The sequence below is a fragment of the Mustela lutreola genome, chromosome 1 (assembly GCF_030435805.1).
Source record: "Mustela lutreola isolate mMusLut2 chromosome 1, mMusLut2.pri, whole genome shotgun sequence".
In the NCBI taxonomy this organism is placed as follows: Eukaryota; Metazoa; Chordata; class Mammalia; order Carnivora; family Mustelidae; genus Mustela; species Mustela lutreola.
Genome location: NC_081290.1, coordinates 186154854 through 186226942, shown reverse-complemented (window position 1 = coordinate 186226942; position 72089 = coordinate 186154854). Strand labels below are relative to the sequence as shown.

The 72089-nt window shown below is 39.0% G+C and overlaps 2 protein-coding genes across 3 annotated transcripts in view; both read right to left on the bottom strand.

Annotated features, from left to right (window-relative positions):
- Window positions 1-34820: 34820 nt before the first annotated feature.
- REXO2 (RNA exonuclease 2) lies at window positions 34821-44845 on the bottom strand. Of its 2 annotated transcripts, XM_059181369.1 has the most exons (7): window positions 44629-44844; window positions 43585-43668; window positions 40478-40555; window positions 39772-39883; window positions 38321-38429; window positions 36952-37005; window positions 34821-35273 (listed from the first exon to the last, which is right to left on the bottom strand). In XM_059181369.1, exons 1-7 carry the CDS (start codon window positions 44773-44775, stop codon window positions 35144-35146), a joined length of 714 nt encoding a protein of 237 aa, XP_059037352.1. In that variant the 5' UTR covers window positions 44776-44844; the 3' UTR covers window positions 34821-35143. The 2 variants fall into 2 exon arrangements, with proteins under 2 accessions (XP_059037352.1, XP_059037361.1); XM_059181378.1 differs by lacking the exon at window positions 36952-37005 and having other exon boundaries at window positions 44629-44845.
- Window positions 44846-69430: 24585 nt separating this feature from the next.
- RBM7 (RNA binding motif protein 7) overlaps window positions 69431-72089 on the bottom strand; it is a 10608-nt gene continuing 7949 nt past the window's right edge. The window contains exon 5 of the mRNA XM_059181338.1: window positions 69431-70954. Coding sequence (XP_059037321.1) covers window positions 70601-70954 — 354 coding nt within the window. The 3' untranslated portion in view covers window positions 69431-70600. The remainder of the gene's footprint in view (window positions 70955-72089) is intronic.

Here is a 72089-nt window from a genome sequence, read left to right as displayed (position 1 = left end):
GAGGTTCTATGTGCCTGGCTATATGCAAAGGTGAGATTCCTCTATCTTTTCTCTTTACCTGATTGTCTGGGATGCACATGGTTGTATGCTTATACAATAATACAACTGTTCCTCCATCTTTGTGGAGAGGTTTTCTGGGTTGGCAGGAGGTTTTGTTTTCCATTTTATTTCCCTAACAGTACCAACCACAAGCCAGACTGACTGAATGAAGGTGGTGAATTCATAACTAAAAACTTATTTACCAGCAGTACAGGCAAGCTGAAGCTGCTGAGCGTTTCACTAAAGCTAGTATAATTAGAGGGCCCTGCACAGCTGGGTTGGGAGTAGGGCACAACCTGCCCTGAAAATACAGTCTTTCCTCTAGTGGGTTACTTCTGCCCATTGTACTCCGGTCTCCACTGACTTCTTCATGTAAAACAAAAACAAAGAATCAAAAGCAAAAACAAAAACAAAAAAAACTGGCGTATTTGGCATATTAGCAAGGGAAAGCTCAGGCAGGACAAGCTCATACCCAGACCCACAGAGGGGCGTGTGTGGAGCCCAGGGAAATTTGCGAAGGTGAATTTATAAACATAAGTGAGGAAGTGGTTGGGATAAAAAGGATGAGATGTCCCTCCCATAGGGAGTGAAACTGGCAACAACTTCCCATTAGATGAACTCTCCACTAGATTGCACATTGAAAGAGGAAAGGATAAAATGTGGGCAACTGATCTAACCACGGAAAGGAGGACTACAAGCAGAAAAGATGCTTCGCCCAAGTTCATGATGAGAAGGTGGGCACTGTTGAAACTAATCTTTGCAAGTTTTTTTACAGTGAAATAAAACTTTACTTTCCAGTGTTTCTAGTATTTTAAGTTACAGTGCACTTTAAGTAAACATTAGTTTTACCATTTTTCACTTCCTAATACATTAATCACCAACAGTAAGAGCTGCTTAAAATGTTCAAAGTTTTCACAAACAATTTTTTTTTAAAGATTTTTTTTTTAATTTATTTGACAGAGAGAAATCACAAGTAGATGGAGAGGCAGGCAGAGAGAGAGGGGAAGCAGGCTCCCTGCTGAGCAGAGAGTCCGATGCGGGACTCGATCCCAGGACCCTGAGATCATGACCTGAGCCGAAGGCAGCGGCTTAACCCACTGAGCCACCCAGGCGCCCCTTTCACAAACAATTTTAAAGTTCACAGAACATCTGTCATCTTTCCTGCTAATGTTGATGATGGCTTGGCCTGGTTTTAGCTTGTGTGGTCTTGCACTACTGTGAAAAGCAAGGACTGCCTATATCACCATTCCTCATAAACAAGTTGTTAAGACAAATGCCTAAAACAATGTCTGTCACCCAGCAAATGCTCAATAAATGTCACCAATTATTTCAAAGACATTACGGTTTTTCAGCTTTAATGCAAAAGTTGTTGTTTTTAATGTCTCTCCTTGCTGCTCCTGTTTCTCTCCTCCTACTCTCTAGAAACCATTCCCATCAGCCTTTGTCCACACACACTGCCCCCCACCACAACTGCTCTTCTCAAAGTCACCGATCACTTTGGAATAGCTAAATCCAATGGTAGCTGTAAATCTTACTTAATGGACTTGACAGCAACATTTAATTCAATTAATCACCTTGTTTTCTAAACACTTCTAAAGACCTTGGTTTCTAAACACCACACTCTCCTTGCTGGTTTCCTCCTGCCCTATAAATGGATCCTTTTCAATCTCCTTTACAGTAACCAATCCAAATGTTAGCGATCCAAAGGTTCTCAACTGCCTCTCTCCCCCAGCCTCTCTCCCTCTCTCCTCTCCCACAGCATTGTATTCACACACACATATACCCCTTATCAAAGCCATCAGCATATTCTGTCAACCTAGTACCTTCTAGTCTTTAGAAGTCCCCATTTTAGAGATGAGAAAACTGAGCCACAGAAAAAGTTACGTACTTTACCAAGGTCACACAAGTGATCTGGGACAGAACTGGGATCTGTGCCTGGGCAGGCGAACTTTAGAGGTTTAAAGTGGCAAAACCCCTCAATTCCGGCCAAGATTAAAAAAAAAAAAAAAAAAAAAAAAAGGTGTAATTTCAAGAATATTTTTGATAAAGACAAAAAATACACAATTTCTAAGTTTCTTCCAAACAGAAAACAAGGTACACCTAATATAAAACATAACATTATAAACCAAAACAGTTTTTTAGGTTGTTTGTTTGCTTTGGGAGAGAGCGCACATATCTACACGCTGGTGGGGGAGAGGCAGACTCCCTGCTGAGTGTAGAGCCCCAGGAGGGAGGGCTTGATCTCAAGACCCTAGGATCACCACCCCAGCCAAAATCAAGTCACACACTTAACTGAGCCACCCAGGGGTCCCCCATAACAGAACTTGTTGATAAAGTGTACAGACCAAGAAAAGAAAGGGCTCAGATAAGAATGATTGGACTAATTAATTAGTGTTAATAAGTTAATACGAAAATTTTCCATTCAAGTTTTTATAATCTTTGTGTTTCTATGTATATATTTTTAAAATTGGAATGCTTTTTTCTGTCTTTTTTTTTTTAACCTAGCATATATCCTAACATGTATCCATTATAACAGAGTACCCTTACTAAAATTACACTTCAATTTTTTTGGAAAACTTGAGGACTAGAAGAAAATTTACCATTTTAAAGCTGTAAGCAATTTTCCTAATCTTCTAGAAACAGAGGCTTGAATTCACTGTGGGGAAAGATAATTTTCTGAGCGCCTGGGTTGAAAAGAAAAGAAAATAATTTTCTGGGCTCAGTTGGTTAAGCATCCACATTAGGTTTAGGTTATGACCCTGGGGTCCTGGGATCGAGTCCTACATTGGGCTCCCTGCTCAGCGGAGAGTCTGCTTCTCCCTCTGTTTCCTCCTCTCCCCGCCGCAACCACCTCACTGGTGCTAGCTCTCTCATAAAATAAATAAATAAAATCTTAAAAGAAAGAAAAGAGAAGAAAAAGAATTTCCCTCTATCCTTCTCGGTTTCTGGCTGAGATCCCCACTCCCCACACAATAAAAAGACAAAACAAGAGAAAAAAAAAAAAACTATTTTAATTATGTATGAGAGCCCCACAAAGGTAAGAGGCACAAAAGGCAACCAAGCAATTGTGGCTTACATACCATCCTGAGCTAAGAAAAGGAATAAGCATCTGAGACTGCAAAGGTAAGAGACGGTAGCCCATAAGAAGGAGAAAGGAGGAAATGCTGAGTAAACAAAATTAGCCTTGCCAGGCAGGGAAATCTCTCAGGTTAAAGAGTGATCTCTGGGCAGAGTCCCCCTTCCTTTATAGGCCCCCTTTCCAATTTCCCTTCCCTAAACTTCTTGGGTGTCTGCAGTTTCTCAAAATAATCAGCTCAAAATAGTCCTTATGCCAAAGACACATGTATTGGGGTGTCACATTCTGCTACTCTTCATCACCACCTTTAACTCACCGATTGGGCAAAAATGCTCTTTGGTTCTGCAAAGAAGCAAAGATCCTATTCTGAAAAAAGAAATACTCAGGAAGGAGGTGGGAAAACTGAATATACCATCTAATCTAACTCAACCACCATCCCGAGACTGACGTGAGGAAAGCAGTATTTTGAAAGACCTTGAGAAAAATCATGATGCCCTTCATCATTTAATATTATTTCTTTTGTAAGACAAAAAGGTCAGATTAACAGATCATGATTATTGCCCACTGTTCTTCCATTATACCAATAACTGTACACTTCTTTCCCAAATGATATTCTACACTTAAATATGAGGGAAAGTAGCACCTCAAAATCACTTACTCAAAAATTTCTTTGAGGACGGTACTGGAGATTTGTTTTGTTTTGTTCTTAGCAAAGTCGTTTTGCTTTAAGTTTCTCCTCGTTTCCCAAAAAAGGAAAACCAATTATGAGAAGATGACACCTGGACCCATTATGTCTGTCTTAGGAGTACAAAATAGTTTTTATTTGCTTCACTTGAGTGGGCTGCCCTTAGAAAATTGCCTTTAGCCAATCCCTCTGTATCAAGTACCACCACTATTTAGAAGACCCAGAACAATTAAAAAGCTCCGAAGAGCTCCAAAAGTGAAGGGATAGAGAAAGGTATTCCATGCAAATGGAAAGGGGGGGGGGAGCCAGGGTGACAATATTTTTATCAGACAAAATAAACATTAAAACAAAGACTAACAAAAGACAAAAAAGGCATTGCATAACGATAAAATCAATCCAACAAGAGAATATAATGATTGTAAATAACTATGCACATAAAATTGTATCACTTAAATACATAAAGCAAATATTAACAGAGAGGGAGAAACTGACTGACAGTAATACAGTATCACTAGAGAACTTTAACACACCACTTAAATCAATGATTAAATCATCCAGGCAGATAATCAATAAAGAAACTGTCTTTGAAGGACAAATTAGACCAGACAGACTTAACCAGATATATACATAGCATTCCATCCAAAATAGCAGAATCCCTGTTCTTTTCATGTGCACATGGAACATTCTCCAGGATAGATCATGTTCGACCACAAAACAAGTTTCAATAAATTTAAGAAGACTGAAATCGTAATCAAGCATCTTCCAACTAAAATTATATGAAACTAAAGGAATCAATTATAAGAATAAAGCTGGAAGAACACAAATACATGGAGGCTAGGAACATGTTACTAAAAAAATCAACGGGTCAATGAAGAAATCAATGAGAAAATCAAAAAACACCAGGAGACAAATAAAGACACAATCCCTAAAATATGTGGGAAGTAGCAAAAGCAGTTCTAAGAGGTTTTAGAGCAATATCTGCCTACCTCAACAAACATGAAAAGTCTCAAATAAATAATCTAACTTTATACCTAAGGAACAAGAAAAAGAACAAACAAGGCTCAAAGTTGGTAGGAGGAAGGAAATAACAAAGATCAGAGTTAAAGAAAGAAATGAAATAGAGACAAAAGCAATAGAAAAGATCAATAAAATGAAGAGCTGGTTCTTTTCAAAAAAGAAACCTTTAGCCAAATGCATCAAGAAAAAAACAAGAGAAGCGGCTCCTGGGTAGGTTAAGCGTCCAAGTCCTGGTTTCAGCTCAGGTTGTGATCTCATGGGTCGTGGGATCGAGGCCCAAGTGGGGAAATCCATGCTCCGCAGGGAGTCTGCTTGAGATTTTCTCCCTCTCCCTCTCCCTCTGCCCCTTCCCCCAGTCATGTACATGTGCACCGTCTCACTAAAATAAATAAATAAGTCTTTAAAAAAGAAGAAAAAAATGAGAGAAGACCTAAATAAACAAAATCAGAGAGGGAAGAGGAGAATAACCAACACCACAGAAATATATAGGATTACAAGAAACCACCTCAAACAATTACATGCCAAAAAATTAGACAACATAGAGGAAGTGGACTAGTTTCTATAAATGTCAAATCTTCCAAAACTGAATCAGGAAGAAATAGAAAATTTGAACAGACCAATTACTAGTAAAGAAACTGAGTGAGTAAACACAAACCCCCAACAAACAAAAGTCCAGGACAAGCTTAATTCCCAGGTAAATACTACCAAACATTTAAGGAAGAGCTGATAACGACTTTCCACAAATTATTCCAGAAAACCGAACAGGAAGGACAGCTTCCATATACGCTGTACAAGGCCAACATTACCCTAACACTAAAACCAAAAACACCACACACACGCGCGCGCACGCACACACACACACACACAGAGTTACAAGCCAATGTCCCCCAAGGAGCACAGATGCAAAAATCCTCACCAAACTATCAGCAAACCATATTCAACAATACATGAAAAGGATCATTCATCACGATAAAGTGGGATGCAAGAGGACTCAGATCCTACAAAACAATCAATGTGAGGGGCACCTGGGTGGCTCAGTAGGTTAAGCCTCTGCCTTCGGCTCGGGTCGTGATCCCAGGGTCCTGGGATCGAGCCCCACATCAGGCTCTCTGCTCTGCAGGGAGCCTGCTTCCTCCTCTCTCTCTCTGCCTGCCTCTCTGCCTACTTGTGATCTCTGTCAGATAAATAAAAAATCTTAAAAAAAAAAAAACAATCAATGTGATACACCACATTAACCAAATGAAAGATAGGGGTGCCAGGGTGGCTCAGTTAATTGAGTGTTTCTTAATTTCCGTTCAGGTCGTGATCTCAGGTTCCTGAGATTGAGCCCCACATCGGGCTCTGTGCTCAGCAGGGAACCTGCTTGAAAGTCTCTCTCTTTTCCTTCTGCCCCCCAACTTGCATACTCTTTCTCTTTCCTTTTGCTCTCTACAAAAATAATACAAAATGAGCAGAGAACCTCAATAAACATTTTTTCCAAAGACAACATCCAGATGACCAAAAGACACATGAAAACATGTTCCACATCACTAATCATCAGGGAAATGTGAATCAAAACCACAATGGGTTATCACCTTACACCTGTTAGAATGGCTAGTATCAAGAAACAAGGGCTGATTAGGATGTGGAGGAAAGAGTTTCTTCATGCAGTGTTGGCAGGGATGTAAGGTGCAGCCACTCGGGAAAACAATATGGGGGTCTCTCAAAAATTAAAAATAGAAATACCATACAACCCAGTAATTCCACTACTGGTTATTTACCCAAAGGAAATGAAAATGCGAATTTGAAAAGATATATGCACCTCTGTGTTTACTGAAGTATTATTTCTAATAGTGAAGATATGTATGTAACCCAAGTGTCTTTTTAAGATATTTTTTATTTATTTGACAGAGAGAGAGGTCACAAGTAGAGAGGCAGGCAGAGAGAGGAGGAAGCAGGCTCCCTGCTGAGCGGAGAGCCCAATGCGGGGCTCGATCCCAGGACCCTGGGATCATGACCTGAGCCAAAGTCAGAGGCTTTAACCCACTGAGCCACCCAGGTGCCCCAAACCAAGTCTCTTTTGATAGATGAATGTATAAATACATATATATGTATGTATCACGTCTTTATTCATTCATCTATAATATATAATACATATGTATATTATGTAGCCATATGCATGAATATATATTTATATCCAGGGCCCATTTAAGATAAATATTTCTCCTATCAGGGGTGCCTGGGTGGCTCAGTGGGTTAAATTTCTGCCTTCAGCTCAGGTCATGATCTCAGGGTCCTGGGATCAGGCCCAATGTCGGACTCTCTGCTCAGGCTCTAAGGACAGCCTGCTTCCCCTTCTCTCTCTCTCTCTCTCTAACTGCCTCTCTGCCTACGTGTGATCTCTGTCAAATAAACAAATAAAATCTTTAAAAAAAAAAAAAGGGGGGGGGGGATGCCCAGGTGGCTCACTTGCTTAAGTGTCTGTCTTCAGCTCAGGTCCTGATCCCAGGGTCCTGGGATCAAGGCCTGCATCAGAGCCTGCTTATCCCTGTGCCTCTGGTCCCCTTCTTTTCTCTCCCTCCGTCTCTCTCTCATTCTGACAAATAAAATCCTTAAAAAAAAAAAAAAATGAAAGAAAGAGATTTGTCCTATCATGGAGTCATTTTAAGTCAGGTCAGGGCAGGTGGGAAAGCCCGTACTGAGGCTTACATATTTCCTAGACTTTTCTTCTACATGAATAATCCTTAAAAAGAGACTACTTCTTTTTTTCCAAAAAGAAAACATATACCTTTTTTGAGTCAAAAATAGGGAGCAGATTAGATTTTAGTACAAAAACAATGTGCTTACAAACTCTTAGTAGAACTAAAACATGTTTTTTTAAAAAAGAGAAAAGTTATTTTCTTTTTACTACTACAATATAAAAATACTAGCAGGTCCCAGATTTATTCATGTTAAATTTCTGAAGCCCTGACCTTTGACAAATGTCAACGTTATTCTCTCACTAGAGACAGAAGAGATGTTTTACCTTGGATTGCTTGATAAAGTGTGCACAGTGTATTTATGAAGTCACTTAAAAGATAAAATTCTGCCCAGGAGTCAGAAGGTTATATTATCTTGACATGCTTAGATGTGGGGTCACTATACTGCAAAGTTATCTATTATCTGGAAGCTGTCTGAATAGATATGATATTCACTGACTTATGGAACTGGCAAAACTCGGATCTCACATACTTCAACCTCCAACTCGATCCTGCAGTCCACGGTATAGTCAATGTCTGCCAAATGATCATCATCTCTCTGCTATAAAAGACGACTAAACTACTCTAGATGAAAGAAGGGGAGGGGGGATATTTGTTCCTTAAACAGAAAAGTAAGTTGGAATTAAAATCTCAAATTGAGGGGGAAATTTTCAACAAGGGATGCTATAATCCTGAATACATGAACAGGTCTTAAAACTTAATTTCGAAAAGACATTGTTTCCACAGTACAAAATTAGTAGACAACATGAAGAACTCACATAGAATGACAACTGGATAAAAGACAAAAAAGTTAAATTTTACTTATATAACTAGACACACACACACACACACACAGACACTCTCTCTCTCTCTCTCTCTCTGGGACAAAGAAATGGGCTGGGGGTTTCCTAAATTAACACTAAACGATGCATATAAACAGAGAAAATCATAGGCTATCCTGCAGTATCACTGTGGCTACAGGACTAAGAAATCTCAGATTATCAAAACTGGAAATATCAAAAGTCAAGGCCATTATGGGGAAAGAGGGAATGGTGTAGAGAGTTTCAGGACTGCGATACCAAGATTATTTGCACTGCAGGAATTTCAATAAAGGTATTTTTATTCACCTAAGTACACTTTGTTATTTCAAGGTACATATAACAAACGTATCTAACGTCTTAAAAATAAATAGATTAAAAAACACGACCTCCACAGAGACTATGTTTTTCTGAGTATAATGCAACACTATTATAAAACAGAGGAAAGGAGATTCAGCAATCTTACGTGCCTGAAAACTATAATAGAGTCTACTAAAGAATATTTGTTTTAAGGAGAAAATTATGAGGGAGTTTTAAAAAGACTTCAACCTAAATAAAAGCACTACATGAAAAATTTGTGACATACAGCTACAACTATATTTAGAAGGAAAGATTTTAATAATAATGAAGCATTGTTAAAGTTTTCATACATTATTACGCTTAAACTTTATCGTATTTTATTACAAAATATTGCGAGACAACAGAAAGTTAACTGAGTAAAATCTGAAGGTCTAATTGCCATTATTAAGGGAGACATGAACCTGGCAGCATCCCATCTAGCAAGTAGAGGGGCTCGGAGTTGTGTGAAATGGATGGTCTTCATAGGAAGGAGGGTGGGACAAGAAAGTTCTAGCACAAAGGGTTTTTAGGCAAGGCCACTTTCCCTTTGAGGGAAGAGCAGAGGGTCTTATTAGGTGGATTAGCTCATTCTCCTTTTGGGGACAGAGAGGACCCCTGTGACAGATTACCTCACTAGTGCGGACCAGAAAATGCCTGAGCGCACAGGTTAAGGTTACATTTCTGGGGAAGACGGAAACTGCAATCGGGTTAAGTATTAAGCCCTTGCTGGGTGACTTGGTCTAAGTGACACCATCCTGGGCCTGTGTGTGTGTGTGTGGGGGGGGGGTGTTTAAGATTTTATTTATTTATTTGTCAGAGACAGAGAGAGCACAACAAACAGGGGGAGTGGCAGGCAGAGGGAGAAACAGGTGTCCTGCTGAGCAAGGAGCCTAATGCAGGGCTCCATCACAGGACCCTGGATCATGACTTGAGCAAAAAGCAGATGCTTAACCAACTGAGGCACCTAGGCGTCCCCTGTGGTTTTCTTTCTATAATATATACACCTTAAGGTAAAATACACATTTTCCAAAGAACCATCATTTTTCAAAAAGTAAACACCTAGGTAAACACCAACACTTTTTAATAAAGAAAATATTGCCAAAACCCTAGAAGCTTCCTGGCTGCTCCTTTCCCAAGGGTCACATCCTCTCTCTCCCCTACAAGGTTAACCCACTGCCTGATTCCCTGACTTTGTAACTGTTCCAACTATGTATACATTTTTTAAGAATACACTGCCTAATTTGGGCCTCCCCTTTACTTAAATGGAATCATACTACATGTATCCTTTTGCACCTGATTATTTTAACATTTTTAGTTCATTGGTGCTGTGTGGAACTGTAGACCTTGCTTCTGTTGTAGTATCATCTAGACAAAGCAAAATGATACAGTCTACCAATGATAAATAATTGGGTCATTTGTATTTTAGGGCTACTATGAAGGTACTTACACTTGTCTTGGTGCATATGTCTAAGATTTTCTCTGAGAGGTAGAATCACTGTATCTCAGGATTTCCAACTGCACCAAGTTCTTAATACCAAGAATTACCAGACTTTATAATATCACCTATCAGTCTGGTAGGAATGCTTTTTAATATAGTTTAAATTTCCCTAATAAAGAAGTTGACCAAACTTTTCATATTTATTGACATTTTCAAGTTTCCTCTTCTGTGAAATGCCTTTTCTCATGTTTTCCCCATTTTTTATAAAATTCTTTTTTTTTTTTTTTTAAGATTTTATTTGAGAGAGAGAGTGCCTGAGAGGGGTTAGGATCAGAGGGAGAAGCAGACGCCCTGCTAAGTCCTTTGACTTGATCCTGGAACTCCAGGATCATGACCAGAGCCGAAGGTAGACAGTCGCTTAACCAACTGAGCCACCCAGCAGCCCTAAAATTCAGTTATCTGGTAGGAATTTTCTCAGTTCACTTATTGGGTAGGAATTTTCTCTCTTTACTGGATATCCGTTTTTGTCAATTATAGGATTTGCGATTATCTTCATTCAGTTTGTGACTTGTGTCTTTATTGTCTTTATGGTAGCTTTTGAGAAAAGAAATTCATCTTTAATGTAATTGAATTTAACAATCTTTCCTGTTACACTATGCTTATGCGTGTCTTTATGCACGCATGCACTTTGTTCTGCTTTTGGCAAGCGTATGTGAGTGTAGTCTTGTTTAAAACTCTTCCCTATGTGAAAAATATGGAGATATTTTCCTAGAATTTATTTGTGTATGTTGTGAAGTAGGGGTCTTGTTTCATTTTTTAAAGGATTTTGTGTACCTACTAAAATAAGATGATTTTTCTCCCTTAGTATGTCATTATGCCAAATTGCTTGATATTTTAACGTTTGTTAAGTTATAAGCTTAACAACCCTTGCTTCATAACACTCGGGCCAGTGGTTTATATGAGCCATCTTGTATCTTAAATATAATAAATACCTGTGAACTCAACAAAGAACTAGAAAACATTTTTATACACCTATGTGATCCTCCTCCATTCTAAAACCCCAACCCAGAGTATTTCCTGAATCTTATTATATATGGATTATATATACATAAACATGTATGTGTGTGTGTGTACACACACACACACACACAAATACAGTTGACTACTGAACAATGTGGGGTTAGGGGCACCTACCCTCCCAGGTAGTTGAAAATCCTTGTATAACATTTAATTATCCCAAAACTCAACTACTAACAGCCTACTGTGGACCAGAAGACTTACCAATAACATAAACAATGCGTATTTTGTATATGTATTATATACTGTATTCTACAATAAGCTAGACAAAAAAAAGAAAATCATTAAAAAAATTTACAGCACTATGCTCTATCGATACTGTAAATTTATGTCACCTGTTTATAAGATGAATCATCTGTCATCACATCAATGCTGTCTTACATGATGTAACACTGTAGATGTTATACATATTACTAATACTAGATATAAAAAGTGAAAAGATAATGTGAAAAAGAAATTCATAGTTATTTACAAGTAGAACGATTCATGCAATGATAAGAATATGATTGCTTTATGGTAGACTAATACTTGATACAATCACTTCACAGTAGCCTTGCCTATACACTAATGAATGAATCCTTATAAAATTTCATGGCATACAATATTACAGTATTACAGTCATATTCATGAAACAGTATTGGAAACACTACTACATTTAAAAAAAAAAACCCACTTACCTGGAATGAAAGGCTAAAACACAATTTCCCCAATTATGAGAGATATTGTACGGCAATACAATTCTTTGAAAGATAAGTTATAAAACAGTAAGAAAAGGAACACACTAGCAATTATATATTAAACATCACTCACCTGATGCCTATCTAAGGATAAGCTATCCACTTCCACACAAGTCTTGCACGTGACAGTCTACACGATGAATACTTGGGCGATGATGACCCCAAAACACCTACAGTTCTTGATTTCACACACAGACACACACACACACACACAGAACAGATAGGTTTATTAACAAATCGGCGTAGTAACAGCATGAGGATTTACTAGTCATTAAGTGGAGGAAGTGGGTCATCAAAGTCTTCATCCTCATCATCTTCACACTGAGTAGACTGAAGCAGAGGAGGGGTTGGTCTTGGGGTGTCTCACGGGTGGCAAACATGGAACAGGTAGAGGAGATGAAAGTGGAGGCAGACACGTCATGATGTAACATTACATAAATACATCATAAATTCTGACTTTAAGAAATATTTATTTATTATTTGGAAGACAGTGTGTGGGGGAGGGACAGAGGGACACAGAATCGTCAGACTCCCCACTGAGCACAGAGCCCTAGGCAGAGCTCGATCTCACAATCTCCTGACCTGAGTCGAAATCAAGAGTCGGGACGCTCAACTGACTAAGCCGCCCAGGAGCCCCTTGCTGATTTTTTTCATTTCTCTAAAAACATTTCCCTCAGTACCAATCCTTCCAGCATCTGCTTTAGTTTCAGCACTCATGTCAAAGAAGGGTCCGTAGCATAAAAGAAGTCAAAAGCAATCCTCAATGATCAGAACACCTCTGCCAGATAGTCTAATACCAATTTTTTTTTTTCTGGCACTGTGTCTGCCACGTCTTCTTTCTTAATGTCTAGCACTGGTTCAGAAACACTCATATCCATCAAGTCCTCTTCTGTTAATTCTCTGGTGTGGTGTCTATTAGCTCTTGAATTTCTCCAAGATCCCTTATCTTGAAAATCTTGAAACCCTTCTCTCTCACACACAGATTTTTTTTTTCCCACCATATCCACAATCTCTCTCATAACCTTCTTCAGTGGCTCTCTGTCTTAAGTCTTATGAAGTCATGCACAACATCTAGATAGTTTTCTCCAGCAGCAATGTATTGTTTTGGGCTTGATGGCTTTCATGGTTTTCTCTATAACAACAACAGCATCTTCAAAGGCATAATCCTTTCAGACTTTATGATGTTCTGTCAGGTTGACAATCCTTCCCATAGAGTACCATGTGTAATGAGTTTTAAAGGTCCTTATAACCTCCTGATCTAGAGTTGAATTAGAGACACTGTTTGCAGGCAAGCAGACCACTCCAATTCCTCCACTGTTAAACTCATGGGGTTCTGGGTGACCCAAAGCAATGTCCAATATTGAAAGGATTTTAAAAGACTGTGTCTCACTGGCAAAGTACTTCCTGACTTCAGGGACAATGCATCGAGGGAACAAATCCAGACTAAATGTCGAAAGCTGTTATTGTCCAGACATTCTTATTGTGTAACTAGAAGACTGGCAGCTGGTTTATACCTTTTCTCTTTAATGCTCCCTTTAAAGGTTAGCAGCTTTATAGGTAAGGGCAATCCTGATCACAAACCCAATGGGATGTGCACAAAACAGTAAAGTTAACCTATCCCTTCCTGCCTTAAATGCTGGTGCTCAGTTCTCTTCATTATCCATAAATGCCCTTTGTGGCATTAAAAACAAACAAGCAGAAAAAACCACACCTGTTCAGGAAGATATCCTTTCCCCTTAGTGATTTTCTTACAAGTGTCTGGAACCCAACTGCTGCCGTTTGGTTGGGTAAAACCCGCTTCTCCTTTTAGTGTGACGTTTTTTTAAGCCAAAACCTCTAATATTATCAAACCATCCTTTGCTCACATTCAATTCTTCAGCTTTAGATCCTTCATTTTCCTTTTACATTGTCATATAATGGGGGCACCTGGCTAGCTTGGTTGGTAAAGCACCCAACTCTCAATCTCAGGGTCGTGAGTTCAAGCCCCACACTGGGCATGGAAACTACTTAAAAAAAAAAAAAAAAGTTGTCACATCATGACTTCCCTTTTTCTCGAATCATATTAGAATCTACAGATACGATTTTCTTACAACGATCCTACACCCATATGAAAGCTGGACTTTCATTATGAGACAAAAAGTTATTTCACAAAAAGAGAAATATTTTTGTGCCTCCTGGTGTACCCGGCCAAGATGGCTTCACAAATTTCCCTTTTTTTTTTTTGGAGTCATCTTTATAGTGCACTCATTTATCTTGAAATGACAAGAAACCACAGCTGCAGACCTCAATCTACGGTACATATCGAGCAATTCAACTTTCCCTTATAATGTCATGACTATTCTCTCTTCTTGGGAACACTTCCAGCATCGCTAAGGCACTCTGTATGAATCCCATGGTGTTATTCAAGGTTTATGGTAGTGCACTAAACATGCAGAAAAATATGTAAGAACCAAAAAGATCACTTGTTATTGTGCTATGCAATTTAATGGAAATTGCAGAGAGGGGATTAGTATTATGTGGCATTTAAAGCAGATACTTGCAACCCTTGAACTTCCCCCAAGAGCAACAGGAGGTGGTCACAAAATTACTACAGTAGGACAGCACGTATGGCAGTTAATTTTCTGTAATTATGACAATACTGCATCTTTTCATTGAACATTTCTCAACGGCGAATGGCACGATGTATAGTCTCTAAATGTGTGCACAAATTCTGATAAATTTTAACTTTTTATAATAGATTTGTGCCTATTTTGTGGTAGTAAATGAAAGAACAGACTAATATCAACATACATTTTAGGCATTTATGACCTGTCTTTTTTCTTAATTTTTTTTTTCTGTATTTCTAGGCTATATGGTTCCTATACAGGTTTTTTCAAATTGTCACAAATCTCCAAAACAATTTTCAATATATTTATTGGAAAAAAATCCACATGAAGTAGACCCATGAAGTTCAAACCCATGTTGTTCAAGGGTCTTGTGTATGTATGTCGTAAGATGGAGTGACTTTTACTATATTTATACCCAACAAAATTTCATGAAGACTAATTCCTATTGCACAGGGCAGAGCCATAGGTGGGTGAGGCATTCTCTAAGGTAAAATGAATGAATGAAATGAAATGAAAATAAATTTAAATTCATTTAATAATAAATGAAATGAAAATAAATATATATGTATATGTATATATATTCAACTCATTGAGAGAAGTTTGTTAGAGGAAAATTCATGGCGCCAAATATGGACAAGTAAAAATGAAAAAGAACTAAGCAGAACTGAAAGTGTAAGCAAGAAAACACACCCAAAGAAACTAAAAGTGAGAAAATAATAAAAGGTAGGACCCAATATAAAACAATAAAATTATACAGAAATTTGTATAGAAAAGCAGTCATGGTGCCAGAAGCCCCTTCTTTAAGAAGTCTATTATAGACAACTTCAGGAAAGTCTGTTCAACAGAACAATAATAAAACACAAGTAAACAGAATATACTTAAATCTAGGGACAAATCATACTCATCATAAAGATTTAAACATTCTACTGTAAGAAAAACTATACGTAATTATACTCCAACTGAAAGCGTACAAGACAGAATTGACAAAATATGGTAATGACAACGTTAGTGCTCTATGAAGTGGAAAAACTAAATACACCAATTAAAAGAAACGGAATTAGTAATCTGAAAAACAATCTCTTGGAAAAACTTTTCCCAGAAGGTCTGACAGGAGAGTTCTGTTGCACTGAAACAGATAAGCTCTAATTATCCAAAATTAGAAAATCATGATAGATGTCCATTTTTCAGGGTAAAAAAAAACTTTAAAAAAACTGATGAAGACAACACAGAAAATTATGGGCCAATTTCACTAACAAAGTTAGAAGCAAACATAAAATATCAGTGAACAGAATCTAGCTGGAAGTTTGAAAAATAACCCTAAAAATACTTTCATTAAGTATTTATCTTATTAAGAGTTTATTCTATCAATACAAAGATGGTTTAATATCAGAAAACCCATAAATGGATTTTACCAGAGCAAAAGAGTCAAGAAAGAAATACATGATTATTTCAGAAGATGTAGAAGAGACATTTGATAAAGTTCAATATTTAACTCTCACTTTTTTTTCTAAGGAAATAAAAAAGAACTGAATTTAACTTTTTGATAGCGATGTATTAATGACCTATAGAAAACATCATAATTAATGGAAAAACATTTGATGCATTTATTTTTTTTTAAAGATTTTTTTTTTATTTTATTATTTATTTGACAGAGAGAAATCACAAGTAGATGGAGAGGCAGGCAGAGAGAGAGGGGGAAGCAGGCTCCCTGCTGAGCAGAGAGCCCGATGCGGGGCTCGATCCCAGGACCCTGAGATCATGACCTGAGCCGAAGGCAGCGGCTTAACCCACTAAGCCACCCAGGCGCCCCTGATGCATTTATTTTAAGGTCAATAACAAGATAAAAGCCACCACCACAGGTGCAGTTCAACATGGCAAAGAACATTCTGGCAATGTAAATAAGAAAAAGAAATATGCAAGAGATTATTATTATTTGAAGCTAACTTTATAATCCACATAGAAAACCCAGGATAATCATCATTCCATTAAAAGACCTTATAAGAAATTAAGACCTAGTATAATACTGGGATCAAAACAAAACAAAAGAACAGTGACATAGAATAAAAGCAATATAATAGAATTAAAAACCCAGTAACAAATCCTTCTATATATAAAAAGTTGGTGTGTGATAGAAGTCATATCACAAGCCAGTGAGATATGATGGGTTATTTAGCAAATAATGATGGAACATTGGTGCACTCCATAGAAAAAATAAGGTTGAATCCTGACCTCCCTTAATCTTCATATGTGGACTACAGATTTATTAGACACCAAAACATGAAAAGCAAAATTAAGGTATAAAGTTAATAAAAGGATATCTTTATAGAATACCTTCATGATCTTAGGATAGAAAACTATTTCTCTATCTTATACAACATTCTCAAAGAACAAACCTTAAAGAAGAAAAGTGAAAGACATTACAATAACAAAATTAAAGTTCTCTGTTTAAAGAAAGTCAGCAACATGCAAAGTCAACACATGGATAGCAGCAAATGGGGAGAAGATAATTGAATGAAAATCATTGGGTGCCTTGGGTGGTTCAGTCATTAAGCATCTGCCTTCAGCTCCGTCATGATTCCAGGGTCCTGGGATGCAGCCCCGCATAGGGCTCCCTATGCAACGAGCTCCCTGCTCGACAGGAAACCTGCTTCTCCCTCTCCCGCTCCCCCTTCCTGTGTTCCCTCTCTTACTGTATCTTTCTCTGTCAAATAAATAAACAAAAGCTTTTTTAAAAAATCATTAAGGAAAAGACCGAAAATCTCAGGTAAGTGGAAAAAAGATATTAATAAAACTTAAAAAAATAAAAAAAAGAAACAATACTGCAAGAAACAAAGACATGCTCAAACTCATATTTGGAGAAATGCAAATTTCATAAGGAAATATTATTATGTCCATAAAATGGCAAAAATTTTAAATTCCTACAAACTCAAGTACTGACAAAGATCTCAGAAAATGATAATACTGGGGGCACTTGGGTGACTTAGTTGGTTAAGTGACTGCCTTCGGCTCAGGTCATGATCCTGGAGTCCTGGGATCGAGTCCCATATAGGGCTCCCTGCTCAGCGGGGAGTCTGCTTCTCCCTCTGACCCTCCCCCTTCTCATGCTCTCTCTCTTTCTCTCAAATAAATAAAATCTTAAAAAAAAAAAAAAGATTAAAAAAACAAAATGATAATACTGTATTTCTGGTCATAGCTAAAAACTTCTATAGCCATTATAAGAAACTGTTGTCAGTACTTAAAAAAAATTAAATATAGAGATAGCCAATGGCCCAGAAAGCCTACTCCTAAATACATACTTTAGAGAAAATTCTAAAGAAAGCTACCACAGACAAAGTTCAAATATCATCCATATCAAGTTAAAACAAACATGCAGCACCATACACATTAAGAATTAAAAAGACAGAATGGAGGAACAAATATTGTTATAACAGAGAGTAAAGAGTTGGACACAGCAGTACAGATGGAAAATGCCTTAATATAAAACAAAGGGTTTTGCATTAACCAATAATAATGTGCCATGAATAAACTGAGAGGTATAATTCAGTAAATGTGGAAACTGAAAAGAAAAATATCTTCATAAAAATCTGAGATAAAAACAAACCTCATAAGCCTTTGAATGCATATACTTGTGAGCTTATTAAAATTCTATTATGGCTGGCCTTGAACTAGCAATTTTGGTAGCAGTTCACTACTGCTAAAAATAAACAAAATAACAATAAAAAAGTTAACTTAAAAAAAAAAACAAGCAGCCAGCCATTCAAATAAAGAGCTATGTGTTCTTCCATGCTCATGGAATGGAAGAACAAATATTGTTAAAATGTCTTTGTATCCAAAACATTATACAGATTTAATACAATCCCTATCAAAGTATCAACAGCATTTTTCACAGAACTAGAACAAATAATCCTAAAACTTACATGTACCAAATACCAAAGCACTCTTGGGGTAGGGGAGAGGGGAGCAAAGCAGGAAGCATCACAATTCCAGATTCAAATTATATTACAAAGCTGTAGTCAAAACAGCATGGTACTGGCTCAAAAAACAGATACTTAGGTCAACGAAACAGAAAACTCAGAAATGGACCTACAACTGTATGGTCAACTAAACTTCAATAGAGGAAAGAATATCCAATGGAAAAAAGGACAGTCTCTTCAACAAATGGTGTTAGGGAAACTGAACAGCAACATACGAAAGAATGAAACTGGGCCACTTTCTTACACCATACACAAAAATTAATTCAAAATAGATGAAAGACCTAAAAGTTAGCATGAAACCAATAAAATCCTAGAGAACACAGGCAGCAATCTCTTGACTCATTGCCCACAGCAACTTCTTACTAGGTATGTCTTGTGAATCAAGAGAAACAAAAGCAAAAATAAACTGTTGGGATTTCATCAAAATAAAAAGCGTCTGCACAGCAAAGGAAACAATAAAATTAAAAGGCAACCTACGGAATGGGAGAAGATTACTGCAAATGGCATTTCTGATGGAGAGTTAGCACCTAAAATCTATGAAGAACTTATAAAACTCAACAAGCCACAAAATAAATAATTCAACAAAAATTGGGTGGAAGACACGTACAGACATTTCTCCAAAGATGACCTATGGATGGCCAACACGCACATGAAAAGATGTTCATCACTTACCATCGAGAAATCCAAATCAAAACCACAACGAGGAATCACCTCACATCTGTCAGAATGGCTAAAATCAACAACACGAGAAACATCGTGTGTTGCCAAGGATGTGGGGGAAAAAGGAACTCTTGCACTGTTGGTGGGAATGCAAACTGGTGCAACCACTATGAAAAACAGTATAGGGGTTCCTCAAATTTTAAAATAGGACTACCTATGATCAAGTCATCACACTACTTGGTATTTACCCAAAGAATATAAAAACCTGGAGAATTAAAAATAAAACAAAAAACAAAGGGATTACATGCACCTCTGGGTTTACAGTAGCATTACTTATAATCGCCAAATTAAGGAAGAAGCCCAAGTGTCCATCGACTGATGGGTAAAGAAAAAGTGGTGTATCTACATACAACAGAATGTTCCTCAGCCACAAAGAATGAAATCTTGCCGTCTGCAACAACATGGACGGAGCCAGAGAAGAATGCTAGGTGAAATTAAGTCAGAGAAAGACAAATACCATATGATTTCACTCATTGGTGGAATTTAAGAAAGAAAACAGATGAACATATGGGAAGGGGGATAAGAAAAAAAGGAGAGGGAAACAAAAGTGACTCTTAATCATGTATTTATATTGATTGCTTTATCCACATTAAAAAAATATATACAAGAGTATTTGTATTATAATCATAATCCAAGAGGCATTTTTGACAACCTTACTAAAACATAAGTCTGTTCAAAGATGATTTGGTGTCACCTGTGACTCACCTGCTTTAAAAATTTTATGGTAAGAGAACTACATTTTGAAGCCACCATCACTGGGCAGCCTACTATATATTCAGATTCACATAGAAAAGAATAGGCATCAATATATTATCAGCGGTCTTTTCTATACAGTGCAGTGATTTTCTAAAATATTCACCCGTTATTTTAAAATCAGGAAAAAATGACATACAAAATACATAAAAATCAAAGGCTATGTCAAAAGACAAGGGGAAAAGCAGCCCTAGTAAAAGCAAACCAGTGACCTAGAATTTCCCATAAATCAAGTCCTATCTTAAAAAGATAGCAAATCCCGAGAACACTTGTAACATTAAAGTTTTCTTCTAAATTTACTTAGCTGGCCTTCTGATTACAAACCCATTTTCCCAAAGCCTCGATGCTAGAAAAAGCAATGCCCCATACAGTACACATTAATACAGTATCTTGCTTACTAGAGAAAAAGATCCTGATGTAAACTGACCAGCATTCAGAATCGAACCAGGCCCTTGTGTGTTTGCCTGGAGTAAGTTCCTTCTTAAGGGACTGGGCTACTGTTGATGCACCAATGAAACCAGATTTCTGGGTCTGTAACCCAGAGGAACCTAAATCTGTGCACCCCATCAAGCTATTGCTCTCAAGTCTCTGGGTTGACCGGTCGACCATCATCCACAGTGATAACCAGCTTATTCAAGATCACTTTTTACTCTGCAATAAGGCATTTTAGTATGCAATAATGATTTGCCAGAATTGAGGCTATAAAAATCTTATGACTCATTCACGCATTCGTTAAGCAGATACTTAGTATGGCCCCATTCAAAGAACCTGGGGTGCTCCCTTCTCCTTCAGCTCATTATCCAAGTTGACACTGACAGTTCCAAGAATACAACTAAATTCTTTGCTACCTCAACTCCATAGTTTTCTATGCCTCTTCCAGCCTCCTTCCCAACTTTCCGGGCCAGACTAAAATGTCTAATCAAGACAACGTACACTAATCATCTTATTTAAAGTAGCCCTTTCTCCTCCCTCAACACGACCCCCCCTTGGTCTTCACCATGGCACCTTCTTATTCATTAGCACAATTATTGTTTTATTTCTATTGTGTTTGTCTCGCTCACTAGAACATGAGGAGACGGAACTGTGTAAGTCTTGGCTAGATGTTCAATTTTTAAAAATACTCGGCACACAGGATGCTGGGAGAAGATGGCGGAGGAGGACCAGACTCATGTCACCTCACGGACACAACTACATCCGAACGTGATCTGAGGATCGGCAGAACAGATCTTCCACAGCTAGTTGTAGAGAGAAGGCCCAATGCAAGAGGGTAGAAAGGCTGAAGACACAGTTAGGAAGCAGAACCCTGGTGCAACTAAAGGGGACAGACTCCACACAGGGCACCTCCAACCCTGGGGACCCACACTGAGAAAAGGAGTCTCCCTTATGTTTGGTTTTGAAAACCAGCAGGGCTAAACTTCAGAAGCTTTCAAAATCCAGGGACTTAACTTGGGAAAGGGGCAGGTGAGAGGAAATGGACGCCACCCTTAAAGAGCTGGTATACTAAATTAATCAGCCCCAGACAGAGCACAGAGGCAGCAGTCTGAAAGGTGCCCGGGGTGCAGGTGAAGATTTATTACCCAATCGCAGCGTGTGTGCCGACGGGCAGGGGTCCGCAGTAGCTCTCTCTGGGAACAAAAGTGCTGGTGGGTGCCATTTTTCTTGCACTCACGCCACCTGTCCTGCTCCCCTGCACACCTGCCCCACCCAACCACATTTTGGCAGGTGCCCCTCCAAAGCAGCGCCTGCCCTGCCATACTCTTCAGGGGGGCCTGGCCAGAGCCATTACCCCTCCAAAGTGACTCCTGTCCTGGGGCTGCGGGAGAGATAACCCAGCGTGCCTACAGTCCCTCCAGCTGTGCCTTTTAGTTGGCTGTGGAAGGGGGAAGGTTTGTCATCTGTGTGCCTGAATGGTAGCACTGGTGGACTGCAGGCTGCTCGGCTGAGTACCAGCCCCAGCAACCAGTGAGCCCAGAGCAGCCACAGCTGGGCTTCTCTGGAGCACAAGGAGCAAACCCTGAAGTGAGCACCCCCAGCAGGTGAAGGGGGTCATTACTGTCAGCTGGGCTAAAGGCCAGCCCACCAACAAACATGCCCACGGCACAAGTATCTCAGTCAAAACAGAACTTGTGCGGGCAGCCCACACAGGGGATACCTCTGGAGTGCCTGGTTCTGGTGACCAAGGAGGGGATTGGGCTACAGGGCAACACAGGACCTCTTTACACAAGGCCACTACTTTCCAAAGCAGGAGATGGAGCTGACCAACCTAATATGTAGAAACAAATACAGCACTGGACAAAATGCGAAGACAGAGGAGTATGTCCCAAATGAAAGGACAAAAATCAGATCAACAGAGAATAAGCAGTTAAGTCTGATAAACAGGTCAAAGTAATGGTCACACGATAACAGATTTGAGAAAGGAGCAGATAAGCTCAGTAAGAACTTCAACCAAGAGCTAGAAAATATATAAAATAACCAGTCAGACCTGAAGTGAGACCTGAAGAATACAATAACTAAAAAGAAAAATGCACTAAAGGGAATCAAAAGCAGATTAGAGGCAGAAGAACAGATCAGCAATCTGGAAGACAGGGTAAAGAAGAGCAACCATGCTGAACAGCAAAAAGAAAAAAGAAGGATTTAAAGAACTGTGAATAAGTTAAGGGAACTCTGTGACACCATCAAGCACAGTATGCATTATAGGGATCCGAGAAAGAAGGGGGAAACAACTTGTGTGGGGATGTAATAGCTTAGAACTTACCTAATCTGGGGGAAAAAGGAGACATCCAGGTCCACGAAGCACAGAGAGCCCCTAACAAGATGAACCCAAGGAAGACCACACTAAGACACCTAATCATTTAAATGGCAAAAATTAGAGAATCTTAAAAGGAGCAGAAGTAGCCAAACAGCTTTATTCAAGGGAATTCCCATAGGTTTATCAGCTGATCTTTCAGGAAAAACTTTGCAGGCTAAAGGGAGTGGCAGGATATATTTTAAGTGTTGGGAGAAAAAAACCCTACAACCAAGAGTACTCTGCATGGCAACATTATCATTCAGAAGTCAGAAATAACAGAGTTTCCCAGACAAACAAAACTTCAAGGAGCTTATCACCACCAAACCAGCCTTACAGGAAAAGTCAAAGGGAAGTCTTTAAATGGTAAACAAACAAAAAAGGCCAAGTAGAAGAAACTATGATGGAAAAAAAAATTCCACAAGAAAGAGCAAACATAAAGATAGTATCTTAATCACTAATCACAAGTAAAGCCAGGTTAAAAAACAGAAGTAGTAAAAGCAATTATATCTACAAAAAACAATGAAGGGATACACAAAATAAAAAGCTATAAAACATAACATCATACACATAAAACATTGGAGGGGAAGTAAAAATGCAGTGTTTTTAGAGTATGTATGCACTTAAGCAACCAGCAGCCTTCCACGGGATGTCACAAATGAGCCCAATGGTAACCACAGATCAAAACCTATGATAGATGGACAAAAGTGAAAGAAATCCAAGCACAACACTAATGACAGGCATCAAACCAGAAAGGAAGAGAGCAAAAGAAGAAAGGAACAGAGAAGAACTATAAAAATAACCAAAAAACAGGTAACAAAAAGGCAGAGTTCACACTCCTGTTAATAATTACCTTAAATGTAAATGGGCTAAATGCTACTATCAAAAGACATGAAATGACTGAATGAATTTTTAAAATGACTGATTTATAAGTTCCATAAAAGAGACTGATTTTACTCCTACAGACACATACTGACTGCAAGTAAATGGATGGAAAAAGATATCCCAGGCAAATGGAAGGAAAAATTAAGAAAAAGACCAGAGTATGAAAAACAATCTGAGGGTTTTGAAGGGGCGGGGGGTGGGAGGTTGGGGTACCAGGTGGTGGGTATTATAGAGGGCACAGATTGCATGGAGCACTGGGTGTGGTGCAAAAATAATGAATACTGTTATGCTGAAAATAAATAAAAAAAAAAATTTAAAAAAGAAAGAAAGAAAGAAAGAAAAAGACCAGAGTAGTAATAATTATATCAGACAGACTATTTTTTCTCAAGACCTATTTGTTTTAGAGACAAAGGAAGCATAAGTGGGAGGGATAGAAGGGGGAAGGAGAGAGAGAGAGAGAGAGAGAATTTCAAGCAGACTCCACACTGAGTGTGGAGCCCATTGTAGGGCTCAATCTCATGACCCTGAGATCACAACCTGAACCGAAACCACAAGTCAGTCACTCAACGGACTATGTCAGCACCCCACCCTAGACAAAGCAGACTTTAAAACAACCACTGTAAAAATAAATAAATAAATAAATAAATAAAATAAACAAAAACAAAAGCAACAACGACTGTAACAAGAGACAAAGAAGGGCATTACATGTTAAAGCAATCAATCAAACAAGAAAATAGCAATTATAATTATCTATGTACCCTACACAGGACCACCTAAATATATAAAGCAGATATTAGTAGACATAAAGGGAGAAATTGAGGGTAATGCAACTATAATATGGAACTTTAACACCCAATCTTCATTAGTGTACAGATCATCCAGACAGAAAATTAACAAGAAAACTGTGGCTTTGAACAACATATCAGACTAGATAGACTTAAGAGATACATACAGAAAATTCCATCCAAAACAGAATATACACTTTTCAAATACACATGAAACATTCTCCAGAAAAGATCATATGTTATACCACAAGTCTCAATAAATTTAAGATTGAAATCAAGCATCTTTTTCAGTGAAAATAGTATGAAATTAGAAAATGGTTAAAAGGGAAAAAACAAACAGGTGGAGGCTAAACAACATGACCCTAAACAACCAGCGGGTTAATGAAGAATTGAAAAAAGAAATTTAAAAACACACGAAGACAAATCAAAATGAAACACAACAGTCCAAAATCCTTGGGACACTGGGAGAGCAGTTCTAAAAGGGAAATATAGAAGAATACAAACCCACCTCCAGAAACAAGAAAAAGCTCGAATTACCAGTTAATCTTACACCTAAAGGAACCAGAAAATGAAGAAACAGCCCAAAGTTAGTAAACAGAGAAAATAATGTAGAGCAGAAATAAATGAAATAGAGACAATACAAGGTTTTCAAAAATCAGTGAAATTATGAGCTAGTTCTTTGAAAGAGAAACAAATGTGATAAACCTTAACTCAGTCTCATCAAGGAAAAAAGAGGACTCAAAATCAGAAGCAAAAGAAGAAAAACAACTGACAGCACAGAAATACAAAGAATTATAAGGGGTTACAACAAAAAAATTATATGCCAACCAGTTGGTCAACCTAGAAGAAATCAATTTCCGGAAACATATAATCTTCCAAAACTCAATCAGGAAGAAACAGAAAATCTGCACAAACTGGTTACTAGTAACAAAAATAAAACTTCCAATAAACATGTTGGGAGCAGGACAAGATGGCTGCACAGGTGAATTCTAGCAAACTTTTAAAGAAGACTTCATGCTTATTCTTCTCAAACTACCCCCCCTCCCCAAAAAAAGAAAGAAAAAGAAAAAGAAAAGGAAAACTTCCACATTCATTTCATAAGGCCAGCATTATCCTGATACCAAAACCAGACAAAGATACTATAAAAAGAAAGACTACAGGTCAATATCCCTGATGTAAATGGACACAAAAATCTTCAACAAAAGATCAGCAAACCACATTCAACAACATATTAAAAGGATCACTCACCCCGACCTAGCTGGATTTATTCCAGGGATGCATGGGCGGCTTCAATTTTGCAAATCGATATGATGTATCACACTAATGAGTAGAAGGACAAAAACCACAGGATCGTCTCAACAGATGCAGAAAAAGCTTTTGACAAAATACAAATCCATTCATGACAAAACGCTCAACCAGGTGGGCTTAGAGGGAACATAACTCAAAATAATAAAGGCTACATATGAAAAACCCAGAGGTACCATCATACTCAATGGTGAAAAAGTGAAAGATAATCCTCTAAGATCAGGAACAAGAGAGGATGCCCACTCTCACCACTTTTATTCAACATAGTACTGTAAGACGTAGCTGCAGCAATTAGACAAGTAAAAAAGTAAAAGGAATCCAACTTGGTAAGCAAAAAGTAAAACTGTCACTATTGAGGGCAGATGACATATTACTCACAGAACACCCTAAAGACCTCACCAAAGAAGATTAAAATAAATAAGTACAGTAAAGTTCCAGAATACAAAATTAATATACAGAAATCTCTTGCATTCTATATACTCACCGCAAAGTAAAAGAGAGATAGAAATTAAGATAACAATCCCATTTACAACTGCACCAAAAAAAAAAAAAAAAAAAAAAAGTCATTGGAATAAATTTAACTAAGAAGGTCAAAGATCTATACTCTGAAAAGTCCAAGACAATGATGTTGAATACAACAAATAAATGGAAAGATATACCATGCTCATGGGTTGGAAGAATGTCACTAAAATGCCCATACCCCAAAAGCAATCCAAAGATGAAATGCAACCCCTACCAAAATATCAATAGCATTTTTCACAGAACTAGAATAATCCTAAAATTGGTATGAAACCACAGAAGACCTTGAACAGCCAAAGCAATCAAAAAGAACAAAGTGCTGAAGACAGCACAATGCCAGATTTAAAGATATACTGCAAAGCTGTAAAAATAAAAATAGTATAGTACTGGCATAAAAAATAAACAGATCAATGGAATAGGACAGAGAACCTAGAGATAAACTCACAATCGTATAGTTAAATGAGTCAAGAACAGACAATGGGCAAAAGACAGTCTTCAAAAACTGATGTTGGGAAAATTGGACAGCTACATACAAAAGAATGAAATTAGACCACTTTCTTACAACATGCACAAAAGTAAACTCAGAGTGAATTCAAGACCTAAATGTGAGATCTGTAACCATAAAACTCCTAAAAGAAAGCAGAGGTAGGAATTAACGGCCTTAGCAACTTATTTATGAATGTCTCTTCAGCAAGTGGACCGAAAGCAAAAATTATTAGGACTACACCAAAATAAAAAGCTTTTGCATAGCAAAGGAAACCAACAACAAACAAAAAGGCAAACTACTGAATGGGAGGAGGTATTTGCAAAAAAGATATCCAATTATGGGTTACCATCCAAAATATATAGACTTTATATACATGTACAACTCAACACCAAAAAAGGGAACAATCCAATTAAAATACGAACAGAGCACCTCAACAGACATTTTCCCAAAGACATACTGGTGGCCAAGGCACAAAAAGATACTCAACATCACTAATAAAGGAAACGCAAACCAAAACCACAATGAGACATCACCTTACATCTGTCAGAATGTCTAGCATCAAAAAGACAAGAAATAACAAGTATCAGCAAAGATGTAGAGAAAAGGGAACCCTCGTGCTGTGTTGGTGGGAATGAGAATTGGTACAACCACTGTGTAAAACAAAACAGAAGTTCCTCAAAAAATTACAAATAAAAATACCACATGATCCAGTAATTCTATTGGATCCCAAGGGAAATACCCACCCGCCACCCCCCTGGAAAAAGAAAATACTAATCTGAAAAGATACAGGCACCCTTATGTTTATTGCAACATTATTTACAATAGCTAAGATATGGAAGCAGCCCAAGCGTCCACTGACTGATGAATGGATAAAGAAGCTGTGGTATGTTTATACAATGGAAAACTAATCATAAAAAAGAATGAGATCTTGCCATCTGCCAAAACAAGGATGGACCTAGAGGGCATTATGCTAAGTGAAACAAGTCAGAGAAAGATAAATACCATGTGATTTCACTTATATGTGCAATCTAAACAACAAAATAACCCCCCAAAACAGACTCGAATACAGAGAACAAAGTAATGGTTGTCAGGTGACTTGGGTAGGGAGAAGGGCAAAAGAGATAAAAGGGATCAAGAGGTACAAATTTCCAGTAAGTCTGGGAGATGATATGTACCCCATAGGGAATATAGTCAGTAATATTCTAATACTACTATGTGGTCACAGATGACAACTGTACTTGTGGTGAACACTGAGAAATGTATTGTGGAAACACTTATGTTGTACGTAACACTGTATGTCAACTCTACTTCATAAGCAACCAGCATGATCAGAATCTTCAAAAAATGTATCAAAATAAGTGAAAATAAAGTTTTAGTCATAACACTTATTTTCTATCAACTAAATACTATCTAACTTAATTCTTCAGAACTATGGACATTAGCCATCACATTTAAGTAATTTATCTATTTTCAAAGAAGAAAATCCCAAAGCACAACCATTCTCCCACTTAATTTTAGAACCTTTTTTATCATGATCTCTATTTCCAGGGTCTTTCAGGAGCTCAGTATTTAAAAGTATGTCATTCTTTCCCCCCAAAACCAGTATTAATTGTAGGAAACGTACCTATAACCTTCAAACTTAAACTAGATTTGGGATTTAATTCAAGTGAAATTATTTTTTTTCCAATTTTCAGACTTTATCTGAAACTCTAAAATAATTTTAAAACTCGTGCCTGTCCCCTTTCCCCACCCATCCTCAGAAAGCTGGTGTTGGAACATCGACGACTTCATAGCTAAAGGTCACGCAAAACCAATTTCGGAATGTCCAAACTGGAAAAAGAGAGCTTCCAATAACCTAGGAACCCACAGCATTCTTAGAAAGAACTCTGGAAAGACTGTACAGGGTCAACAATAGTGAGAAACACATGGACAAAGCATGTAGCTTTGACACTCTGGTCATTCGCACATCACACAATTTCACCTCAACTAGAACCACAAGGCTTTCATTGTTTATCCGCCAGCTCCTCTCATTGAGTAACTGTCAAGAAGAATTACTTGGGTAGGAGAGAATGTATCTTCTTTCTCTCCTCTTCCAGGAGTGTACTGGAGAGCTGTCCCACCCCAAGCATAAATATACCACAATGATTCCCAAACTCCAGTCTGGGGACTGACACAGGCCCAGGATGAAGATGATGTGTTTTTTTTCAATGTGAAGTGCAATGAAAATAAGGACACAATTTTCTCACAACGCTAAATGTATTCCACTTCAAGTACCTATCCCTTATTCTGAAACTACATACCTCTGTATAAGTTTTTGTTTTGCTTTTAAGATTTCATTTTCTTGAGAGAGAGAGAGAGAGATCACAGAGGGAAAAAGAGAAGCAGACTCCTCGCTGGGCAGGGAGACCGATGTGGGACTCAATCCCAGGTCCCTGGGATCGTGACCTGAGCCAAAGGCAGGCGCTTAACTGACTGAGTCACCCAGGCACCCCCCTTTGTTATGTTTAAAAATGTCTTTTATGAAATAATGGTGATAGAAGATGGTATTTTTAACATCCTTCTCTGGTAAAATAAACATTGGTAATCTCTAGAGATTATCCAAATAGCTCAGCATTTTTACTATTTATAAAAGGCAAAGCTGTGGAAAATGAACAGTGATAATCTGGGGTAGAAACAATTTTTCTAGTAAGAGCAGGCCTGGAGCACGTCATAAAAACCCCCATATTTCTGGAAGCTTATGTTGAACATAGAGTCAAATAAGAGCCACCTTTCCTCCTACTCCACTCTAGGGACGTCTACAAATTCCCTTCACGGTGTCTCTAGTATTGGTCCTGCTTTTCTTCTGACATGGTTTCTTTTCTGCTAGTTATTAAATGTGAACATAAAAATGATGGGGCGATCATGTCAACATATTTCGTGAAGTGCTCCAAGGACAGAATAAGAAGGTACAAGGTAGAATGAAATTATTTAGGACCACTAGAATAGTAAAGATAAGTGTATAAGAAAAATAAATGAATGACTCAGAGGAACTACAACCAAGGAGAGTGAAAGTATTTACTACATACGGTCTCTAACTATTAACCTGTAAAGAGAGCGGGCGAGGTAGAATGGAAAATGGAGAGGTTTTCCCACAGAAGCAAAACAGGCCTGGATGGCAAGGCAGCCTTCATGAGCCAGTTAACCTAGATTATGCAGGAAGTACACGTGATTCAGAAGTCAGAAGCATGTCTCCCCCACCTCCTAGAGCGAACTTTAAGGTAGGAAGAAGGCTGAATGCTCTCAAAGGATATTTGTTCAATTTCCTTTGTAAAAAAAAAAAAAAAACAGCCATTCCTTACACCTCTTTGATGCTGACATAACAGAAAGCAGCTCCCTAAATTCTCCAAATTGGGAAACAGAATTCTTCTTCCCAAAGGCACAAGCAAGTGTCCCCAAGCTCAGCTCATCCAGGCCACCTTTCATTTACACATTCGTCCTAAGAGAGGATCATTCTGAAAATGGGTTGAGTCAAATTATGCATCCTTTTTTTTTTTGGTGGTAAAATATACCTAAAGTTTACTATTTTTTCCATTTTAAGTGAAGCAAGTTCAGTGGCACTAAGTACAGTTGACCTCTGAACAACATGTTTTGAACTACACCACTCCACATATATGTGGATTTTTTTCAATAAATATGTTGGGAAATTTTCGGAAATATGCGACAATTTGAAATAAGTCACAGACGAGCTGCACAGCCTGGAAATACGGAAAAAAATTAAGAAAAGGTTAGGTATGTCACATATGCATAAAATATATGTAGATACTATTTCAACATGACTACCGTAAAACATACACAAACTGAATGTAAGTTACAAATTTATCAAAACTTACCCAAACACTAATAGACCATACAGGGCATCATCCACAGCTGAGAGAAATGGAAGCGAATATGAAGACGCAATATTAAATCATAACTGCATAAACCATACTGCTGTAATAATTTCAGAGCCACCATCTGTGAGAATATCTACTTAAAATGTTGTGTGGCACTAATCATCCCTGCATGAGCACTGCAGGGAAAATGATCTCTAGAGAGTCTATTAGTAAAGTTTCGGGGCAGTAAAAATTTACATATGCAGATTTTGACTGGGGGGGGGCATGGTGCCCCAACCTCTGTGTTGTTCAAGGGTTAGCTGTACAATTCGCATAGTTATGCACCCCAAATTATGCAAGTTCTCGCGGGTCCTCGAAGATTCTGCAGGCTGTTTATGGTACGTTTCCATTTGCACAAGAATGTATTTTTTTGCTCCCCAATCCTTCCATTTTCTAGAACTCATTCCTGAATCAGAGACTCCTGTTTTCTGTATCCTGGAACACCAGTGGTCTCACAACCCAGGCGCAAAATGAAACTGATTAAACTCCCCCGGAAACCAGGTTAAAGCTCGGGTCTGATGCACTAGACTCGACAAGTCAGTTATGAAAGCAATGACTACACGGTTAGTGCCGTGAAGATTTATAATCCCTTATTCTCAGCAGCCTTTAATTGAGATAGCAGACATACAGAAATTACATACTTAAGGAACACAACATAATGTTTTTATACATATGTACATATTGTAGGGAAAAAACCCATCGAGCTAAATAAGTAACCATATGTAGTTACCCCTTTGCATGTGTGTTGAGGAGATTTAAGACCTGTCCTCTGAGAACAGTTCAAGGACCCTTCTACTCAGTAGAAAAGACTCAACAAGAAGAAACTCTTCATTTCTGCAAGTACCGTGGCTATGGTATAATCAGGAGCCGCATAAAATTAAAAGGCTTTGGTCAAATAACCCAAACTCAATACTCACAACAGATAGCGTGTAGCGAAAAACAGAGCATTAACAGCTTCTGCCTCATCAAAAGATACGGAAGGAACAGCTTTCACTTTCATGAATCTGCTACAGACGGCTTATCCTAACAACCAATTTTCCACCATCCCAGCTGCTTATTAATGTTTCGAGATGTAAATGCTTGAGTGTACCTAGGACTGTCATGCACTGTCACAAGGCAATCAGTATGTCAAAATGTATTTAATGACAGAACCGCATGTGAACATTACAACTAGCTATTCTTACCTTTTTTAAGGCTTACACATACAAGAACACCACTTCTGCCAAAAGAAACCGATCAATTTCCCTGTAAATTTGTCCACTGCTTTATTAATACAGAGATCTATTGTTTTGTCAATGATAAAACACAGGGGTCTCAGGCTCTGTCCTTATCTGTTATGGCTAAGCTACTGAAAAAAGGGGGTCTTTCTGGCCCACACACTCACTGTAATGGGAAGATGACAAAAAGCACTCGAGGAATGCTGACTGGGACTATCATCACTGTACTAATCCGTTCACCTTACGAGTTTAATTCAGGGGAAATATACCTGGGTAATCCTGTGCATAGAGCTTGCAGGATAATTACAGCTCAGCCAGGAGAACCACCAACTGAAAAGCCCTCGGGAGCTCTGGAACAGCAAGTTCTGCTAAACAAACATACTGATCATTCTTAAGGCCGTGGTTATATTTAAACCAATTTGCATGGCAGCTCATTTCACAGAAATTACTTCATAGCTTCAGGAATCCCATGTGAAATCCGTTAGGAGAACTACCAATTTAAATTTCCTTTTTTTTTTTTTTAAGCAGACTGATAAATAATGAACTGATCACCGAACCATCATGCCTTTACACAGACCTGCCTTGGACCAGATTTGCTTATTTCACAGGCTGCCAATTATCTTGCTAAAAATTAACATGTGCTCCATCAGGAGATACTGCTCCCGTAGGAAGACATGGAATAGAGGATTAAATAAGTGAGCAGGTCGTTCATGGGACAGAAGACTTAAAATGAACACATGGAGCTAAAATTCTTAAGAAAACAAAACGGCAGGGCAGGCAGGACAATTAACCTGATGACCACGTGGGCCAGCTGTGGGGGAGAACTCCTGCACCACTAACAGCAGCATCTGCTTCCTTGGAACCTTTCTCAAGCCCAGTGTTCCCCTATCTATTCCCGTGTGAGAATTTGTAACATTCCTGAGAGCTGAGTAAGGACGAAGACTATTTTGCCAAATTTTAGTTGGAAGAACTAAGTCAACTCAAGGTCACACTGGCAGTGAGACAAGCCTCGGTAACACATGGTCCATCATAGGCCATTAAGTGAACGTGGATTTAAAATAATGCCCCAAACCCTCTTACACTGTTGGTGGGAATGCAAGTTCGTGCAGCCACTTTGGAGAACAGTGTGGAGATGCCTCAAGAAATTAAAAATAGAGCTTCCCTATGACCCTACAATTGCACTCCTGGGTATTTACCCCAAAGATACAGATGTAGTGAAAAGAAGGGCCATCTGTACCCCAATGTTTATAGCAGCAATGGCCACGGTCACCAAATTGTGGAAAGAACCAAGATGCCCTTCAATGGACAAATGGATAAGGAAGATGTGGTCCATATACACTATGGAGTATTATGCCTCCATCAGAAAGGATGAATACCCAACTGTTGTAGCAACATGGACAGGACTGGAAGAGATGATGCTGAGTGAAATAAGTCAAGCAGAGAGAGTAAATTATCATATGGTTTCACTTATTTGTGGAGCATAACAAATAGCATGGAGGACAAGGGAGATGGAGAGGAGAAGGGAGTTGAGGGAAATTGGAAGGGGAGGTGAACCATGATAGACTATGGACTCTGAAAAACAATCTGAGGGTTTTGAAGGGGCAGGGAGTGGGAGGTTGGAGGATCCAGGTGCTAGGTATTAGAGAGGACACGGATTGCATGGAGCACTGGGTGTGATGCAAAAATAATGAATACTGTTACACTGAAAAAATAAAAAATAAATAAATAAAATAATGCCCCGGCCACCAGAGCTGATCGAGCAAGGCACCATTTCCCAGGGATCCTGGACGAAACGAGTCCACTCTCACAGCACATCAAGGTGCTCACCATGTACCAAGCCCTGAGCTCAGAACTATATGGGAAGCATTTCATTCTAACGTCATTCTTTAAGTCAGATACCATCATTCTCATCTTATAAGTAAGAAACTTGAGGCTTAGAGAAGTGAACTTGCAGAGCCACTCAGTAGGTCTCAGAGCTCAAATCTGAACCCAGAGCTTGATTCAAGAGCGCTGTCCTCAACTGGGATACAGTCCTGTCTTCCAAACCACTGAAGCTGGCACATGAGCTAAACCCATTCTACTCCAGGCAGCAGAAAGAACAGTCAGAAGTCAGCAGACTAACGTTTTCTCAGCTTACACCTAACTATACTTATAAATTTGAGCCTTGATTGACTCATCTGGAAAAAAGTTCAAGTCTTTCTCCACTCACACAGTTGGTTGTTGCAAAGCTAAAAAAAACTTAGTACATAAAATTATGCTAATCCTGATCCACAGGCTAATGATTCCTGATCTATAATTCTCACGCATTGGGATCACACCACTATGTCCACATAATGGCCGGAACAGGCTACGGAATGCAATTTGAGATCCAGTGGTTCTCTAGGATAGGCAGAAGCTACCTATGGGCCTTCCCAATCCTGATTTCTTGCCTTAAGAAGACATATGTCAGAGTGAGTTGTGTTCTACAGACAAGGGATTCTGGCTAAGGATTCACCTTAACACTGTGCTGTAAAGTACACAAATTAGGAGTTAAGATAGACTGAAAACCTTTCTCAGATACTTACAGAGCATTACACCTGGGGCAGCCAATGTTTTATAAAACTAGCACATGACAGTGTAAGACAGAGTATCTCTTCAATAAACCTTCTTACTTACAGAATCCCTCTCTGATGACGGACTTGAATTTATGGCGTGCAGTGAGAAGTAGCCATTCCGGAGCTCTGCCAGTTCGATAACCACAACAATGAGCCCAAGTTTGCTTCAATTATTCTGTGCTTGACTTATAGAGCAGAATAGAACAAGTTCACCGGCTGTTTAACATACGAAGAGTTAACCCATCCCTGTGTCATCATGAGAATTTCAACATCAACCGTACCGCTGAGAAAAAAGCCACCATTTCAAACTACTAAAGAATAGATGGAACAAAAACATTTGCATTTCAATAGAACTAGCTTTATTATTATATTATTATTATTATTTTAAACAAAAGAAATGGTCTAAAAGCAAATGCAGATATGTACCGAGGGATGGACATGACCTGGTACTTACAGAGGAGCTGCTGTATCATAAATGAAAACAGAATGTTAGGAGAAAAATGGTATTTCAGGTGCTGTCTGCTTGAATAATCTGGAGACGCAAGTTAACTGAAAGAAGGTGCTGTGCCAAGCAATCAGTGGGAACAAAAAACAAAACCAAACGCAACCACCAGCAGCTGCTTCCCAAGAACTATGCGCTGACAGCATGAGCCCTGCCATCAACTCACAGTCTTCTCATTTTCCCCGTTTTCTATAATTTTCCTCTTCTTTTCATCTGTTTTCTTCTTGAAGATGTTATTTCGGTAAAACTGAAGTTCTTTGATGCTTTCACTAATGTCATCGAGCGCCCTACAAGCAAACACATCACACTGAAGTGAAATGCCCACGGAGGAAGGAAGCCATCGACAATGTAACTTAGGAGTAACAACAGGTACTACTGTAAATGCTGCTGACACCGTCTAGAAGAGGAACGTTTCAATCAAGCAAATGTAAGTGCTTTGTTAAAAAAAAGAAAAAACTGTATTAAAAAAATTTTTTTCCCTAAAATATATCAGATGATAAAGTCTCCTAGACTGTCCTATAAGATGGTGAAGGGTTCCATGGAAAAAAGAATTCTAGGTTCAAGTGAGTTCAGGAAAAACTAAGTCCAGCACTCCTTTTCTGAACTTCTGTGCAAAGCATTTACTGTGCTAATGTGGGCTGTGAGTGTCCACGGGGAGGATCTACTACACACACAGTGTGTCTAAAATGTAATCAACCACGTGTGTGGGTGTGGAATAATCATTAACAGCTCTTGGAACAGAATTTGGGGAACACTGTGCAAGATTTAATGACATCCCTGTACAAAATACAATGACCTGCTCAAACGTGACTCGTGACTCAGTCATAATAAGCATCAATCATCAGCCAGTACCTGGCCAACACGGAGGTTGTGCCTCCACTCTAAGGGAGATGTGTGCTACCATCAGCTACAACACACTCTTCTCTAACATGCTCTCTCATCTGTCGAGTCTGAGAAATCGGTAAGCTAGATTATGAGAACCGTGTGCAGGTCCATCAGTAAGCTCTGAATGAGAAGTCAAGGGCCTCTATCCTTATGTTCCACAGCAGAAACATCCATGTGGTTGATCATGGGATGCGTTTTCAGAACTTGTAAGGCATGTTACAGAATGGTAAATACCATAGATACACTGTGACCTTTCTAAAGATTGAAAAATGCCGAAATCCAAAAGGCATCAAACCCTAATTGTTTCAGATGAGGTATTGGAAACCTGCATTCCTGCACTGGGGTCCATGCAATTCCCCTCCCCCGACCCCGCAAAGAAACACTAGCAGGCCGGGTTCTTTATAGCAGGGACTCAGTCTCTGTTTGCCTAGACTGTGCACATAGGCACTCAGTAAACGGATGCACTAAATGCTGCCCTTAGAAGCCAGCAGTAAATCCCCAATTAAGTCTTACGTTCCTCCTGAAAGACGACAAAATTAAAAAAACAAAACAAAACAAAAAAACACAACTTTTTTTTAAAGTAAAAGAGCCAGTACAGGACAGTAGATAAACAAAATCTTCAAATTTCTTGTGTACCTGTGGCTAAGTCTGCAGACTTAATAGAAAGGATCTGAAACACTCAAAAGTGCCAAAGTTAGGCTAACTATGTTAACCCAACTGTTGACAAAGTATTCTAATTTTAAGTGGCTACAAGTATTCATATCCTTGCTGGGAAGAATATTAATACTGCTCATTACTAGAAAGATTAAAGACTGCTTCAACACACCTACAAACTAAGCTATCTTTTAGTGTTAAAACTGGAGTGAAGACATAAGATGCTACATATCTCAGAAGGAATATCAGAATCCTGACCAGAATTTCTAATAATCATAGCAAAAGAAAGTTAACTTTATGCTAGCTGGCTTTTACTTGTTCCCCCAAGAAAAAAACAGTGGAGGACAGACACTATTTTAAGCAGTCAGGAACTGGAGGGTTACATGTGTGTCAGATTGCCAAGCGCTTAGAAGGACCCAAACTTACCTGTGAGAAGCAGCCTTCTTTGGTGCAAATTCATATTCTTCTGGATACCAGCGTCTATACACAGCAAAAATGGAACTCTCAAAGGAAACTGTCTCAAATATACTGGATAATTACCTCCTTCAAGTCATTTATTAACACTGAAAAAGGCATTTTGGGTTGTGACTCCAGAAGCCTCCTTGCCTGGGACTGTGTCTTCACCCTAGCTCTTCCCGGTAAGCAAGCTCATGCTCATCCACGATTCCTAAATTCACTCCACTCCAGCCCTCTCCTACCTTGTCACGGATGGCCAACCACCTGCATCTCCGCCTACGAATCCATCAGACACTTCTAATGAACACATGTAAACCTACACTTATCCTCAAGACCTCCCTTCTCCCACCCACCCCATCTGCTTTTGTTCCTATTTTCCCCTTTATCTTTGAACAATACCATCCTCTGCCTAACTGCAGAAACCAGGAACTGCAGAATTGCTTAGAGCTCTTCCTTTCCCTCATTCCCCCATTCGAACACGGCATACCATGCCAAGTGACATCTCAAGATGTGACATTCTCCACACCCTTCTCTGCCACCCAAACACCATGTCCCTAGCTCATTCTTCTGTCTCCAAGACAAGGCAAAAGTGTCCCTTCTTATCGCCCCCTTTTCTGCCACCTTATGATCAGAATGACCTAATCGTATCACGGATTCTTCTACTTACACATCTTTAAGGGAAACCGACTCTCATGTTAACCATCTCAGCCCTTCACAATTTGTTCTTACTTCCCACCTTTTTCAAGCCGCATGCCTGGCACTTTGGCACTGATGGACCATTTGTAATTCCCCTATCTCCCTGAGCCCTCATTTCTTCATACTTCGGCCCGTTCTCTGGAATCCTCCCGCCTCATTTAAATGCCAGGAAAACATCCAACTCCTCTTCCAATCTCAACTTAAACTTCCTATGTGGAACTTTCCCCGGCTTCTCATTCCTTACTCCAACATCTCGGGGCTCCTTCCCCCCGGTGCCCCCAACAGTCAGTATGCACATTTCCATTACAGAAGTCATCACACAGTGTATGTGCAGCACCAATTCTAGGCTATTTCAAGGCTTTTCATTTGTTAGGTTCCCAGCGCATAGGCCAATGCCTAGCACAGAATGGTGTTCAATAAATTTTGTGAACTAATGAAATTTATACATAAGATTTTCGACATTGTTTTCCCCATTTCTCACCAGTCCAGAATCAACTAAGGACCTGTCCAAGTCAGAAAGGGAGGAAGTTACACATCCACTTGGCACCCTCAGTTCTAGCATTCTATTCAATTACTTTCCACAAATTCTCAATTAAAACATGCTAAATGAGGCAATTTAATGGATCCTAAATATAGCCCTTACCTGCACAGTTCTTTAACAGTGCTCACATCAATTATTCTATAATGAAGATGTTTCATGAACTGGGGCATGTATTTGTCAAGAAACTTCTTATCTGCATGAACTGAATTTCCTAGAAAGACACGAAGCATACCGCATCTGTGTATTTCTAGCAGTATACAACAGGATATCAAAATTATTAACCGGTACTGAAATGGAGGGGATTTTTTTTTTTTTTAATTCAAACAATTCCTAAAAGCATCTCGGAATTTCTAAATCAGGTTTGGTGCATTTGATTGGGCTACAAATACAGACTTCTGAGTATTTACTCAGTCTAGCTCATAATAATTTTATAAATAGCCTCAATGGACAAAAAGGATAAATTCCACATACTTAAAATAATGCACAAATCCATTTGTTACTTTTTCAGATCATACCAAATGTGCACATTTTCTCCCAGTGTCATGAAAGCCACACTATTAACACTAAAAACTTAACCACATTAAGTAAATAAAACTTTATTCACATTCCAATTTTAACAAACTGTATCCATATTCATGTTTCCATACAGTAATTTATATTAAAAACACTAAATTTTAAATAACTACTTTAAAATAAACAGCAGCCAAACTAGCTAGAGGGAAAATATACATACAACATATACTCTAGTACTTAAAGTCAAAACTTTTAAAATGAAATTTAAGAAAAGTATAAGTTATTGTATCAGTTTACATATACAAATGCAAATACACCTCCAGAGACCATTAACTTTTCTCTGACAATGGCTGTACTTTCAAAATCCTAGTAGAACTGGCCCAGTTTAAGCAGTCACTGTCACACAGGAAAGAAAAGAAGGGAAAAAAAAAAAAAAAACAAACAGGTGGACATTTTAGATTGAGACTCAAGAGACAAAATAACCAAATGAAATGGATGGGACTTGACGGAGTACTGGTTCAAAAACAAGTAGACATTTGGCACGTGGACTAGATGTCAAACGGTATTAGTGAATTATTTTTAATTACCTTAAATGTGATAATGATACTGTGGCTACATGAGAAAATGTCCTTATTCTTAAGAAATACACGATGAAGTACTTAGAAATGAGGTGTCAAAATGTCTACAATTTACTTTCAAATGTCCGACAAAAAAAAAACAGACAAGTAAAACAAATATGGCGCAAGGTTAAACCATTACCAAATCCAACTTTCCTGTACATGTGAATTTTTTCCATAATAAAAATATAAAGGAAAATTTCATTGAGTGAGTCTATGTACCCCAAATCGGGTTTCAGGGCAGTTTCCCAATACTCCTGTTATAAATTACACAAGGAAACTTGAACGCAAAATTAAGATGTATAATCCAAGTGAGGGCAAGTGGAAGGCATGATGGTCTTAGTTGATCTTTCTGGAACTGCAGTCTCTTGAACCACTACAATGGAACACTATCTACAAGGTATACATAGGATTGGATTTTACCTGCAAGTGGACAGAGCCCCGGAGGAGTCTGCTGTCGTACAAAGGACAGAAATTCATACTCTGCCTGCTGCAATGTCATTGTACTCTCCTTCACTGCCTTGGTTAGACCAGACTGCAAGAGAGAATCCCCAGCCCCCACCAGAAACACATCAAGTCAGTTTTCAAAGGCATCCAGAAATGAAACTTCACTGCTAAAATGGGCAAATATAACCATACATGGACCATTTATAAAGCTCAAGTTCAACTGAAACTGCCATCTTTGCACTGATTTTTTTTCTTAAAGAATTCAGGTCAAATAAGCTATGTTCCTGATTGTTAATAGCATTTCCACACAGTCAGAAAAAGATGGTGCTCAAAGTCCAACCTCTGGGAAGAAACCACTATTAACAGGAGAGCAGCATTCCCCCTTTTCTGAAAGTTGATGTCTAACCTTATCCAAAAGACTGATTTGAGCAATACTTGACAATCCGTAATGCGTTCGCGATAGACTGAGTGCAGGAGAGGAAAAAAGAGAACATTCAGAAGATGATCTCGAGAGGTTCCAAAGATGACAGGTAAACAAGCAAGCAGTCTCCCAGGCTCGCCAAGCAATCTTCCTCTAACCCTTTTTAAAATCCCATCCAACAATGGTATAGGATTCAGATGTGGGAGCAACACGCTTGTTACTGATCCCCAAAGCAGCACTCCTGTTATTTGGTAATGTTACCTTCCCATGATGTTCCTTACACCAATCTGACATGCTGTCCAGTAACTCATCTGGCTGTTTTATAATCAGGTTAGGACCCTGTGGATGGGAAAAGCCATTAGTCATCCAGAATTGACAGGGATAACCGTGGTTTCTGTGTTAAAGTTTATGCTGCTGTCAGGATTCAATACACAGATAGCAGGAGAAAGAGATGAGGGCCCTTTGTTACCTCTGTAAGTGATTCTTATTCATTCTAGTGCTGTTTGCAACAGCAAAGAGGAATGCATGTGCACACACGCACACACCTACCTCTGAAAAGTGAAATGCCTATTAATAAAAAACATTGGTTGTCTGTCAAGGGTCAGCAACCTATAGCCAGAGTCTTTGGCTTTTTTATCCCCTCTATTACCAGCAAGCTAAGAACGATTTTTACATTTGTCAAGAGTTATAAAACTAACATGTGACAGGTATGTAGTACTCCAAGCCTAAAATATTTACTATTCAGTCTTTTTTTAACCAAGAGCTTGCCAACCTCTAATTATGAGTTCATTTTGGAAGGTGTCTATATTGCCAAGTGAAAAAAACAAATTGTAGGACAGTATATATGTGCATGTGATCTTGTGTACATGTGTTTAAAAACACACACACACATTTATATATGCATGCAAAATACCAAGAAAATATACAAACTTTGGGGAGTAGGATGCAGCAGCAGAACAGGGCAAAAAACAGCTTACTACACATACATGTTGGATAAAGTTATAAGGTTTAATTTTAACAATATTTTTATATCAAAAGGTTAAAAAGGTAACTGGTAACACTTGAGGAAAACAAGAAAAAGTAACACGTGGCTGTCAAATTCTCTGCTCCATTTAACAGAACACTAAGTGTCTCAGATGAGTCCCAGCTGTCAAGTCATCGTGGGCATAGTATCTCCTGAACGATGGCGATAACAGACTGCTCCTTTCCCTCAATGGAATGTTTAACATAGGATAAAAGAAATTATAGATATCAAAGTTCTTTGAATTCTTGGAAGAAAAGTATTCTATGAATCCAAGGTATTATTGCTACTAAGTAATAAAAATAGTTCGCAATCACTGAGAGGAATGGCTAGAATTTAACTACTGGACATCTAAAAACTAACAAGGAGCTTTAGCCAAATAAGAAAAACCAGTAAAGGCAATCTCTAAGATGCAAAAAATTCGTTCTGATTACATATTTTTTTAAAAAACCAAAAAAACCTCATCCTGTTTAAAAAAAAAAATTTTAACAAACCATGATGAAAAAAGCAAACTATTTTATTTATTTATTTTTTTAATTTCTTTTCAGTGTTCCAGAATTCACTGTGGAAAAAGCAAACTATTAATCTAAGGCCATCTAACTTATTTTAGGTCCCAGTTTGGCACATGAAGCTACCTACAGAAAAATGTTCAGGGTAGGATATTTGCTCTTCTACCAGTATAAAACATCTTCCTCAGACTCATACACAAGAATAAAACATATTTTCCACAGAAAGAACACTTAAGAGTGCCTTTTTTTTTTTTTTTAAACATTCTTATCCTCATCTGACTGGGTCTATTCACAAATGCCACACTCATCTGCAGCTGTGTGAATACAGACCCAAATTTCCTCCAGGGTACATATTAACTAACTGGCCCATTAAACTGTCAGTATTTCACATTATATCAACAGTCTAAAGGAAAAACTCTTCTTCAGCCAAGGGTACGTAGGGCTCACAAAATAAAGACACTTTGCTATTCATCCGCACTAAATTCCAAGTAACACGGAAAAAACAACCAAAGCTAAAACATAGAGGTTTATTTATATAACGTTTAAAAAAATTTAAAAAAAAAAAAAAGAGCTAGTTGTTATGACGAGAAACACAAAGTCTCAGGACTCTCCTCCAGCTGACGTATCCAGCGGTACTCCACAAAAGTCACAAATCATCTATAAATGCCTCCTCCCATCCCTTACCTACTTCTACTAAGTAGAAGTCTTACTGCGCATTAATGAAACCTACCAATGACAGTAGCACATCACTCCTGCTCTCAGGGAAGTGATTTTAATAGGACCACCTTTTCCACAAACATCCCTACCGTGTTCCTACTCTAGAATTTCTTATAGCCTCTGAAATGGCTAACAGTATGAGACCAGGGACCAATTCCAGATTAGGGCTTTCACCCTCTACCAATCAGATGCCCTCACACACTTCTCAAATGCTTCATAAGTGGCCGAAAGGCAACAGGTGTGTTGCTTTAATATTTCAGCTAAAAGCAGCATGTTAAAACCTTAATCATGCCCAATATATCAACAAGAGAGTATTCTGATTCTGCATCAACAGAATTCTAAAATCTTAAAACAGATCTAGACAAGCACATACCCTAATTGAGAAGACAGAAATTGGGCATACAGAGAGTAGAGTTAAAATTAAGGTGGTGATAGGGGCGCCTGGGTGGCTCAGTGGGTTAAGCCTCTGCTTCCGGCCCAGGTCATGATCCCAGGGTCCTGGGATTGAGGCCCGCATCGGGCTCTCTCTCCTTGGCGGGGAGACTGCTTCTCCCTCTCTCTATCTGCCTACTTGTGACCTCTCTGTCTCTGTCAAATAAACAAAATCTTTAAAAAAAAAAAAAAAAATTAAGGTGGTGATGGAGAGATTAACTTTGGCCTGAGTCACTAATCCTGAAGAGACAATAGCTGGTTCTCTTATTGGCTAGAAGTACTTCACTCAAACCAGCTGGGTTAAATTTCTGACTTCCCCAGTAACAAGCCAGGTGGCCTTGGGCAAATTACCCAGTATGTCTGAGCCAAAATGTCCTCCTCTATGTGTGCAACTACGTACCTCATAGTTGTTCTAAGGACTAAAAGTAGATACACATAAAGCACTTAGAATTGTGCGAGGCACACAGTAAGGGCTCCGTAAACAAGGGCACGTATGCTTCTGTAATTTTTGGCATGGATAACTGAAAAATAACTAGACTGTGAGACAGACTACTTTGGTTCCAGAACCAACCCTACCATGACCTAGCATATTCCTTTAGAACTTAACCTATATGGACCTCAGTTTGAAAAATGATTTAGATTTCTAATACGCTCTAAAGAGTATGACTGTATTACGTGGTATCACCTACTTCAGCCAAAATGTTGAGATCAGAGTCAGTTATCAGACAGGCCATCTCAATAATCTGGTCCTTCTCAATGTCCAATCCTGTCATCTGCAATCAAAAATAAATAGGTAACACACAAAATCATCTTTCTGGTCTATTTTACCCAATTTTTATGTGACAATAATTCCCTCAAGCATATTCCATTTCTATCCCATAGCCTGGATAAAAGAGACAATAATGCTTCTCTGGCAAGCCCCCAAGACACTGACATGAGTAACTTATTCGGTGAATATTTGCCAAGGGCCTAGTTCTACTGTAGGACAGATGCAAAGTCAGCAAAATTGAGTGCTGACAGCATTCAATTTGGTAAGATACAACTCACATCACTACATCTCCGCAGTTTACAAAGTTTTCCTATTAATTATGCCTCTTGATCTTCCTTACAACCTAACGTATAAAGCACTGTTCATACCCCCATTCCACGTATAAGAAAACTGAGGCCCAACCGAGGGGGCAGTCTGCAGCGTTAAGTATGGAAAACCTAAAGGGATCAGAACCGGGTTCTAGCCCCATCACGGAACCTAATAGCATGACCTTCAGTGAGCTCAGTCCTCTCTCGGGGCCTCAGTTTTCTCGTTTGTGGAGTGAGAGGTAAGGCTGAGTCACGTCCGGAGTCCCGTCCAGCTAACAACCTAGGGTCCTGTAAGACTGCGGAAGGAGAGTCTGGAGTCTAGCACAGTCGCTGTCCCAACCCCCCCCGCCCCTCCCCCCCAAGCGAGCCTAAACCCAGAAGGACCAAAGCGTTAGGGAGGGTCACGCTTGGGCAGAGGGGGTTGGGGAGCCATATGGATGACTCTTCCCTCTGGAAAAGAAACCCCACAGCCCAGCACAGTCCCCAGCGCCTACAGGACTCCAGCCTGCCGACTTGCCCGCGCAGCCTACAGCCGTCGGCGCTCACCTGCCACACCTGAAACCCAGAGACCCGCCGCTGTCCGCGGACAGGCTCAGCTCCCCCGTCTACGCGCGGAACCTCACTCGTCTCCCTTCACCCTCGCCGACCGCACTCACCTCCAGGTCCACCCAAACCATCCGCTGAGCCATGCTCTCCCCTGCCGCCATGGCTGCGCCACCTTCGCGGACACCCCGCGACCTGAACTGCCCTCGACTCCCACCCACACCTCGCAACAGCCTGGAGCCCAGAGAGCCGCCTAGCATCACCCGGCACGAGCCGCCACGGCCCCAGCCTCTCAGCCGGCGCTGGCGCAGGCGCGATGGTCGCTAAACGTCGCAAACCCGCGGGGAGGCGCAGGAGTGAAAACCACAAGTCCCAGGAACCAGTGCGCCAGCTGGCCCTGAACAATCCGGCTTAGCTGCCGAATGGGACGACGGGAGTTGGAGTCTCGCCGGGTGTTCCGACCGATTTCCCCACCCCCGCCACGTGTTTTCGGATGTTACTGGACGCGCATGTTTTTCAGAACTAAGTTTATTCGTCTCACAAGAGTTATTTCCTAAGTTTGGATTAGTTGCAAACCGCCTAGTTGAGAAAGAAGTCTCTTACTTTAGCCAAAAAAAACCCTGGTTGTTTATTCATAATTTTTTTCGAAATGTATCTTTCCTCTGTTTGCCCCCCCACACCCCCCCCTTTTTTTTTTTTTTTTTTTTTAACTTACCTGCCCCTCCACTCCCCACCTGGCATGTATTTTTCTCCTTGACCTAAGGCAGCAGTGCGGTGTGCTTCTTTCTCGGCCAGAAGGCCGGTTTGGCTATCGTGAAATCCTTTAGAAATCCTTGAGATCTCGTGGGAGACACTCTTAGCACGCACTAGGTGTTCAAGAAGACTTTGTTCGAGGGCGAACAGTTGCTCTTTATTATGGAGGGAGGGGGTTTGTTTCAGCTCAGCTGTGGGGTGTCAACGGTGACGACTTCCTGCTTAACCCTTACGAGTCCTCAAAGTTTAAATCTTGTCCTTTTATAACGAATCTATGCCGCAAATTAAAATGAACTAAAAACAGCTCTGCCTGCTCTGTAATCTGCTGTGGTTTTGATCGAAGTATGGGTAATCTCCGACGTAGCTATAGTTTCCATCATTTCCAGGAGTAGGGACCGCCATCAACAGAACCTGTCGACCCGGTACTGTCAAATTGCATCCATCTCTTTCAATCTTGGCTATTCAGTAGCGAAGTCGTGTGCAGAGTGCAACTTTGTCACAAACATTGGCTTCAGCCTGGAATTATACCTTCTATATACATATTTTTGAAAGCCCTATTGCCACTAATTACAGAGCTTGTGGTCCATTACGTAGTAATTCGTACCTGGTGAGCTGGTTTTGTGACAGAGAAACTTGTTGCCTAATCAGAGCTGTAAGGACAGCGTAGTATACGGGATGTCAACTTTAACTCCTTTGGTGTACCCAACCCACCACCTGCCAGGGCACACAGAAGCTCTTTGAAGGGTCTTGAAATTGTGTGCACAGATTGCATACTTACAAAGACTTTTATTGTGCACAAATGTGTATATATTATAACTGCATTGCCTGATGAGTCACATTGTTTTGCTATTGCTTTTGATTCATTGTAGCCTACTTTATAAGAAGTAGTCTACATTTCTTCTTGTCTCCCTTAGTTTTTAACTTGGTTCATACGAAGTAGAATCAGCTGAAATACAGAAACTTTTATCAATTGAGCTTTTTAACAACTTTTGTTTTCAAAGTTACTGCTGAAACACTGTTCAGTTTTATTAGAAATTACAAATTAGAAAATACTATTTAGATTTAAGAACTTATATCCTGAAAACTTATGACCTTAATTTTAAAATACTGTGTAAACATTTTGTGTGGACATTTTTGCAACTTTGGTTTTCGAATTAACTACTTTATAATGATACAGACACATTTTAGGTGAACGGTGCTATAATGTAAGGAGACTTCACAGTTGTTGGTTTTTGGTTGTAATATCACTACATTGGTGATCTTAAAGTTTAATGTCCCAAAGCAGAGGAATGTATGCACCACATTCACAAATCCCAACCATGTAAATGCAGACAGACACAAGAACATGGAACGTTAGAATCTGCAAGCAGCCTCATGCGATGGTGGGCTCAATCATTTCTTTGTCTATTCCACACCACTCTGCTCAGAGACTTTGCTTTTTCAATTCTGTTCAGATCCTATAAAAACTGCTTTTGTTAATTAACAACAAGGTTAAAGTGCTAAGAAATCTTGTTCTCTAATAGCATAGACTGTGACAAACTTTGCTATTGGAAGTCATTTTAGTGAGAATAGAACACCTCCTCTTAAAGAATCTGAGCCTTGTGAGTCATTGACACAGAAAAGCTGCCTCAATTGTCAACCCAGGGGCAGAGCTTCAGATAAAAGGTTTTCAGACACAGCATTCCACATTTATCTTGACTTTTTTGTTTCTAAATAAACAGGGCTCTGAGTCAGCTTCTCAACACTGTGGGTAGTCAGACTATGATGTTTCTAACAGAATCAATGACAATGTTTCTAACAGAACATGGCCAAGGCCACACACTCCCCTAATTGAGAGATCACTAATTCTTTTTTACACGTTTTTAAAATTTTATCTTCTTAATTGTGGTAAAATATAATCTTATTGTCTTAATTATGATAAATTTTCCTATCTTAACCATTTTTTAAAAGATTTTATTTATTTGACAGAGAGAAACAGCTAAAGAGGGAACACAAGTGGGGGAGTGGGAGAGGGAGAAACAAACTTCCCACTGAGCAGGAAGCCCAAGGTGGGGTTCCATCCCAGGACTCTGGGATCATGACTTGAGCTGAAGGGCTGATGCTTAACTACTCAGCCACCCAGGCACCCCCCCCAACCCACTTTAGCCATTTTTAAGCGGGCAGTTCAGTGACATGAAGTACATTCACACTGTTGTGCACCCATCACTGCACCCATCTCCAGAATTTTCTCATCTTCCTGAACTGAAAATACACGTCCATTTAACACGGACTTCCCATTCCCACCCACCCAACCCATTCACCCAGCCCTTGGCAAACACCACTCTACTTTCTGTCTCTCTGAATTTGACTACACTAAGTATCTCATACAAGTGGAATCATCTTATATTTGTCCTTTTGTGCTTGACTATTTCACTTAGCACAATGTTATAACATGCACCAGAATTATCTTCCTTTTAAAGGCTAATATTTCATTATATATACATGGCACATGGCATCTTGTTTATCCAGTCATCAGTGGATGAACATTTGGGTTGCTTCCACCCTTTGGCTGTTGTGCACTGACATAGTTTTTAATAATAATAATAATAATATAATTATTATTGCGCTTTCTTACCAGAACTTCCCCAGACCTGCTTTGCTCTCTCACTTCCTAGGCAAAGATTACTATGATAATCAATCCAGAGGTGATCCCCACTCTCCCTGGTTCCTCTTTAGAACCATTCCAAATGCTACCTTTTAAAATGCCCTTTACTACTACTCCCTCTTAGAAGAGGCCCTGGTTCCTCCTGTTAATCATGACAGCAAGTTCATAAAACTAACACTGTTAAAACTGTGCTCTAGTGAACTTAACCTGATATGCTTTATCTCCATCCTATTAAACTAGACTTTAATTTCCAAACACATTTATTTTTGTACTTTCATAGGAGTCACACAGAGCCATATAATAATGGTAGTAGTACTAGTCAATAGTCACTAAAGTAATGAAACTATTTCTGTCCTAGAATTCATAAAACATTTTTAAATAGGCAGTAGGTACCTCATGAATACTTACCAGTTGATGGTAATATCTCTTCCTTTCAACTGCTTTGTGGAACTTAGTCTTGAGAAATGTTGACGTCAGGTTTACTGCTGATAAGTACTGATAACTGCTATTTACTTCCATCTAGTGGTCTGGGGGATAAAGGATGATAAATCTTTTGCCTTTTCCCTTTATCACTGTGAAAAAAAAGTGGTAAAAATAGAAACCAAACATAATCTTCAAAATGCATCTTGTACAAAATGGACACTCTGTAAAGCCTGCCACGAAATTTCAATTGCATTTTATCTCAATTCAGGTTTAACAAACACTGACTCTTCAGAGTGTGTCAAACACTGTGCTAGAATATCAAAGTAAAAAATCACTTAGGAATATTTATTATATGAGACCCTGTAGGTATTTAAGATATTGATGGGCTTACCATCTAAGAATAAGATGGTTCATTTTTGGTTTAGAGTTCTTTCTTTGCAGATAAGGAAACAGCTTTAATTTCTCCATCTGTAAAATGGGTTGTATGATTAAACAAAAACATATAAAATGTTTAATACATTGCATAATATCTGCTCATTTAATTTATTTCTGTAAGCAAATCAAAAGATATAAATTAAATAAAGTTGTGTCAATGCTTTAAATGATTAGAGTGCTGTGGGAATATAGGGGAAAGGGATTCATTTTGTCTGAAGAGATACAGGAGGATGGAAATTGAATTAGATCCTTAAAAAAGGTAACTTTCACAGCAGATATTATGGTAAGCCTATCCCAGATAGAAAGAATATCTTGAACCTAAGCAACTAGAATGATGAATCTTTAAGAGAGAAACCCAATGGAGAGAACAAATCCAAGGAGAACAGGTAAGAGGTCAGTTTGGGGAAGGTTGGAGTCACACTTCAAGAGGGACAACTACACAGAGGTCCAGCAGGCAGCTGGGAAGAGAGTACAGATGGAAACATGAACTTGGAAGTCATGTACATAGGATAAAGGGAGCAGTGGGAGAGAAGAAGATCACAAGTTGGCTAAAAAAAATACAGGTACAGGCTCAGGCCAACCTTAAGGACTTGACTTTTTTGCACACCTAATTTTTAAACCCAGTTCATGCATAAAGAAGATTTGCAGCTGGATTTATACATGTTGGCAAATATTGAACAAAACAGTGAAGCAAGCCCACGAGAAGCCAATTTCTTGGAAGAGTAAGGAGTATTCTGGGAGAGAAATCAGCTAAAGGAAGGAGCAGCCAGAAACAAAGTGCACAGTGCAGCACAGAAGCTAAGTCAGAAGGAGGGCGAGGGCAGTTCTGACAGCACAGCAACTGGCATGTAGTAGATCTGTCTCCTGGCTGAGTCCCCACTGGATGTGTGTCTAAGGTTGCTGGAGAACAGAGAGGCCGCAGGTGTTCTAAAAGAGCCTTTTCAATAAAAAGCCCATATGATAATGGTATCACACAATATTGCTCGAGTTCTCCACTAGCACAACAAAATAAAAAAGACAAAACTGAAGTGAGGCAGCGGCAGAGATGGGGAATGAGGGGGGCTAGTTCTTCTCACTCCTCATACTTACCTTCCATGTGGAGGAGGGTGCCGCCGCCGTAACAGTCCTGGCCTCCTACACTTGGCCTATCTGATTTCTCTATGAAAACATGGAGTAACATTTCAAGATTTGGAACAGGAAATTAGATAAGGGCAACCTCGTCCAAAAGCAGTGTCCTAGGGGGTGGGCTTGTTTAGAAGTCCTTGCGGAGGAGGCTTTGCAGAGCTGAGGTCCTGTGTTGCTCAGGTGGAGGCCCCAGAGAACTACCTGTGAGCCCTTCCTGTCACCGGCAGCCACAGCCTGTTCAGATCTAACCACCTCCGTTGTGGTACCAAGCATCCTGGTGATCTGTGGGTATCTTGATAACAACCTTGAACCAACTAGTAATTGGCACTGCAAACGAGTTTAGACAATTCTATAATTCTAAATAGTCCAATGAAAATGCTACTGGAAATTATGACACCAGGCGAGAGCAGTCTAAATAATCATTGGACAAAAGAATATATACATGAATATTCAATATGGGTCATGTATTTAAAAAAAAAAAAGGCTCTAGAGACAAACTAGCTGAATTCAAAGACTATCTCAGCTCCATTCTACCTATATCTCCTTAAACAAGTTGACTCAAATCTCTCTGAGCCTCACTTTCCTCATCTTCAAAATACCGAGAATGTAGCATTTGAAGAATTATTGTAAGAGCTTCAGATACTTTGCATTAAGGAAGCACAATACCTGGCATGTAGTAGGTGATATTAGTAATAGCACCTATTAATAGTCACTATTATTAATAGACCCACCCCACTCACCATTTATAAATACCAAATATTTCTGATCACGCAGCCAGCATCTGAGAAAGCAGACTGTGGCAGAGAGTGATCATTACCTACCAAATACCCCTCTTTCTTCATGCATGATATATTTCTGAGTTTTAGGCAAGATCCTTTGTCACCCCAATGGCTGGCTGTGGTCATATGACTAAGTTCTAGCCAATGATATTATTGGATTTCCGAAAGTTTTCTTGAAAGGAATTGATTTAACCGGTAAGTGTTCTCTTACCCTTCCAGGTGCCTGGAATTTTGGCACAGTGGCTAAAGCCTTAGTATCTATCCAGCACCATGATACCATCTTGAGCACAGAACTAGTGGTGAGGATGCTCAAGCAGAAAGATAGGAGTGATTTTGGTCTCTCTATGCACGGTGACTTAGGGGAGCTTCCATACAAGCTAGAAAATTGGCTGAGATGAAAGAAAACTCCCTACTTTGTGAAGCACTATTTTGAGCCTCTGTTTTTGATAACCTAACACAATTCCTACCCTCTACAGAACATGCTTTGGAGACTGCCTATATTTAAGTGGTGAGTGAAGAAAGGAAATCGGAAAGATAACTATTGGTCAAAGTGGTAGGAAGAGGAAAAGCTTCAAGAAAAGGGAGCAAATACATAAACTAAAGGAGGAAAAAAATTTGGTTGAAGGTTTGAAGTCGTTGGTATCAAACTCAGGATGAGCTCAGAAAGATGTCATTGTATTTGGTGATTAGAACCTAAAATTCAGGGTGGCTCAGTCGGTTGGGCATCCGACTCTTGGTTTTGGCTCAGGTTGTGATCTTGGGGTCATGGGATTGAGCCCCACACGGAGTATGGAGTCTGCTTGTCCCTCTCCCTTCCCTTTTCTCCCCACTCCCTTCCCACTCACATACACACTCTCTCAAATAAATAAATGAACAAAAGTCTTTAAAAGAAAAACAAAATTTTGCAGCAGCTTGAGAAATAAATCTGAGAATTGCATGTTGACAAAGTGAGTAATAAAGGTTCTTTCTTGGCACTTTGGAAAAAATGAAGAGAAGCTGCACGGGGTAAACAAGCTTGTTAAGAGTAAGAACTGCAATGCCACTGATAAGAATAGCTCAAGAAATAAAGGGAAACAGGTAGAGAAGAATGAAATTGAGAAAAGGCATCTGCAAAAGATTCTGGGAGAACAAATCACGGAAGCACAGCTGCTGGGATAAGCCTTAGAATGATAACATGCGCAAATGAAATCTTCTCCTTTGAATGAACGCTGTTTTTTAAAATAATTGTATTGTCCTGACATAATATTCCAAATGTAAGTGCTGACAGCAGAAATTCTATTTCTACACAGTAAATTAAGTGCCACCTTCAAACACTTGCATTAAATTTTAAATGAGCAAAAGAGCACTCAGAATGTAATTCCAAAAGGGGAAAAATCTTGCAACACCAACAACAAAACACGTGGCAAAGTAATTGTTGGGAAAATCTCATAATTACCTTTCCATATTTTTAAAATTGTCATTAACTGCAAATAGACTAAGAGTAAACTAATACATCAGAAGTATGTTCATGAAATCAGACCCTCTTCAGAGCTTATCGTTTACCTTTGAATTTTAGTCATCCTGTGCCACAACCGAAATTTTAATGACCTGTTTCTTTTTCATCTCATTGTATATATCTTCATTTTATTTCACAAAACTTATCACTGATATAGCCCAATGTAAAAGCCTTGCTTTAAAGGCAAACTCTACAAACTCCTTAGTATTACTTCATTTTTGGAATTTATTGCCTCTATTTTGCTTCCTGTAAAAAGCAGTAAGAAATATGTATTTCACTTTAGAGAACACTTGGATGACTAATCATAACTATTCAAATAGGAAGACATCCGCTTCCTATCTTCTGATTCTGCACTGACCTCAAAGTAGCCTTTGAATTCCATGTTGAGAGGAAAAGGTGTGGATCTAAAAATTTACAGACATGGGGCACCTGGGTGGCTCAGTGGGTTAAACCTCTGCCTTCGGCTCAAGTCATGATCTCAGGGTCCTGGGATGGAGCCCCATGTTGGGCTCTCTGCTCAGCAGGGAGCCTGCTTTCCCCTCTTTCTCTCCCTGCCTCTCTGCCTGTTTGTGATCTTTCTCTCTGTCAAATAAATAAATAAAATCTTTAAAAAAAATTTTACAGACATAAAAAAAACGAATAAATTACTTTCACTTTTTTTGCCCCATCTCTACAGTTGTTTCCCAAGCAAAAGACTTCATCTTGGGAGAGCAGGTGAATGGGGGTAACATGTGGTACTAGGGCATTCAGTAGTGTGAGTCTGGGAGTCAGAAAGACCTACATTCAAATTCTGATGCTACCTGTGTGACCTTGGGCTAGTAATGGAAACCGTCTAAATCTCTTATCCTTCATTCATAAAATAGCAGTAGTAACCACCTCCTACAATTATTCTTTTCATTATGATAAATGAAATAAGCCAGACACAGAAGGTCAAATAATTCATGCTTTCACCCATATAAGATATATATCTATCTATCTAGAAAAGGTAAATTCATTGAGGCAGAAAGTCTGTGGGCTGAAATGTTGGGGGTGGGAAGAGCAGTAAAACGGGAAGTTACTATGTAACGGGTACTGGGTATGTTTGGGGGTGACAAGAAAACTTTGGAAATACAGAGGGATGGTTGCACAGTGTGAATGTACTAAATGCCACTGAACTATACAATTTAAGATGGTTAAAATGCCAAATTTTGTATATTTTATCTCAATAAAAATTTTTAATAGAAATTATTTCTTTATGAATAGGAATTAAAATTTTTAATTTAAAATTTAAACATCACAAAATTTGGGAGGAGGCCCATCGTAAAATAGAAACTAGAGGACCTCAAATCTGTGACTTGGTGTATTTATACTCTAGCAACGAGTCATTTCACAATCAGGCCTGAACACCTGTTAAGTCTATAGGCTTCATACAGTTACAGTCAAAATCACAATTGGGATTTTTCTTTCAACCTGAAAAATAACATTTTCTTGATTATGTTTTGAATTCTGAAAAAAACAGTTAAATAAAGGTATTTGTTGAATACTTTTGGGAGAAATAGACTGGCAAAAAAACTGTTTCGATCAGAGCTTCACACAATACACTGAAATAAATTTTAAATGGATTAAACACTTAAATATAAACACAAGGTCATAAAAAATCCTGAAAATATATGACTAATTTATTTTGGGATTTGGAAAGAATGCATAAATCTCAAAATAGCAGAAGAAATCACCAAAGAAAAGATAGCTTTCATCCCCTGCTTACACATGCGCACACATAGGCATTTACTATTTATCTCAATACTTAAAAAAAAAAAATCAGAACCAAAAGAAACTACAGCAGTCCCCCTTATCTGCAAGATAGTTCCAAGACCCCCAGTGGATGCACCCCCCCCATGTTTTTTCTTATACATACATACCTATGATAGTTTAATTTATAAATTAGGCACAGTAAGAGATTAACAACATTAATAAAAGAGAACTATAATAACAATATATACTGTAATAAAGGTTATGTGCATGTGGTGGTCTCTCTCCCTCTCAAAATATCGTATTGTAACTATATTCACCCTTCTTGTGATGATGTAAAATGATAAGCGATCTAGTGCCGAGAAGAAGGGAGGGGAATGAGTAGGCATAGAATGAGGCTACCACTGACAAACTATCATCTGCTTTCTGAACACAGCTGACTGACAATGGGTAACTCAAAGCACAAAAAGCAAAACCAAAGATAGGGGAGGACTCCTTAACTGGGGAAAATTTTTACAAGAAACATTTCAAACAAAGTCTGATATCTCCAAATACAAAGAGCTTTCACAGATGAATAAGAATCAAAACCCTAGCGAAAAATAGCCAAAGATTATTAATGATTCATGAGAAAATGGAATTGGCTGATATAAAGCAGCCAAAGCCCCCAATTTCATTAATGATAAAAGTGATTTGAATTAATAACCACTATTTTGATGGAAATACAAACAGACTGGTTGAAAAGTGGACAGGCTAAATTGACACAGAAAAATTCACATAGAAAAATAAGCATGCAAGAATTTCTTGAAAAAGACGACTAATGGGGTGGGTGAGAGAGAAACTACTCCTGGAATAATTGGGTTCTGGGGCAGGAATAGACAGACATTTATAAATTACAAAGCTCAGAAATAGACAATACAAAGTGGGGGCAGATTTAGACACCACCTCACGCAAGTGAAGAAAGATGGATTGATAAAAAATTTTGTTAGCGATTTTCCGGGTCAAGATGGCGGAGAAGTAGCAGGCTGAGACTACTTCAGCTAGCCGGAGATCAGCTAGATAGCTTATCTAAAGATTGCAAACACCTGCAAATCCATCGGCAGATCAAAGAGAAGAAGAACAGCAATTCTGGAAACAGAAAAACAACCACTTTCTGAAAGGTAGGACCGGCGGAGAAGTGAATCCAAAGCGACGGGAAGATAGACACGGGGGGGGGGGGGGGGGCGGCTCCTGGCAAGCGGCGGAGCAACCGCGCACAAAATCAGGACTTTTAAAAGTCTGTTCCACTGAGGGACATCGCTCCAGAGGCTAAACTGGGGGGAAGCCCCCGCGGGGTCAGCGTGGCCTCAGGTCCCGCAGGGTGACAGAAGGATCGGGGGTGTCTGAGTGTCGCAGAGCTTGTGGGTATTGGGACGGGAAAGCCGGCTACAGAGACAGAGCCGACAGTAAGCTCACAGCTCGGGCTTACCTTGAACCGGCCGCAGGCTCGGTGAGCTCAGAGCGCGGCCGGAGGTCAGGCAGACGGGAGTAACTGGGCGCTGTTCTCTGAGGGCGCACTGAGGAGTGGGGCCCCCGGGCTCTCGGCTCCTCCGGGCCGGAGACCAGGAGGCCGCCATTTGTATTCCCGTCCTCCGGAACTCTACAGAAAGCTCTCAGGGAACAAAAGCGCCTGAAAGCAAACCCAAGCGGATTACTCAGCCTGGCCCCTGGTAAGGGCGGTGCAATTCCACGTGGGTCAAAGACACTTGAGAATCACTACAACAGGCCCCTCCCCCAGAAGACCAACAAGAAATCCAGCCAAGACCAAGTTCACCTACCAAGGAGAACGGTTTCAATACCAAGGAGAGCAGCAGAATTCCAGAGGAGGAGAAAGCAAAGCATGGAACTCTTGGCTTTCTCCCTGTGGTTTTTTTTCTTTTCTTTCTTTCTTTTTGTTTTTGTTTTTGTTTTTGTTTTTGTTTTTCCCTGTGATTTTTTTTAGTCTTGTAGTTAATTTAATTTTTTTTCTTTTTCATTTTTTTCTCTTCTTCTGCTAAAATTTTTTTAAACTTTTACCCTTTTCTTTTTTAATGTTTTTTAACTAGTTTATCTAATATATATATTTTTTCCTTTTTATATTTTTCTTTATTCATTTTCCTTTTTTAAATTCTTTTTTTTCTTTTTTTTTTTCTTTCTTTCTTTTTGAAACTCTTTTTATCCAATTTCTCCCCCCTCACGATTTGGGATCTCTTCTGATTTGGTTAAAGCATATTTTCCTGGGGTTGTTGCCACCCTTTTAGTATTTTACTTGTTCTTTCATATACTCTTATCTGGACAAAATGACAAGGCGGAAAAATTCACCACAAAAAAAGAACAAGAGGTAGTACCGAAGGCTACGGACCTAATCAATACAGACATTGGTAATATGTCAGATCTAGAGTTCAGAATGACAATTCTCAAGGTTCTAGCGGGGCTCGAAAAAGGCATGGAAGATATTAGAGAAACCCTCTCGGGAGATATAAAAGCCCTTTCTGGAGAAATAAAAGAACTAAAATCTAACCAAGTTGAAATAAAAAAAGCTATTAATGAGATGCAATCAAAAATGGAGGCTCTCACTGCTAGGATAAATGAGGCAGAAGAAAGAATTAGTGATATAGAAGACCAAATGACAGAGAATAAAGAAGCTGAGCAAAAGAGAGACAAACAGCTACTGGACCACGAGGGGAGAATTCGAGAGATAAGTGACACCATAAGACAAAACAACATTAGAATAATTGGGATTCCAGAAGAAGAAGAAAGTGAGAGGGGAGCAGAAGGTATACTGGAGAGAATTATTGGGGAGAATTTCCCCAATATGGCAAAGGGAACGAGCATCAAAATTCAGGAGGTTCAGAGAACGCCCCTCAAAATCAATAAGAATAGGCCCACACCCCGTCACCTAATAGTAAAATTTACAAGTCTCAATGACAAAGAGAAAATCCTGAAAGCAGCCCGGGAAAAGAAGTCTGTAACATACAATGGTAAAAATATTAGATTGGCAGCTGACTTATCCACAGAGACCTGGCAGGCCAGAAAGAGCTGGCATGATATTTTCAGAGCACTAAACGAGAAAAACATGCAGCCAAGAATACTATATCCAGCTAGGCTATCATTGAAAATAGAAGGAGAGATTAAAAGCTTCCAGGACAAACAACAACTGAAAGAATTTGCAAATACCAAACCAGCTCTACAGGAAATATTGAAAGGGGTCCTCTAAGCAAAGAGAGAGCCTACAAGTGGTAGATCAGAAAGGAACAGAGACCATATACAGTAACAGTCACCTTACAGGCAATACAATGGCACTAAATTCATATCTCTCAATAGTTACCCTGAATGTTAATGGGCTAAATGCCCCAATCAAAAGACATAGGGTGTCAGAATGGATAAAAAAACAAAACCCATCTATATGTTGCCTCCAAGAAACTCATTTTAAGCCTGAAGACACCTCCAGATTTAAAGTGAGGGGGTGGAAAAGAATTTACCATGTAATGGACATCTGAAGAAAGCCGGAGTGGCAATCCTTATATCAGATCAATTAGATTGTAAGCCTAAGACTATAATAAGAGATGAGGAAGGACACTATATCATACTCAAAGAAGATCTAACAATTTTAAATATCTATGCCCCCAACGTGGGAGCAGCCAACTATATAAACCAATTAATAACAAAATCAAAGAAACACATCAACAATAATACAATAATAGTAGGGGACTTTAACACTCCCCTCACTGAAATGGACAGATCATCAAGCAAAAGATCAGCAAGGAAATAAAGGCCTTAAACGACACACTGGACCAGATGGACATCACAGATATATTCAGAACATTTCATCCCAAAGCAACAGAATACACATTCTTCTCTAGTGCACATGGAACATTCTCCAGAATAGATCACACATCCTCGGTCCTAAATCAGGACTCAACCGGTATCAAAAGATTGGGATTATTCCCTGCATATTTTCAGACCACAATGCTCTGAAGCTAGAACTCAACCACAAGAGGAAGTTTGGAAAGAACCCAAATACATAGAGACTAAACAGCATCCTTCTAAAGAATGAATGGGTCAAGCGGGAAATTAAAAAAGAATTGAAAAAAATCATGGAAACAAATGATAATGAAAATACAACAGTTCAAAATCTGTGGGACACAACAAAGGCAGTCCTGAGAGGTAAATATATAGAGGTACAAGCCTTCCTCAAAAAACAAGAAAGGTCTCAGGTACACAAACTAACCCTACACCTAAAGGAGCTGGAGAAAGAACAAGAAAGAAACCCTAAGCCCAGCAGGAGAAGAGAAATCATAAAGATCAGAGCAGAAATCAATGAAATAGAAACCAAAAAGACAATAGAGCAAATCAACAAAACTAGGAGCTGGTTCTTTGAAAGAATTAATAAAATTGATAAACCCCTGGCCATTTCTGGAAGAAATGGATGCATTCCTAGAAACATATAAACTACCACAACGGAACCAGGAAGAAGTAGAAAGCCTGAACAGACCCGTTATGGGTAAGTAAGGAGATTGAAACAGTCATTAAAAATCTCCAAACAAACAAAAGCCCAGGGCCAGATGGCTTCCCGGGGGAATTCTACCAAACATTTAAAGAAGAACTAATTCCTATTCTCCTGAAACTGTTCCAAAAAATAGAAATGGAAGGAAAACTTCCAAACTCATTTTATGAGGCCAGCATCACCTTGATCCCCAAACCAGACAAGGATCCCATCAAAAAAGAGAGCTATAGACCAATATCCTTGATGAACACAGATGCGAAAATTCTCACCAAAATACTAGCCAATAGGATTCAACAGTACATTAAAAGGATTATTCACCACGACCAAGTGGGATTTATTCCAGGGCTGCAAGGTTGGTTCAACATCCGCAAATCAGTCAATGTGATACAACACATCAATAAAAGAAAGAACAAGAACCATATGATACTCTCAATAGATGCTGAAAAAGCATTTGACAAAGTACAGCATCCCTTCCTGATCAAAACTCTTCAAAGTGTAGGGATAGAGGGCACATACCTCAATATCATCAAAGCCATCTATGAAAAACCCACCACAAATATCATTCTCAATGGAGAAAAACTGAAAGGTTTTCTGCTAAGGTCAGGAACACGGCAGGGATGTCCATTATCACCACTGCTATTCAACATAGTGTTAGAGGTCCTAGCCTCAGCAATCAGACAACAAAAGGAAATTAAAGGCATCCAAATCGGCAAAGAAGAAGTCAAATTATCACTCTTCGCATATGATATGATACTATATGTGGAAAACCCAAAAGACTCCACTCCAAAACTGCTAGAACTTATACAGGAATTCAGTAAAGTGTCAGGATATAAAATCAATGCACAGAAATAAGTTGCATTTCTCTACACCAACAGCAAGACAGAAGAAAGTGAAATTAAGGAGTCAATCCCATTTACAATTGCACCCAAAACCATAAGATACCTAGGAATAAGCCTAACCAAAGAGGCACAGAATCTATACTCAGAAAACTATAAAGTACTCATGAAAGAAATTGAGGAAGACACAAAGAAATGGAAAAATGTTCCATGCTCCTGGATTGGAAGAATAAATATTGTGAAAATGTCTATGCTACCTAAAGCAATCTACACATTTAATGCAATTCCTATCAAAGTACCATCCATCTTTTTCAAAGAAATGGAACAAATAATTCTAAAATTTATATGGAACCAGAAAAGACCTCGAATAGCCAAAGGGATATTGAAAAAGAAAGCCAAAGTTGGTGGCATCACAATTCCGGACTTCAAGCTCTATTACAAAGCTGTCATCATCAAGACAGTATGGTACTGGCACAAAAACAGACACATAGATCAATGGAACAGAATAGAGAGCCCAGAAATAGACCCTCAACTCTATGGTCAACTAATCTTTGACAAAGCAGGAAAGAATGTCCAATGGAAAAAAGACAGCCTCTTCAATAAATGGTGTTGGGAAAATTGGACAGCCACATGCAGAAAAATGAAATTGGACCATTTCCTTACACCACACACGAAAATAGACTCAAAATGGATGAAGGACCTCAATGTGCGAAAGGAATCCATCAAAATCCTTGAGGAGAACACAGGCAGCAACCTCTTCGACCTCAGCCGCAGCAACATCTTCCTAGGAACGTCGCCAAAGGCAAGGGAAGCAAGGGCAAAAATGAACTATTGGGATTTCATCAAGATCAAAAGCTTTTGCACAGCAAAGGAAACAGTTAACAAAATCAAAAGACAACTGACAGAATGGGAGAAGATATTTGCAAACGACATATCAGATAAAGGACTAGTGTCCAAAATCTATAAAGAACTTAGCAAACTCAACACCCAAAGAACAAATAATCCAATCAAGAAATGGGCAGAGGACATGAACAGACATTTCTGCAAAGACGACATCCAGATGGCCAACAGACACATGAAAAAGTGCTCCATATCACTCGGCATCAGGGAAATACAAATCAAAACCACAATGAGATATCACCTCACACCAGTCAGAATGGCTAAAATCAACAAGTCAGGAAATGACAGATGCTGGCGAGGATGCGGAGAAAGGGGAACCCTCCTACGCTGTTGGTGGGAATGCAAGCTGGTGCAGCCACTCTGGAAAACAGCAGGGAGGTTCCTCAAAATGTTGAAAATAGAACTGCCCTATGACCCAGCAATTGCACTTCTGGGTATTTACCCTAAAGATACAAACGTAGTGATCCAAAGGGGCACGTGCACCCGAATGTTTATAGCAGCAATGTCCACAATAGCCAAACTATGGAAAGAACCTAGATGTCCATCAACAGATGAATGGATCAAGAAGATGTGGTATATATACACAATGGAATACTATGCAGCCTTCAAAAGAAATGAAATCTTGCCATTTGCGACAACATGGATGGAACTAGAGCGTATCATGCTTAGCGAAATAAGTCAAGCAGAGAAAGACAACTATCATATGATCTCCCTGATATGAGGAAGTGGTGATGCAACATGGGGCTTAAGTGGGTAGGAGAAGAATCAATGAAACAAGATGGGATTGGGAGGGAGACAAACCATAAGTGACTCTTAATCTCACAAAACAAACTGAGGGTTGCTGGGGGGAGGGGGGTTGGGAGAAGGGGGGTTGGGGTTATGGACATTGGGGAGGGTATGTGCTTTGGTGAGTGCTGTGAAGTGTGTAAACCTGGCGATTCACAGACCTGTACCCCTGGGGATAAAAATACATGTTTATAAAAAAATAAAAAATTTCAAAAAAAAAATTTTTGTTAGCAACTAGGAAGTTATCTGGAGAAAAAAATTAAATTGGCTCCTGACTTCAAAATTTACACCAAAATAAAATCTAAATGGATTAAGCATTTAAGTGGGAACAATTAAAAATGTAATTGCTAGAAGAAAACAACAGGAATTGTTTTTAGCTGTGCTGTCTGCAGAATCTAGGTCCTGGAAGAATGGTCATAACCATAGCTCCTGTCCCACATTCTCTTAAAACTCCTCTCATTGATCATTGGACTCTGTGTCCCCTCTCCATGAACTGGGGTGGACCACTGTGACTTGTTTGACCAGAAGAATACAGCGGAAGTAACTTCCTGGGCTGATTAGAAAATGCCATGTACTCCCACCTCTGAGCTCTCAGCCAAGAGCCAGAATCTACTTGACAGTCACGTGAGTAATCCATCTTAACAAGGGACCAGCCAGCCAGCCACAAGCTGAGCCACTGAGTGAGGTGAAGCAGAGAAGAGAAATTCCTGTTGAGACCCAGCCAAATAACTGTTTTGTTTTTTGGTTTTTGTTTTTTTTAACACAGAGCTTTAGGGTGTGTTAGGGTTAGGGATTAGGGTTAGAGGTTAGGGGTTAGGAGAGGGAGAGAGAGAGAATCTCACGCTCGCTGCCAACTCAGCAAGGAGCCCAACATGGGGCTCTAGCTCATGACCCTGAGATCATGTCCTGAGCCAAAATCTAGAGTCATATGCTTACTAACCAACTGAACCACTCTGGTACCCCAAGGAGATAAAATGTTTAAATATTAATGTCAATCTGAAACTAAAATCCCAGTAATTGTGATAAAGCATTGAAGGGGGGCTGTGTGCTTGTGGGAGAGGAGCGGCAAGGAGAGTGACGACATGCTAAAGGGATTTTCTTGGTGGAGCAAGGGTGTCAGACATAATACCGCTGTGCTGGTTTCGCACTGCGTCAGCTTAGCTAAGGTGGAACTTTGGTCCCCAGACTTCCAGCCCGTCCCCTTCCCCACCTAGTTCCATTTACAGTTGGTGTTCTATAGTAAAGGTTTTGACTGGCCTTTGTTCCTGCTCCCTCTCTAAATCCTTGGAATTTCCCAGGTTAGAGGAGTGTCTTTGAGGTTCTTAGATATCCTAGATTGTTTCAGGATTGGAGCTGGCTGTGCTGGGAAGATCAGCCACGTGATTAGAGTTGAGGCTTTGAGCCACTTGATAGCCGTCCAAACTCCTGGGAGAGTTCAATCTCATGGCCAAGGTTCAATCAATCATATCTCTATAATGAAACCCCAGTAAAAACTCTGGACACAAAGCTTGGATAAGCTTCCTGCCTGGGAACACACACTGATGTGCCAGGTGGGTGAGGCATCCTGACTCCACAGGGAAGAAGACACAGAAGCCTTGCATTTGAGACCCTCCCAGACCTCACCCTGTGCGTCTCCTCTTTTGTCTCACTGGAGTTGTATTCTTTTGCTGTAATTAAATGTGGTCACAAATAGAGCTCTTAGCTGAGTTCTGTGAGTCATTCTAGTGAATTATCAAACCCGAGGGAGTAGTGGGAACCCCTGAATTTGTAGCCAATTGGTCAGAGTGTGGGTGGCCTAGGAACCACTGACCTTGCAGCTGGTGTCTGAAGTGAGGGCAGCATCTACCGGAGTAAGCCCTGGAGTGTGACATTTGGCCCAACTCCCGGTAGTTAGTGTTCAGATCACAAGGCAATCTTGACCACAACAGAAATGCCCTTCAGATCTGGACCTCACGAGGGAAGCAGTGGTCACAGTTTTTTCATGGCAGATCAGCAGGGGTGCCAAGCACTGTGGTACCTCATGCATGTTGCTGAGCCCCGGGCTCTCCTGCTGGCGAGGGGCAGCAACCAGCCTGTGGCTCCTCCAGGTCCTGCCACATGTCCTCCAGTCCTGAGCCAATGATACGTGCAGTTCTGTAGCCAGGAGTGCCGGTTACACCTGCAGGCATCGTCGGAGTCATCCAAGGCCGAGTGATGAGAGACAGATGCAAGCTCTCGGTTTGTTTTCTAGCAGTTTCCGGTTTGTCCCTGCTCCTGTTCTTGTTCAGCTTTTCTTCCCAGCTGTGGATCTGGCGAACTTATCATGACTTCAGGCCATACACCAGATGTAGGGCAGCAGATTTTTTCACCTGCAATCACAACTGCGTAAGGTTAAATCCCCATAATAAGTCCCTTATATGTTCTCACTCTCATTCTACCTTGACTGCTACAACTGTTTCAGTCTGTCTGATAAAAAACTATTAACTTTAGTATGATGGATGAGAATTTAAAGGAATACACTATAGGAACAGAAACAGTATGACGCTAGGGTTTTTGATCCTGACTGCATACCAGACTCTTTTAAAAAATACTGATACCATTGTCCTCCCCTGAGATTCTGGGGTAAAGTTTAGGCATTAAGCTGATTTTTGAAAAGTGATTCCAGTCTGCTTCCAGGGTGATTAAATGCTGCCCTAGAAGAAAGGAGAAAAACAAAACAAAACAAAGAAAAGGTGATCAACCCTAAAAGCCTACATGTGCAAGGAAGTAAAGCAGCAATAAATTAAAATATACCTTCCTATAAGAGGTATTCCTAAAATCAAGCAACATAATGGTTTTAAAAATAAACAAATAGACAAAGACAAATCAGGCCAATATTAACAATAACAAAAATAGTGTGTGAAACAGCAATATAAAACAGAATAGAGACCAAAGTTAGTAGTTGGGTCAAGGATATTTCCATTGATAACCCACCACAGGACACATGGAAGGAGCGTCATATGTTTTTTTGTGTCCAGCGGAGCTTTGGGATATACACTAACTGCAAGATGTATTTATTACTCAGAGAAAAGGATAAGTCAAAATCATCTCTTTCAGAACTAAGAGATCAAGAAGAGAAAAACATATAGAACTTAAAACACAATAGAACTTATCTACCATATTAGCACATTTAACTACCTGAATGCCACATAACTGATTTGTTGGATTAACTGACGTTCGCTATTCTTTCTGTAATAAATGTCTTTGTCCTTGAAACACTGCGGCTCGGTGCTGGTCAAACCCTCCTCTATGTTCACCAGCTCCTGGTCTCACCAGGTAAGTGGTTCCAAACCTGCTTATGCTAGTTCTCATTAATCCAAGTTTTTAACTTAAATATTATGTAAGCAAGTGAATAAGAATGTGAATGTGAAATATGAATGTGAATTTGAAAAATAATAATTTCTGGAAAACTAGTTGAATGCTCTGCAAATATTCAGTAAAGATAAGTCATTCTAAGAATTTGCTGTCAGATTAAATGTAAGCAAGATGACTATAAAAAAAAAGATATGAATCCTAGAAAACTTGAATCCTTCACAAGTTTCTCTACATTTGCATTTCACTATAAAGAAACCCAAAATGGAAATTATAGGCAATGCAGTCTGGCAGTGATTTATACAAGAAAGGCCAACTAAACTCCAACTGGTGTAGCTAGATGTAAGGGAAAGGACTTGGCCCCACATCAAAAGATTGGCAAATGAATGGATACTTATGTGTATTAAATTAAAATGCACACATTTTCATTTTTTTAAAATGACTCCTCATTCTGACATTTTTGACTTACAAATCTTGCCCTGTAAGAGATAATTTTGTAAGGACATAATTTTGAAACAGAGAAAATAAATGTTTTTTAAATGTGGATGGAACCATTATAAAAATTGGGAAAAGAAACCTTTAGGCAAACACCCTGCAGGCATCACACAGTGCAGGATGGAACTCACAGGCAGGAGGGCCAGGCGAGGAGGATAGGTGTGGCTCCAGGTTCTCCCAGGCAGTCCCGGAGCAGGTGTGCAGGCCATGGGTCAGCACAGGTAGCTGACGGCCAGGAAACCTAGAGAAAGCCTGTGATCATCCAGCCAGTCATCTGGTTTGTATCTCTCCAAGTTTACATCACCTTGGCCACATTCTCTGTCCATAGGCTATAAAACTACAAGTCACAGTAGAAGAAAAAACAGTCACTTAGAAATAAAAAAAGATACAAAATAACTCAACTTAGAAAAATCAAACATAAAAATACAGACCCTTTAAAGGAAGGATGGTGAGTACATTACATGTCAAAACCCAGGAATCACCTTCAACCTCCAGTCAAGATGAGTAACAAGGACTGGATTTACCCTCCTGCCCGAAACAACTGATACACATAAAAAAAGCACAAAACAAGACAATGGACACCAGGCAGAAAGGGCAGGGATCCCGAGAAGCAGGAGACAAATGAGGTGAGCTTTACGATTGCCTCAGCTTGCTGCCTCGAGATTTCCAGGCTGCCGTGTGGTTGAGGCAGGGGTGAGGAGCTAAAACTGAGAATCTAGGGAAATCAAGCCAGCTAGAACGTCCAGGACACAGGACTGAAGAAGGTTAAGTTGCCCAGGAGAAAACTCTCTGAGATCTGCAAGTTTCTTCCAGTATCCATGAGAGTAATGAGCGGCATATAGGTTTGAAGAAATGATCTAAGGTGGAGAAAAGAAGTGCTCCCAAGAATCAGAAGGATACCACTCAGCACTGACATAGGACCAGGAACAGTATCTGTTCCCACTAGTCAGACTGAAAGTCTTGGTAATTCATGAGGCACCTGTTACAGTATTCAAGACTTTTGCCTCAGTAATGGGGTGAGTTAATCCTAACTAGTTCTCAAATTCTGCCTAACAAATCTTTAATCATGTCCTGGATACAATGGTTTACAAGTAACCTATGTGTGTCCCAGAACAAAGCTCAAGAATATTTACAGATGTACAAACTATCAAGTATCCAATAAGGTAAAATTCGTATGGCCTAGCAATCAATCAAAATGACAAGGCGTGCAAAGAAGCAGGAAAGTACACCTAATAATGACAGTGAACCAACAGAGACCAACTGAGAACTGACGAAAATATTAGAATTAGCAGGCAAGAACATTAAAAATTACTGTAACTTTATTCCATTTGTTGAAAATTTAAATGAAGATAGTCGGGGTTTCGGGGGGGCGTCTGGGAGGCTCAGCGGGTTGAGCCTCTGTGTTCAGCTCAGGTTCTGATCTCAAGGTCCTGGAATCGAGCCCCACATAGGGCTCTCTGCTCAGAAGGGAGCCTGCTTCTCCCTCTCTGCCTACTTGTGATCTCTTTCTGTCAAATCAATAAAATCTTTAAAAAAAAAATTTTAAGTAAAGATAGTGAAGATATAAAAAATAGTCCAAGTCATCTTTTAATTAACTCGGGGCAGGGTTGGGGGGTGAGAACCCTCTCACAAGCACAGTGAATCATGTTGTATACTTTAAATAGCTTACAGTTTTGTCAATTGTACCTCACTAGAGCCGAAGAAAAAATGAGGAGCAATCAGAAGTGATGTCAATCAAACTTGCAGAGAGAAAAACTACAATGTCTAAGATGAAGATTCTATTGGAAGTAATTGCTGACTAGACACTGCAGGGGGAAAAAAGACAAGGAAGCTTGAAGACCTAGTAATACAACTGTCCAAAATGAAACAGAGGAAAAATGATTTAAAAAATAAACAGTGTATCCATGAGCTATGGGATCACATCAAATGGTCTCATATAACTGTAGCTGGAGTTTCCCAAGAGGAAAGTGAGGACAAAACATTTTTTCTAATAATGGCCAAAATGTTTCCAATTTTGATGAAAACTATAAACCTGCAGATCCATGAAGCTCAATGAACTCCAAGCAAAAGGGACATGAAAAAAACAACTGTATTAAGACACATTTTTCATCCAATTGCTCAAAGCCAGTCAGGGAAAAATGACACATTATATACCTGACAGCATATTTCTTACAGGAAAAAATAAAAGCAGGATGACATTGGAGCCACATTTTGAAAGTACTGAAAGGAATAAAAAAAAAAAAAAAAAAAAAGCCTGTCAAGTTAGAGTTCTGTACCCAACAAAAAGATATTTCAGAAACAAGGGTGAAAAATACTTCTTCGGACATGAAAGCTAAAAAAATTCATCACCAGCAAGCCCACACTTTAAGAGATATCCAGAACACTTCAGGTAGAATAGCAGACGGATAAATGGATGCACACAGAGGAACAAAGAGCTCCAGAAATGATAAGTATTGGAATAAAATCTATGATTTTTATTTAAATATCTTTAAAAGAGAATGTTTCAAAAACAAAAACAGGGCACCTGCTTGGCTCCATCAGTTAAGTGTCTGCCTTTAGCTCAGGTCATGATCCCAGGGTCCTGGGATCAAGCCCCTGCTGGGCTCTCCCTCTGCCTGCCCCTCCCCCTGCTCTCTCTCTCTGTCAAATAAATAAATAAATCTTAAAAAAAAAAAAAGAAAGAAAGAAAGAAAGAAAGAAAAAATGCAGTGAGGGGCTTTTATATATATATAAATGTAAACTATGTAAACTGTGTAACAGCACAGCCTCTAATAAGTCTGACCAGGTTGTAGGAGGGAAAGTAAAATAGATCAGGAACTAAAACTGGACTCTATCTGGAGGAAGAGTTTAACAAAAATTGTAAGAAATACCATGTACAACTATCAATTAATTTGGAAAGATAATGGTTGATTTTTTTTTTTTTTTTTTTTTTTTTTTTTTTTTAGAAAGGTAGAAATTATTCAAATTGATTTCTGAGAAAGGAGGAAACAAACAGTTTCCCCCATGGTTAATAAAGGAAAATGGGGTGGGGGGGAAATCATTTACTTCTAAGACTGTTTTAGGAGTTCAAGACTTAAATTAACACAATTACTATATTACTCAATTTTCTCACCAGGGCATAGAAAAAGATAAGCTTACCAACTCATTCCATAAAACTAGCAGAACTATAATTCCCAAACCAAACTAATAAACAATTTTTAAAAGAAAACCTGAGTACATATCTAAATCTTAACATTTTTGAAAGATAGAATTCTAGAGTATATTAAAGGCATAATATATTTATAACAGGACACAACGATGGTTCAGGATTAGGAAACTGATTAAAAAAACACTACTATGCTGAAGCCTCCCTTTTTTATTCAATTATTTGACATATGTTCATTTATTCATCAAAAATTTACCAAGTATTACTGTAGTGCCAGGCACTGGATACTAAGAATTCAGTGGTAAGATACGCTCTCTGCCTTCATGGAGTTACCTAAAGAGATACAGATAAAAAGAAAATTATAACACAGTATAAGGCTATGACAAGAGAAACACAGGGTACTATTGTAATACATAAACTGGCACACTGGATGCTGTTGGAATAATCCTATTGAGGATACCCCTTCTTGGATCATGGCAACTGGTGTGAGGAATATGGACCTACATGGCATGATTACAAAGTAGTATAAAAAATGTTGGTTAATTGGATGGAGAAGGGTTGAGTCAGATTCTTTGGAAGTCTTAGTACCTTAATATGCATTAGGTACAAAAGGGTCAAATAAGGGTCAAGTAAGTTTGGAAAATACTACGGTTAAGCCTAAGGATTTCTTTACTGCAGTACTTGTCAGAAGCTTTATGGTGTTGTCACTAAAGAAAGCCCCCAAAGTTATAATCCCCAACATTTACTAAAACACTTGATTACTTATTCTACAGAACATTGTAAGAACAGTTGCTCGTGAACATCTGGGGAGAAACTGCTCCCACAAAAACCACTCCTTTCTACTGCAGCTCCCAAACCCGCGTGAATCATCTAACATACTCAGTTTGTTGAGGCTATCTTGTTTGATCCTCTTACACAGGACATTTATTAGTTTGATTACCTCAACTGGCTGAGGTTGAAGTGACAAAGATTCACTGGAACCTCAAAAGGGGTGTGACCCAAGTCATTAAAACATAAAAGGATCATTCTGAAGCAGGATTACCTATGAATCAATATGAAAAGATCTGACCCACAGATAAACTACAATAAACTAGAATTAATCTTTGTGAATCTCTGTAAAAGCTACTGAATATTCATAAAGGTAAAATACCTGAGAATAAGCTCATTTGAAACAAATCCTTCTATTAAAATGCTAAAGCAAAGAGAAATTTTTGATCCTAACACTCTCTAGGTTGAGTAAATGGCTCCATTTACCTAAAACTCCATGCATTTTATTTACAAATAGGGAAGACCTGAGAGTATGTGAGCTCTCAAGGAGGGTAACAGTTCATAATGCTCTATAATCATGTCACTGAAGATCTGATTGTAAAACATTAAGATCTGTATGTACAAAAGGAGTATTTCAGGGTGCTCTAAGAACAGACGTTCTTAACATTAGGCAATCACTGAACTGAAGCATCCTGCTAATGTTGTATACAGTGTCTTCAAAGTTAGTGATGTCAAAAAAAATAAGGCACACTCCTTTTTATGTTTTCAATATATTAAAAAGCAACAGAGTACAAATGTTGTGGTTAATACTAAAAAGGATCAAAAATTTTCAAGGAATAACATTTTTATAAACAAGTTCTACAACAAAGGGGAAACAGCATCTTGATACACAACAGTTCTGCTAAACAAGATTTTTAAAATTTTTAAATCAGAAAATGTTTAAGACTAAATTCTTTCAAATGTGCAAACAAAAAAGCAAGCTGTACAATCTCCATAATAAAGCATATCCTTATAACATGTCCTGGGCACTTTGAAAATGTTAAAATTTTTAAAATTTGAGTGACAGAGGCAGCTCTTAAAGGCTTCAGGAACTTTTTTTCCCCCCAAAGAAGCATACTTTCAGTAAAACATTTCACCATTTTTATCTGACTATGCATTTACATTTGTGTTCTTCCTGAAAAGGGGGAGTTATATTAACACTGTATTTTAATGTAAAAAAATACATTTAGAAATATTTAACTTCCTGAGTGACTTCAGTTATACATCAAACTTGATTTAATGAGCAAATTCTAAAATTTTAGAATGAGATAGCATGTATAAATTTACAATTTTATGTTTAATTAGAGTAAAACTCAAAGATCATGTCACAGAACTTACACTAAAAATTCTCTTACGAAGTCAAATGATTTATCCCCAAACTTTACCAATATGCTTTCTATGTAAAATGGTAGTAAAATGAATCACTGTAATTACATTTTCTCATTTAACAAAATACTGCTAGTCAATTCAGACTATCAGAACTTGAATGTTTTCTATTATACACACCAAAATCTGACTAACAAGAAACTTCTTGCAATACAAAAAGTTTAACAGATAATTAAAATATTTGCTTTATATTACAACCAACCCATATAATACATCCCTTCCTCATTTATCTAAAATGATTAGGAATTGTGGCACTTTCTTTTGCAAAAAACCCTTTCCTCTTCATAAAACCCTGAGGTGAAAGGTTACTAAAATGCAATAAAATGGGAACCACAACTCTTATTTCTGTATTAGACTGTAGCTATAGGTTTTAAAAATTTTATAAAGAAACATGGCAACTTGTAAAGCTGCTCTGTACGGTTTAACAAAACATTTCCAGGTCAATTTAGCCAAAGGAACCTAGAATGACCCTATAACATCGTCCTTTTAGTACTTGTTAATGTCGAGATGAACGCCATTTTCCATCTCGACTACTGTCTCTTCTGTTATCATAGTCATGGCTCCAGCCATCAGGATTCCTATCTTCATAGAAGTAGTCATCTCTGTTTCCTCGGTAATGATGGTCAGACCCATGATCAGTGTATCGTTGTTCACGGCTATGATGTCTATCCGGTATGTAAGGATGAGAATTCTGTCTGACTTTACGCTGTGATGATGGTGTATCTTGGCGCCACTGGGAGCTTGAAGACTGATTAAAACTCTGACTATGTGATGGGGAAAATCCTGATGGATCCAGATGTGGAGAACCAAATTTCCCACCATAGGACATCTGTCTCAGAACATTGTTCATCTAAGAGAAGAGAAAAAAAAATGTTAACTGCCAAGTATTTCTAAGTATCAAAGCAATATATATACTTGGCCACAGTGAACCAAACAGGTAATGATGGGAAAGCAAAATTATTCCTGCCCAGAAGGATCTTAGGTTAAACAGAACTTGAAGTAAAAAAACACATGATGGCTTTGTTTGCTCCAATGTATACCTGCATGATATCTGTATATAACTACTCCTTGCCCTCAAGAATACAACTTAGAAGAGGCCATACAAATGATTATAATGTGAATCACTTGTCTGGTGGACATATAAAGAGCCAAGAGCTCAGGATCATTAGGAAAGGCTTCATGAAGGTGGCATATTATCTAAGGATTAAAGTATGGATGGAGGGGTGCCTGGGTGGCTCAGTGGGTTAAAGCCTCTGCCTTCGGCTCAGGTCATGATCCCAGGGTCCTAGGATCGAGCCTCGCATCGGGCTCTCTGCTCAGCAGGGAGCCTGCTTCCTCCTCTCTCTGACTGCCTCTCTGCCTACTTATAATCTCGGTCTGTCAAATAAATAAATCAAATTAAAAAATAATAATAAAGTATGGATTGAGTATTTTAAGGGGGAAGTATACCAAGGAAGGGAAATTGCACGAAGAAAATTGAGTTTGTAGAATACCAAGAATTCTGACTGATTAGAGATCTCATATGCAGTGAATAATGGACAGTTAGGCTGGAAAGCTTTACTGGCCCCAGATGATGGCAGTGCCTCATAACTAGGCTAGGGAATTCAGACTTTATCTTGCAAACGAGGGAAAATCAAATTACCAGGAAGATAAGCAAAACAGGGTTATTAACATTCATTTAGAAACAGTGTGTGAGATGGGCTAGCAAGAAGAAAATGGAGACAAGTACAAACTGACCAGACCAGTGGTCCCCAAATTCTGCCCATGATAAGTATTAGCCAGTGATTTTCTTTTTTAAGCCTACACCACAATATGTGGTATGTACATAGAAGTTGACATCCCTTTATATTGGTTCCTCGAGTTTACTTTACTTATATTTATATTTTGCAGACCTGCAAAAGGTTGAGGGGTCACAAGCCAACACTGTGATTTGGGCAAAGAGAAAAGAAGAAATGAACTCAAGAAAAAGAAAAAAATAAAGGACT

Coding starts and splice junctions, on each gene's coding strand:
- REXO2 (XM_059181369.1), bottom strand. CDS start 44,775: ATGCTAGGCGGCTCTCTGGGCTCCAGGCTGTTGCGAGGTGTGGGTGGG. Junction 43,669..44,628: donor TGGTTTGGGTGGACCTGGAG/GTGAGTGCGGTC, acceptor TTTTGATTGCAG/ATGACAGGATTGGACATTGA. Junction 37,006..38,320: donor ACTGTTAAAGAACTGTGCAG/GTAAGGGCTATA, acceptor TGCTGTGTATAG/ACGCTGGTATCCAGAAGAAT.